Source organism: Polypterus senegalus, chromosome 6, assembly GCF_016835505.1.
Source record: "Polypterus senegalus isolate Bchr_013 chromosome 6, ASM1683550v1, whole genome shotgun sequence".
NCBI classification, from domain to species: domain Eukaryota; kingdom Metazoa; phylum Chordata; class Cladistia; order Polypteriformes; family Polypteridae; genus Polypterus; species Polypterus senegalus.
This window is the reverse complement of record NC_053159.1, coordinates 71,738,009-71,810,097: the sequence shown is the minus strand read 5'-3', so window position 1 is coordinate 71,810,097 and position 72,089 is coordinate 71,738,009. Positions and strand designations below refer to the sequence as shown.

The 72,089-nt window shown below is 39.2% G+C and overlaps 5 protein-coding genes across 5 annotated transcripts; all 5 read left to right on the top strand.

Annotated features, from left to right (window-relative positions):
- Positions 1–2,226: 2,226 nt before the first annotated feature.
- Positions 2,227–4,060, top strand: LOC120530555 (gamma-crystallin M2-like). The gene is made up of 3 exons (XM_039754984.1): positions 2,227–2,235; positions 2,317–2,559; positions 3,788–4,060. Exons 1-3 carry the CDS (start codon positions 2,227–2,229, stop codon positions 4,058–4,060), a joined length of 525 nt encoding a protein of 174 aa, XP_039610918.1.
- An 8,586-nt stretch (positions 4,061–12,646) lies between these two features.
- On the top strand, positions 12,647–14,940 carry LOC120530554 (gamma-crystallin M2-like). Its single transcript, XM_039754983.1, has 3 exons — positions 12,647–12,655; positions 12,738–12,980; positions 14,668–14,940. Exons 1-3 carry the CDS (start codon positions 12,647–12,649, stop codon positions 14,938–14,940), a joined length of 525 nt encoding a protein of 174 aa, XP_039610917.1.
- Positions 14,941–28,913: 13,973 nt separating this feature from the next.
- Positions 28,914–34,088, top strand: LOC120530553 (gamma-crystallin M2-like). The gene is made up of 3 exons (XM_039754981.1): positions 28,914–28,922; positions 29,005–29,247; positions 33,816–34,088. Exons 1-3 carry the CDS (start codon positions 28,914–28,916, stop codon positions 34,086–34,088), a joined length of 525 nt encoding a protein of 174 aa, XP_039610915.1.
- Positions 34,089–43,432: 9,344 nt separating this feature from the next.
- Positions 43,433–47,636, top strand: LOC120530552 (gamma-crystallin M2-like). The gene is made up of 3 exons (XM_039754980.1): positions 43,433–43,444; positions 45,419–45,661; positions 47,364–47,636. Exons 1-3 carry the CDS (start codon positions 43,433–43,435, stop codon positions 47,634–47,636), a joined length of 528 nt encoding a protein of 175 aa, XP_039610914.1.
- Positions 47,637–60,706: 13,070 nt separating this feature from the next.
- On the top strand, positions 60,707–62,634 carry LOC120530551 (gamma-crystallin M2-like). Its single transcript, XM_039754979.1, has 3 exons — positions 60,707–60,715; positions 60,793–61,035; positions 62,362–62,634. Exons 1-3 carry the CDS (start codon positions 60,707–60,709, stop codon positions 62,632–62,634), a joined length of 525 nt encoding a protein of 174 aa, XP_039610913.1.
- Positions 62,635–72,089: the final 9,455 nt, after the last annotated feature.

Here is a 72,089-nt window from a genome sequence, read left to right as displayed (position 1 = left end):
CCTTTGATACTGATTTTGTTCCTTCTATATCTATGTTTCAGCACAACTAATTTATCATCGAACAGTTTGCATTTGGATTCTATAGCAGTTGCTTTTTTGTAACATTGGATGAAAATTGTTCAACGTCTTGCTTAATCTCTTCTAGGTGATCACCCAGTACTTTTATTTTATTGTCAATTTTGTTAAAAATTTCCTGGATTTTTTCATCAATTCTTGCTAGATCTTTTTAGGCATACATTACATTTATTGCTTAAACGTACCTCCAGAGCTTTCATATCCTAAAGCAACTTGTCTATTCTGCTGTCCATTCTAATGTCAGTTCTTTCTATTCTCTTGTGTATACCTTCTTTTACATCTTTATTTTTTCACCGAGTGCGGTAATCAATGTCTTTAGCATGGATAGCTCATTTCCATTTTCTCTGTGGTTTGAAAGTGGAGTTACATATCTTCTGGGAGTTGATTCTGTTGACTCACGTGGGGTGTTGGTCGTAGTTAAAGAAGCCAAACTCTGTTCCAATATCCCACCTGAGACTGATGAATTCTCATTGCTCACCTCATTAGCAGTTTTACTTCTACATTGTTGTCTGAAGCTGATACCACAGCCTGAAGTCCTAGCAGATCCATCACTTTGCCTGACTCTTACAACTAATTTTACGGCAGGCTATAACGTGAACTTGAGAATGACTTAGACTTTAATATAACTTTAGGTACCTCTTCCATCTCATTTTGACCCTTTGGTCTCCCGCTTATGGTCTTGATATACTTGTAATTAAATCATTTCCGGTTGACTAAATACAGGATATCTTGGACAGATATAAAAAAAATAAATAACACCGCAGCCAGAAGTGCACCATCCTAGATGTCTATCTCTACAAATGGATAAAACCAACTCCTTTTTTGTCAATGTTGAGCACAAGATTATGAATATTGCACAAGTTACCAATTTATTCCACCTCTCTTCTATAAACTGACTCATCCTCACTGCTGATGAGGCCTACAACTGTGATATAAAATGTAAACTTTATAATATAATTGTTGTTGAAACAAGCAGAACAGTCACGTGTAAGTAAACAGCAAATGGCTCAGAATGCAGCCTTAAGGCAATCCTGTGCTCATCATGATGGATTCAGTTGTATTGCTACTAACTCTCATTGTCTGCTGTCTCTGCACCAGGAAATCTAATATTCAGTTGCAGGTGCCATTGTCCACATGCAACAAGCTCAACTTCTGTATAAAATGCTGAGCAAAAATCAAGCAGCAGAATCTTTGCATAAATGTTCTTGTTTTCTAAATGTCTCAAAATGAGGCAGACCATAGTGGATATAGCATCCTCTGTAGAGTGGTTACCTCTAAATGTGAACTGTAAGGGACCCAGGTTGATAGGGTGGCTTGTCTTGATATGCTGCATAACAAGCCACTCAAAGCATTTCACCACTATTGGCGTGAGGGCTATGCTGGTAAGGAAGCGGCGTTGTATGCGTTTTTAATGTTTGTGTACTCAAAACCCAGTGTGTTATTTCCCCTTGTTTCATATTGTACGTGCTGATAGAACTGAGGCAAAACAGATTTTAGACTTGTATATGACAATGCAATCAAAGCTTCTGCTTTTGAGACAAACTCATCAAGACAGATCCCTACATTTTTTATAATGTATGGAATGAAATGATGTGCCCATTTACAAAAGTAAACCATGAAAGGGACCACCTGAACAGCCTACTGAACCGGCACTATAGGATATATTTGGGGAATTTAGTCATGAAAATGTCATCTGTATATATTATTCTTAAAAAGACTATGTAGAGCATTGACATGTTTAAGAAAATACCATGACAAACCTCTGAAACTGTATATTTTGAGAAAAAACTTTTTTTAAACAAATAGTGCCTGTTAGCCACTCTTAATTCTGTAAAATAATGATAAAGAGAAAGAACATTTGTTTATTTAACACACTACAGTCTAAGATGAATGTTACTTACTTTAATGTGTTGCCTCAGCTGTGTAAATTTTAAAACAGTATACATGACAATTAAACTGACGATTCAATGAATAATGGCTGTCCTTATGATGACTTTACAAATGGAGGTACCTGCTAAGTAGATTCTGAAGCAGCACATAGCTGATTCATCAGGTCTACACATTAGAATAACAAAGCACTTTTGTAACTTGGTAGGGTATAAAAACCTCAGCATCTCTCAAACCTTCAGAGGCCATCACTGAAACCACAAAATGGGCAAGGTTGGAAATTTATTGAGTTTTGCATTACTTGAAGTATTACCAATTAAAATTTGCTTTTGCTAATTTTTTCCTTGATTACAGATAATTTTCTACGAGGACAGGAATTTCCAGGGTCGCTACTATGAATGTAGCAGCGACCGCGCTGACCTGCAATCCTACTTTAGTCGTTGCAACTCCATCCGGGTGGAGAGCGGCTGCTGGATGGTCTATGAGAGCCCCAACTACATGGGCTACCAGTACTTCCTGAGAAGGGGCGAGTATCCTGACTACCACACCTGGATGGGCTACAGTAATGGCATCAGGTCTTGTCGCATGATCCCTCATGTAAGTTTTAAAAAGAAACCAAAAAAAAATTTAGAAATTTAAGTCTGAAACATGAGTATGTGTCTACAGCATTGATTTATTATAGGTGACCTAAAATTGAGTAGAGGAAGGCAAGTTATGGCAAACTTTGTATATGAAAGATGAAGTTATATTGTTGGAGGAAGGATATCTTGGCTGTTTTATAAATCTTTCATATTTTATTATCACATTACAATACCTGTAGATATAAAATCGAATATTGTTTATTTTAATACTTGTAATATCTCAAAGCAGCATAGAGTGTAAATGTTATAAAGATGTTCATCTATACAGTTAGAGAACTGGCAGCTGAAGTGATTTACTTACACATCCACATGAAACAACTTAGCTCCCTGTGTAAATTTGGAAGTATGGTAGGAAAGTTCATTTTTTGTTGAGAAATCACAAATATAGCACACTGTACACCTTTTTGAAATTTCAAATCCCCTGCTAGATAGCTTTGGTGAATTTTCAGCTTGTCTATCTGTATACAGAGAAACACTCTGTGCGACTTTAATTAGAGCTCCGTTTAATGTTTCAAATACTGTATACCTTGAGAGAGCTTACTTGCATGTTTTGTACATTTTCTTTTTTTTACTTATCCAACAGCTGCTCTTGAGCACAAGAGCAGAGCCAAAATTCCCCCTGGAGACGAATAAAGTATCTATCTATCTATCTATTATATTTTTTTTCACTAACACTTTAATTTATCAGTGTCTGTTTAGCTAATGGGCGTCACGGTGGTGCAGTGGGTAGCTTCCAGTAAGGAGACCCTGGTTCGCTTCCCATGTCCTCCCTGCGTGGAGTTTGCATGTTTTCTCCATGTCTACATGGGTTTCCTGCGGGTACTTCGGTTTCCTCCCACAGTCCAAAGACATACAGGTTAGGTGCATTGGCAATTCTAAATTGTCCCTAGTGTGTGCTTGGTGTGTGGGTGTGTGTGTGTGCATTTTCCCAGCATAACATTCTGACTCTTAAGAGTGGTCAGTTTGACGAGTGATGCCTAGAGGAAGTAATGGAAACAGCCAACTGTGTGGGAAGGGATTGGGTGCTTTTTATCACACCGATCCAAACGGACGATAAAAAATATGAGGTTTTATTTCAACTCATCTTAGACAGGTAGCACTGATAGTGACTCTATAAACCTGTAACACATTTGACCTTTGACAACAATCATTCTACGCTTTACATATCGATTTTTTTCTTTCAGTATAGAGGATCATACCGCATGAGAATTTATGAACGAGAAAACTTTGCTGGTCAGATGATGGAGTGCATGGATGACTGTGAGTCTGTTCAGGATCGCTTCCACTACGCAGATATTTACTCCTGCCATGTGGATGGGTACTGGATCATGTATGAGCAGCCCCACTACAGAGGACAGCAGTACTTCTTGAGGCCTGGCGAGTACAGGAGATACACTGACTGGGGAAGCATCAACCCTAGGATTGGCTCCTTCAAACGTTTAATGGATTTCTGCTGAAACTGTAATGTCCAATACTGGCATTGCTTGAAATAAATACCTTATTTGTCATTCTGTGCTGTGTGCTTTCAATACTCCCATATTCTGTAGCATATGATTGGTCGTACACTATGGAGGGGTCATCATTAACATATTTAAAATTGACATGATTATGAACAATAATTTGATTATCAACGTAATTGAGATAAACAGTTTCCGATCGTAACAAAATGACATTGTCTCGCCAACTATAATAGCGAAGATAATGTAAATAGTAAGGAGAAAAATTTTAACTCTAAAGTAAGAGCTGCTGTTGACATAGTTGCACCTGAAAAGACAGTTAAAAAATCTTCTAGCATAGTTATTCCATGGAAGACCCAAAGAGTGCCTGATTTAAAAAGAACATTTCATGGAGCTGAGTGTAAATGGAGAAAAACTAAACTAACTATCCATTATGAGATATTGAAGGTTAAAATAACAGAATACAATAACACAGTCCATCTTGAGAGGTGCTGCTATTTCTCCTAGATTATAAATAACAATGCTAGTAATCCCAGAGTCTTATTTTCTACAATTGATCGTCTGTTAAACCCAGGTAACACAAAGGAATGCCCCCAAAATACTTCCAGTGAAACCTGTGAGAACATTGCTGTATTTTTTAATAAAAAAATTAATGATATTAGAATTAACATAGTACATCTCACAACACTGTGGAACCTCCTAAGCCCCAGTACTCTGTTATAAACAAATTAAATTCTCTCACTAGGATGGATTTACCCGATTTACATAGAATAATCTCTCAAATGAAGCCCTCCACCTGCGTCCTTGACCCAATACTAACAAGGTTTTTCAAGGAAGTATCAGGCATGCTAATTGATAATATTCTTGACATAGTAAATTTGTCATTAAATACGGGGGTCTTCCCAGACTGTCTTAAGACTGCTGTAGTTAAACCCCTACTCAAGAAAAATAATCTTGACCCTCTGCTTTTGAAAATTTTAGACCCATCTCTAACCTGCCCTTCTTAAGTAAAATTCTAGAGAAGGCAGTCATTATGCAGTTAAATGACCACCTCAATAAACATGCTATTCTTGATAAATTTCAGTCAGGTTTTAGAACAAATCACAACACAGAAACTGCACTTGTTTAAGTAGTAAATGACTTGCGGGTAAATGCAGACAGAGGCCATTTATCTGTTCTCATCCTCCTCGATCTGAGTGCCGCATTTGACACCATTGATCACAATATTCTTAGAAATCGCCTTAGTCAATGGGTGGGCCTCTCTGGCAGTGTCTTAAATTGGTTTGAATCCTACCTGGCAGGGAGAAAATTCTTTGTTAGTTGTGGTAATCACATCTCAAAGACACATGATATTCTATATGGTGTTCCACAAGGCTCTATCCTGGGTCCGCTGCTCTTCTCAATCTATATGCTTCCGTTAGGTCAGATTATTACAACGTGAGCTACCACAGCTATGCTGATGACACACAGCTGTACTTATCAATAGCACCTGATGACACCGATTCTCTCGATTCACTAACACAATGTCTTACTGGTATTTCTGAATGGATGAATAGTAATTTTCTCAAGCTAAATAAAGAGAAAACTGAAATTTTAGTGATTGGCAATAATGGATTCAATGAGGTTATCAGAAATAAACTTGATGCATATATATATGAAAAGTTAAGGCGGAAGTAAAAAACTTAGGGGTAACTGTTGACTGTAACCTCAATTTTAAATCGCATATTTATCAGACCACTAGGACAGCACTTTTTCACTTAAGAAACATAGCAAAAGTTAGACCTCTTATATCATTGAAAGATGCTGAGAAATTAATTCACGCTTTTGTTTTCAATCGCCTAGATTACTGTAACGCACTCCTCTCAGGACTACCCAAAAAAGACATCAATCACTTGCAACGAGTGCAGCTGCTAGAATCCTAACTGGGAAAAGAAAATCCGAACATATTTCTCCAGTTTTGATGTCACTACACTTGTTACCTGTATCTTTCAGAATTGACTGTTATTTTCTGCTTATGGTTTATAAAGCCTTAAATAATCTCGCTCCATCTTACAGTATATATCGGAATTTCTGACACCCTATATTCCAAATCGTAACCTTAGATCCTCAATTGAGTGTCTTCTTACAATTCCAAAAGTTAAACTTAAAAGAAGTGGTGAGGCGGCCTTCTGCTGTTATGCACCTAAAATCTGGAATAGCCTGCCAATAGGAATTCGCCAGGCTGATACAGTAGAGCACTTTAAAACACTGCTGAAAACACATTACTTTAATATGGCCTTCTCATAACTTCACTTTATCTTAATCCTGCTACTCTGTATGTTCAATTCATAATAATAACTATTCATGGTGGCTCTAAAATACGTACTGACCCCTACTCTCTCTTCTGTTTCTTTTTCCGGTTTCTTTGTGGTGGTGGCCTGCGCCACCACCACTTACTCAAAGCATCGTGATGCTCCAACACTGATGGACAAAAAGCCGGAAGTCTACGTGACCATCATCATCAAGTCCTTCCGTGAGAACCCTAAATCCAAAGAGGACTGTTTCATTTATGTTAGGTAGAATGCCCAGAGGGGACTGGACGGTCTCATGGTCTGGAATCCCTGCAGATTTTATTTTTTTCTCCAGCCGTCTGGAGTTTTTTTTTGTTTTTTCTGCCCACCCTGGCCATCGGACCTTACTTTTATTCTATGTTAATTAATGTTGACTTATTTTATTTTCTTACTGTCTTTTATTTTTGTATTCTTCATTATGTAAAGCACTTTGAGCTACATTTTTTTGTATGAAAATGTGCTATATAAATAAATGTTGTTGTTGTTGTTGTTGTCTCATTTGTCTTTTATTGCAGCAGTATCAAATAATTATTTTGACAGACCAGCTTTATTTAGCATTCTTTATGTGCAGTAACTGTTTTCCTTATGAAAAATAAGGAAGTCTGTATGATGTCTAAGTACAAATTTTTGAATTTACACATTTTATCACCTGAACCTAGAAATCTATCATTCAGAAATTCCATTAAAAAGTCAGTTTACATTGTTTATGGAAAGTATACAATTAACGATGGATGGCATAACCGCTTCTACCATGCCCTATCAGAGAAATAAGAGACAAGACAGTTTCAGGTCCCAAAATTCCACCATTTTCTTCCTTATTGCATTCCACAGCACAGGCAATTGATTAAAGACTGAGACTGCTTTGTACACGTTTGGTGAGCCCTTGTCTATATACTATTTGTCTACTTCCAAGTTAGGTGAATTTGGATTTGGGAGCGGTTTCTTTTCATTCTGGACCAAGAAGAACTTCTGGAATGTCAGAAGTATAGTACTGAAGCCTTTTAAAATCATAATGGGTGACACCTTGGAAGTTGAACTCTTGTGGTTCTCTAAGCTAGTGTAATGTCATAGGTGTGCTGCCATCAAGTGTGTTGGGATAACATGCTACCCTGGCAGGCAGCCCTGTTCTGGTCAACATGCCAGACCATCTGCAAATTCCTTCCCAAACTTTTATTTACAAATATAAAACTAAAAGCTAACATAAATCACATGGTTTACAAAAGCATAACACCATTTTAATGCCATATTTATGAACCATTAAACATTTCCACTGAATGTGAAATAATAAATCACACTTTAATGTGGCTGGAGAGTGCATCATTCTGGGTAGTTAAAATAAAAATACACCCTGGTGACTACACAATTAACCAGGACACATCATCAAACTGCTCTGACAGCACAATTAAAATAAAGATTTTAAAGGTGCTGTAAATGTAATTATGATCAAGCTCAGTACCATCAGGTGTTAAAATACATCCTGAATAGTAAGACAAATTTAACTCTGCCCTGATAAGGATTCCAGGAAGACACTTAGGCAAGAAGTCCTTCAGATTAGTCTTGAATGACTGTATAATGGAAGGACAAAGGGAATGCAATTAAAGATTATACATTTCCCACCTTTATAACATCTGGCAGCACTGAAGCCCCTGCAGGATTGTCTGGTTCTGTTGATAAAACTGGGCCAGTTATCTGGCAGCAGCACCGGGTCTTCAGAGGGAGCTCTGAGCAGATGACCCTAGGGGTTTAGAAGCAGGGTTGTCTTAATGCATGGGCACGCTGGGCAGTTGCCCGAGGGCCCCATGCTAATCTATGTATGTTGTGACTTGTTGAGTGGTTGTGTAGGTAGGAGCCCCAGTGCACTGCTTTACCTTGGGGCCTATAATGCTTTTAAGATGCCCCTGTTTACAAAGAGTATGTTTGGATATGGAAATGCTTCAGAGGAATCCTAAAGGATAGAGGATTTGCACTTTGCACCTTGCTCCTTTTAGTAATAGGGCGTTTAAATTAATATTAATTAAATAACAATTTGCCCTGTCAATGCTACTGCTGCTTCTCCTGCCTCCTGTCTGGCTGTACTTAGTAAATGGGTTGCAATACAATACAGCTGACAAATACACAAATTTATACTAATATAATAAATATTGGTCCTACGTAGATGAAAAAACAGTAAATATTCCTCTAAACAGAAAAAAATGTTTCAAACTTGCTTCACTGTCTCTTATTGTCAACCAATGTTATTGTGAATCAAAATTCGAATTTCAGATAGATAGATAGATAGATAGATAGATAGATAGATAGATAGATAGATAGATAGATAGATAGATAGATAGATAGATAGATAGATAGATATAACTTTATTTGACCCCAGGGAAACTGGACTTTTTCCAGAAGCTGTTTAAATAAATATATATGTGTTGGCTGGGATTGGCTCTTGCAAACCCCCATGATCCTGTAGTTAGGATATAGCAGGTTGGATAATGTACTGGATGAATGGATAGATAGATAAGTAAGTAGTAAAAAACAAAATTATACAGACATATTGCTATTGGTATAAAGGAGTAGTGTTTCTTGACACACTTCTGTTGAATAATTCTTTGGCTGAAATTCCTCAGTAACAAACTTCTCCACCTGACTGCTATACTCTGTCTCACCCCCTTTATCAATACACCTCATAAGTGCAGAATCATTGGAGAATTTCTGAAAGTGACATGACCTGCTGTTATATTTATAGTCTGAGGTGTACAGAGTGAAGAGAAAAGTAGACAGGACTGTTTCTACTGGTGCATTCAGTGTTGCTCATATCCATATCAGAAACACAGTCCTCGAGTCTCACAAACTTCAGGCTGCCTGACCAATAGTCCATTATCCAGAAAACCATAGGCTCATCCATCTGCATATCCCCTTGTTTACCCCTTAAGAAGGATGGCTGGCTGACACTAAAGGCACTGGAGAAATCTAAAAACATAATCTTCACAGTGCTGCCAGCTTTGTCCAGACGAGAAATAAGCCTTGTGGAACAGATGAATAATTGCATCATCCACTCCAATCTTTGTCTGATAGGCAGACTGCAGTGGACCCAGATGGTCTACCACAAGAGAATTCATATTCCAGGACCAGTCTCTCAAAGGTCTTCAGGATGTGAGATTAAGTGCCACTGTTCTGTAGTCATTAGGTGAAGAGGCATCTCCTTCTTTGGAATAGGAACAATGCAGAATGTTTTCCACAGCAGTGGCACTTTCTGAAGCCTTAGGGACAAACTGAACGGGTGACAGAGGACATCACAAAGTTGGTCATCACAGGCTTTAAGAACTCAAGGACTGATTCCATCCAATCCCGCTGCTTTTCCTGTGTGTAGCGTCCTCAGGTGTCTCCTTACTTGGTCTTCAGCTATGGAAGGTCCACACCAATGTTCAGTGGTGGACTTGTCACTAGGCATTCCAGTTGACATGGTAGGAGTTGTTGATGTACGTAGGGATAGTGTAGGGATACTGGTCATTGGAAGAGGGTGGCAATGAGAGGGAAAATCTATAAAAAAAAAATAAAAACAAATGTTGAGTTAAAATTTCTGTGGAGCATTCCCAAAAAACAAACAACGGCTGAACTAGTCCATGCTCTGTATGTCAGCAGAGCCATCTTAAATCTCTAAGCTAAAAATGAATCCCCAAGCCATAATTCAAAATATAATCAGCTAAGAGTTTGTAATACAAACAAAGAGCAAGAATACTGTGACAGAGAATAATATCTAGCATATAGTTTAATGATATTTTTCCATTATTAATATCTAACGATACAAATGTTTAAACAGGCAGGGACAGTAATGTTTAACAATATTTAATTTTAAAGGGCAGTAAGATGTATATCCATTTGTTGCTCTGGCATATTTATGACCCTACTAGATCAAATAAGAACTTTTGTTGAGTGTTCAGACCATCTGTAATAAGAGTTATAGATATTATTTTAGTTTGCATGAGCATACAAGCTCTTCATTATAAGAAGAAAGCCTAAACTGGAAGGCTGATTTGAAAAGGAAATTTATGACTAAATTATTTGCATATCGTTTCTTTCTTGTTTGTCAGAAACTATGTTTGTGCATCCTTGAAGAGGAAGAAAACGGGACTTGGTGGACTAGACCATGCCAGAGCTGAGTCATTGGGAACTTCAGTCTCACACAGGTTCAAAAGGTGTATCAAGAACCCACAGAATTCCTTTAAATTAATGCTGACACAGAGGCCTACTCTTCTCTGTCTCTTTCTCTCTCTTTTTCATTGCCATTTTCCATCAATGGAGGAGACCAAGCCAGCACTAATCACCATTCAAAGGCCATGCAGGAATAAAGATCAAGCTGGAGTAGAACATAAAACAAAGAGGCACATGGCAGCAAAAATGTACTTACATCGTAATGGTATATTAGCATATTTATATCTATAGCATTTAGATATGTTTGTAAGTTTTTCTTCTGCCTATTCTGGTACCACATCTGGTTGCCAGTGGTTATGTAAATGTAAAAAGAGGGATAAGTGTTGAACTACAGTAGCAATCAACCCTGACTGTGTGGTAAGACTATGATCTACATAATAAAGAGTATAAAATGGAACAGAAGGTTAATGATACCTTACATCAGAATATAATGGTAAAACAACCTCAACATTACATAGCTAAACAGTAAATTCTCAACATTTTAATTGTTAAATCATTTGCGAAATGTTTCTGTCTAGCCTTCACCTATAAATTGGTTTGTCATGAGTTCCTAATCTGTCATAGGTCCAAGTGGGTCACTAAGCCTGCGTCTCTTGCAAAAGTTATGACAAAGCAGTTGTGTCAAAGGCGTTCATTACCCAAGGAACAAAACATAAACAAATGAACAGCCATCCACCCATCCATTATCCAACCTGCTATATCCTAACCACAGAGTCACGGGGGCCTGCTGGAGCCAATCCCAGCCAACACAGGGCGCAAGGCCGGAAACAAACCCCAGGCAGGACGTCAGCCCACCGCAGAACAAATGAACAATGACAATTAAATTTGTAATGTGAATAATGCAAGAGTAATGTTGACTATGACTGGCAATGGTAATCTGGAAGTGCAATCTTTTTGAATTTCCTAATGCTGCAAATTGAAATTTGTGAGTTGTTTTGTCTTGTTGAGTCCTGTGGTGACCCTATTTTGCCCTTTATATTCTTTATTGTGTAGACTTTAATAAAATGCCTAAAATCTCATACACTTAGCATTCTGTGATTTAGTATTTCAGCATTTTCTCCTCACTTCCCTTTTACATCTGCAACCTCAGATAATTAGACAAAGTAAAGGAACCGGCAGGAGTTAAGTTACATATTTATGTATTATTGATAAAAATGCCCAAAAATATTAAGGAAGCAGTCTACAATGTGAATGTTGGCAAACCATACCCTTATAGCCTGAGTAGCAGTGCATCTTGTGTCCATAGGCAGCTCATCTTTTACCACACTGCTTATGAACTGAGTATTGAAACAGGCCACATGCTTGTCTCAATATGGCTGCTAAGACAGAGTTATCTTCATCATGGTCTTCTCTTCATGGCCAGATGTTGAGAGAGACAGAGGTAAAGGCAAGGTGATCAACTTTATGCCATTCTCATCACAAATCACAAGTCAATTGGGTGTCATGGTCCAGAATGGTTTCCAATTCAAAACCATCAAATCATAAACAGGGAAACTTCAGATCAATAGAATTTGTTTGATTGGGAATCTGGCTCTAGGAATAGGCCACTTCATAAGTAATTCCTGAAAATGCTTAGTAGACTATTGTTATATTTTTAAAGAAAGTCAAGTTAAAGACAGTAATAGAATGAGAAAAATCTTTAAGAGCATGTTTTGCTAGAAAAAGTATTCTTTTTCTAAAAGTACAGTGCCTTTTAGCCAGTCCTAAACTTTTAACAGAATGGCAAAGAAGAATTGCGGTGTTTATTCAATAAACTGTAGGTTAGGATGAATTGCACTTACTTTTAAATGTTTCAGTAATGGAAAAAATACTGTAAAATAGAAAAGTACTATATATAATAGCTTAGTTATACATGACAATTGAAATCAGGATACAATGAATGCTAACACTTTTCACAATGATTTTTCAAATGGAGGCATGTTCTAGGTACATTTGAAAGCAGAACATAGCTGATTCATCAGCTCCATACATTAGACAAACAAAACACTTTTGTACAGCATTAGAGTATAAAAACCTCAGCGTCTCATAGACTTTCAAAGACAGTCACTGAAACTACAAAATGGGCAAGGTAGGACAGTTTTTACAGTTCTGTATTACTTGAATTACCAAAAGTGAAACTTTGCTTTTACTGTTTTGTTCTTTTCTTACAGATCATCTTCTATGAAGACAGGAATTTCCAGGGTCGCTACTATGAATGTAGCAGCGACTGCACTGACCTGCACTCCTACTTCAGCCGTTGTAACTCGATCCGAGTGGAAAGCGGCTGCTGGATGGTCTATGAGCGCCCCAACTACATGGGCTACCAGTACTTCCTGAGAAGGGGCGAGTATCCTGACTACCAGCGCTGGATGGGCTACAGTGACAGCATCAGGTCATGTCGTATGATCCCACAAGTAAGCTTAAAACATATTTTAAATGGCTATACAAGCCTTAATTAATCTTATTGGCATTCAGCATGTATATGTGCATAGGTCAGGTTCAGGTCAGGTTGGGGAGCATGCACTGGTACAGTGCTTTGCCGCACCCACCACATGACAAAATAGCTCGGGATCCTGGTTAGCTACATCCCAAACAGATACACAGTCCTGTTTCACACCCTGGAAATGACCATCTATCTGGCACAGCCAGGTGTTACATGGGTGTCCCCTTAGCCTGGTTTGGCCGCTTGGGTCCTCAACAATGAGAATCCTGCAAACTGGATCACACTCGAGGAATCATGCCACATGGCCTTAATACTATAACTGACACTCCGTCAAAGTTCAGGTAATGTGCCTCACTTTGTACTTCATGTGCAACCGCTCATTTGACACATACTCAGACTAGCGGTACCCAAGGATTCTCTGAAGAGACACAGTACCAAAAGAGTCCAGTCTTCATCTCAGGTCACTGGTAGCGTCCATGTCTCGCAACCATATAACAAAACAGGAAGCACCAGGACTCTAAAGACTTGGACCTTAGTCTTTTTGCACAGGTATTGGGAGCGCCACACACTCCTTTCTAGCGACCTCATGACCCTCTGTTGCTCTCCCAATCCATCTACTGACTTCATAGGAAGAGTCACCACAGACATGAATGTCACTGTTGAGGTAAGTAAACTTGTTGATGAATTTGGCATTCCTTCAGCAGACTGACACACTGCTGATGGCTGTGCCCAAGAGGTCATTAAAGGCCTGGATTTTGGTTGTGCATAAATGTTATATAATTACACCAAAATGTAAAAATACAGCAAATGAAGGATAGTTATGGAAACCAGTGTAGGGCTGGTAAATTTGGCTAAAATGATTAGTGTTTCTATTTTATTTATTATGTTGCAATTAACAAAGATCAAATATTTTAAGAGTGCCAATGGTGCATATTTGCACTGAAGAACTTTTTTGGTTTTTCATCAGTGTGTATCTTCTTTGGGAACTGGCTGACAGGTCAGGAATATCTCAGGCAAACTTCACCCCATCATGCCTGCTGTGCGAGAAGCCATTAACATGTTTTTGCCAGCAGTGTCTGGTTCTTATAATGTAACCCGAGCATTAAACTGCATTCATATTGCAATAAGGGCACCTAGCAAGAACAAACCTGCTTTTTAAATGTATACAGTTATATTATATTATATTAATGCCATCTGTGATGCCATTAAATGATAACCATCATATCTCAGTGGCCTAGGTCAGCTCGTTTATTTATTCTGAGGTAAAGTAGTTTTGCCAGTTGTGATGGTGCTATATATGGTGGCAGGCTAACTGGCAGACCTCTCTGTACTTCATATGGTCAGCATTATTCATTGTAACAGAAATCATGTCATTACATGTGCCAGATGATAGTGGCTACTGACTCAGACGCTGGCGCATTATGCCTTTCCCTGACCCACAGAGCATAGAGAAGAGGTGCCATAATGCAGCATATGCTCTTGTATCAACCAATTACATATTTGTTTTTATCTTGACCTCACCTCTCCTGCTGATGATGGTAGCACAATGCTAGGAGAACATCATCTAAACAGAGAATTTATCAACATATTACAGCCCATAACAAAAGCAATATTACATGAGTGTTTACACAATTTTGCATTTTTACTTCTTTCAACAGTACAGAGGATCATACAGAATGAAGATTTATGAACGAGAAAACTTTGGTGGTCATATGATGGAGTTCATGGATGACTGTGAGTCTGTTCAGGACCGCTTCAGATATCCAGATATTCACTCCTGCCACGTGGACGGCTACTGGATCATGTATGAGCAGCCCCACTACAGAGGACGCCAGTACTTCCTGAGGCCTGGCGAGTACAGGAGATACAGTGATTGGGGAAGCATGAACCCCAGGATTGGTTCCTTCAGACGTATCATGGATTACTGTTAAACATGTAATGTCTGATCCTGCTATGCGTGAAATAAAGGTTCTTCAAAATCTTATTAGATTTTCTATGCTGTGTGATATCAATATTTTGGAGAACATGAGTGATGTCATCTTATGGTGACATTGGATATATACTTGGCAAGTGTTTAATGCCTTGACCTAGAAATCAAAAATTCTTTAAAAAAATGTCAAATTATATTAAGCTATATTTTGCCAGGCAAGTCTTTTATATTATTTATGAAGAGCACTCAATAAGCTTTTCTTATAAATATCAATATAGATACAAAGCCAGAAGGCAATTTTAAAGTTAAAGAATATAATTTAATCAAGTCAATGCCATCATGTATTTAGCTGATTCTGGAGTAACAAATTACACTTTCACATAACTGATGTAACTGTGCATCTTTCTGGGTAACTAACGTAAAAATGTGCCTGTATGGCACCATATACAACCTTGACAAAATATGATTATAAGAAAGATATTATAGGTGTCATGTTTTGAAATTAATTGCTATACTATTAAACCATATTTAGTTTGCAAATTTAGGCGGGACGGGTAAGAGCTTCTTTTGCAACTCATTGTCACAGGCCACCTGTTGATACAGATGCCCATCTAGCAATTGGGAACTGACTGGAGCCAAGGTTAATAAAGGCAGAGCAAAAAAAACAGAGAGATGGAAGATGCAAAAAAGAAAACAGTTCAATGGATAACAGCACCGTTCTGGATGGTGCAATTATCCAGAAGAAAAATAAGTGAAAATCCCAATGCAGAAACAAAAAAATCAAAGCTAAACTAAAAAAATAAATAAGGAACATTCCTGGGAAAATACAGCAGCCCCAAACACTAAAAAGTTATATGGCTCTGTAACAGTCGCTAAAATAAAACAAAGACTCCACTGACACTAAAAAATATGGAATCTTCCAGGCTTTTAGGAGCCTTTACCACTCATATTATGCAGCCAACTACTGTGACACCCAGCATCTCTATAGTCACTGGCATGTGCACAGCTACTCCATCTACTATGCAACCCAGTCTCTGTATATCCACTAACATGCTCATGGTTAAACACCAGCAGTATCCCCCAGGTTCTCTTGCAACTACTTCTCCACCATTACCTCTACCTCCACCTCTACTTATCAAAACAAAGACTAAAAACAATCTCTTACTATGACCCTTCCAAAGCCCCATCAATTCTACTATTGGCCTACCATCTTTTAAGGTCACAAGCAAGCACTTATAATTGACTAAACCCCAAAATCCCTACCATATCCATGGGATTCTGACAGAAAAGAAACTCGCAGCAGAAAGAGACAATACATGGAAATATATCAACTAAAAACAATAATCTAAACTAATCTCATAAAAATAAAGCCAAACATCCAAACAATGAAAAGAAAGCCACAATACAATTACCTGACAATTAAGGTGTTTGTTGGCTTGTGCTGCATTTTAAAATACTGCCGGATACGTTCGACAACGCATTTGATCCACCGCTGCTGAAGAAAAACCAAAAATGGACTCTCTGCAGCTATAGTGTCATGGGTAAGCTTATGTTCTACACTTAATCACACCATATAATTACAACTCCACATGCTAGTGCTCCAGACACTCCGTGTTTTCCTTTTTTTTTCTCTCTGCCAGGCCCCTCACGTCATTACATAGGTGAGGCCCGTATCATCACACACAGCTTCCTGTCTGGTAGTCTTAAATCTTAAGAAAATCTTTTCCTAACCAAAATCCAAAGGACTAATTAAAATGAGTATTTTTTAATTTTGTATCTAAACATGTCAGCCAGTGAATTCCCATAAGTACTTTGCTTTTACAGAAAAAATCAAATTTCTAGCAGAGCAATAAAAACAAAAAATAAATAAAATAAAAAAATTTGGATGTGAGTGTCAGTAGGCTTTATGCCCTAGGAATGAAGTTACCTGAACTATTCAGTAAATATTTACTGTTCTTATTTTGCTATTTCTGATCATAGAATAGGTCATTACAATAGCAAGAATTCATAATTAATTGCAGAAATATGGTATTTGAGGGTTTCTCTAGAGTGCCTCTTTCTCTAGCACAATTTGGCTTGTAGCGGTCTGGTGCCACTCAGATTCATACCGTTAAAGGGACTGTGATTTATTTTTATTTTTTTGGTGGGGATTCCAGTAACGCACCCAGCCTTGGCCCGACCTGTACTCACTACAGAGACACGAAATCCAAAAAATCAAATAAATGAATGAATAATATATTAAATGGCAAGTAATATATAAACAACAAATAATCAGATAACACTTCCCTTCCCCTATGGCAAAAACAAATACAACAAACAAAAATAATCACCTAACGACAAAGACCCACAATAATATCCATGAATCAGTCCCACTGCAGCCTTAAGAGAAGAAGTGGTATGGAGGAAAAGATGACGATCCCGGGAGCATCTTTCCATAGGTAATGTGCTTCCAGTGAAACCTGTGAGGCTGTCGCTGTATTCTTCAATCAAAAAATTAATGATATTAGAAATAACATAGTATATCTCCCCAACACTAAGGATCCCCCTAAACCCCAACATCCTGTTATAAACAAATTAAACTCTTTCACTAGGATAGATTTACCTGATTTACAAAAAATAATATCTCAATTAAAACCTCCACCTCGCCCTTGACCCTATACCAACAAGGTTTTTCAAAGAAGTATCAGGCGTGCTAATTGATAATGTTCTTGACATAGTAAATTCGTCACTAGATACTGGGGTCTTCCCAGACTGTCTTAAGACTGCTGTAGTTAAACCCCTACTTAAGAAACATAATCTTGACCCCTCGGCTCTTGAAAATTTTAGACCCATCTCTAACTTGCCCTTCTTAAGTAAAGTTCTAGAGAAGGCAGTCATTATGCAGTTAAATGACCACCTAAATAAACATGCTATTCTTGATAAATTTCAGTCAGGTTTTAGAACAAATCACAGCACAGAAACTGCACTTGTTAAAGTAGTAAATGACTTGCGGGTAAATGCAGACAGAGGCCATTTATCTGTTCTCATCCTCTTAGATCTGAGTGCTGCATTTGACACCATTGATCACAACATTCTTAGAAATCGCCTTAGTCAATGGGTGGGCCTCTCTGGCAGTGTCTTAAATTGGTTTGAATCCTACCTGACAGGGAGAAAATATTTTGTTAGTTGTGGGAATTACAACTCAAGACACATGATATCCAATATGGTGTTCCACAAGGCTCTATCCTGGGTCCGCTGTTATTCTCAATCTACATGCTTCCGTTAGGTCAGATTATCTCAGGGCACAACGTGAGCTACCACAGCTATGCTGATGACACACAGCTGTACTTATCAATAGCACCTGATGACCCGATTCTATTGATTCACTAACACAATGTCTGACTAGTATCTCAGAATGGATGAATAGTAATTTTCTCAAGTTAAATAAAGAGAAAACTGAAATTTTAGTGATCAGCAATAATGGATACAATGAGGCTATTAGAAATAAACTGGATACATTAGGATTAAAAGTCAAGACGGAGGTAAAAAGCTTAGGGGTGATTGTTGACTGTAATCTGAATTTTAAATCACATATTAATCAGATCATTAGGACAGCATTTTTCACTTAAGAAACATAAGTAAAGTTAGACCTCTTTATCACTGAAAGATGCTGAGAAATTAGTTCACGCGTTTGTTTTCAGTCGACTAGATTACTGTAACGCACTCCTCTCAGGACTACCCAAAAAAGATATAAATCGTTTGCAACTAGTGCAGAATGCAGCTGCTAGAATCCTAACTAGGAAAAGAAAATCAGAACACATTCTCCAGTTTTGATGTCACTACACTGGTTACCTGTGTCATTCAGAATTGACTTTAAAATTCTGCTTATGGTTTATAAAGCCTTAAATAATCTCCCCATCTTATATATCGGAATGTCTGACACCTTATATTCCAAATCGTAACCTCAGATCCTCAAATGAGTGTCTCCTTAGAATTCCAAGAACAAAACTTAAAAGAAGTGGTGAGGCGGCCTTCTGCTGTTATGCACCTAAAATCTGGAATAGCCTGCCAATAGGAATTCGCCAGGCTGATACAGTAGAGCACTTTAAAACACTGCTGAAAACACATTACTTTAACATGGCCTTTTTATAACTTCATTTTAATCGTAATTTAACTTAATCCTGATACTCTGTATGTTCAATTCATCATAACAACTATTCATGGTGGCTCTAAAATCGGTACTGACCCCTACTCTCTTTCTGTTTCTTTTTCCGGTTTCTTTGTGGTGGTGGCCTGCGCCACCTCCACCTACTCAAAGCTTCATGATGCTCCAACAATGATGGACGGATTAAAAGGAAGAAGTCTACGTGACCATCATCATCATCATCAAGCCCTTCCGTGAGAACCCTAAATCCAAAGAGGACTGTTTCATTTATGTTAGGTAGAATGCCCAGAGGGGACTGGGCGGTATCATGGTCTGGAATCCCTACAGATTTTATTTTTCTCCAGCCGTCTGGAGTTTTTTGTTTTTCTGTCCCCTGGCCATTGAACCTTACTCTTATTCGATGTTAATGTTGATTTATTTTTTTATAATTATGTCTTTCATTTTTCTATTATTTAATATGTAAAGCACTTTGAGCTACTGTTTGTATGAAAATGTGCTATATAAATAAATGTTGTTGTTGTTGTTTGTTGTAATAAACAGCTCTCCTGGAAGTCCTGATGTGGCGAGGGGTGAGATTTGGGGAGCACTCCCTCCGATGAAGCACAATGACCAATCCAACACTACTCACCCGACAGTCCGGCACGAGACAGTCCATACATCCTTACAGGATCACGATCCAGGGTATAAACGATATTCCACAACGTTATGGCAGACGAGACAAACGGGTGAACAGAAACACAGACAATGACCTCCTTTTCAGCTTAGCTGGCTACTTTACAAGATTCCAGCCGGCCCCTCTTGTCCCCAGCAGCATCTGCGTTCTCAAACATCCAATCAAGGCAATACACTCGGGGCAGCTGGAAAGTAGAGTCTTTTAAGTTGCAGCACTGCTACAGGTTCAAAAACTAATCAGCACATCTTCATCTTATAACAGGCTTAAGTTTCAAGGTTGTTATTTTTCCGTCCAGCCGTCTTAGCTCTAGACCGTCCTCAAGAAACTGTGACACAAAGATACACACCCATCATTGAGATATCAATGTTTTTTGTATAAGGGGACTCTAAAACATTGAGATCTGTTGAAAACTGGAGATTGCAATTTTTGATAAATCTAAAGCCTTCACACCTCCCCCATAGATGATAGGTTATGGTGGGGGTGGGGGGGCACACACAAAAAAAAAAAAAATGGTTTAGACCAAGAAGCCTGGTAGGTCTCGTCCGCTGCGAGACATGAACGTCTGAAGCGGAGCTCTGTTAGCAGCGGTGTTATTTTTTATATTATTTCTTTATTATCCTGAGATATCCTGTATTTATCCAACCTGAGGGTTCCACTACAGTATTTGCAAGCATATATAAACATGGTCAGCAAGAAAGGGGCTCAGAAAGTAATGAAAAAGAAAACTAAAGCTACTAAAGCTAAAGCTCAGACCAACAAGTCCAAGTTCAAGCTCAAGGTATGGCCTTTCAAAGACTGACCTGGATCAAACGGCCGAAAGTCCAAACTCCTCTGGACCAGGGACCACTGCGTCGTCTCCAGTTGAGAGTGAAATGGGGAGCAAATGTGCAAGTGACGCAGGTCACGATAGCTCACCGATTGGAGAAGATCATCTGAAACTGGAAAATGCCTTGCAGTCCGCGCTTTCACCTATTCCACACGAGCCAGGTACATCGGCTGTAATAGAGCGAGCCACTTTGCCTACGGTGAACGAAAGCAGAAATGATCTGTCCGAACTTAAGGTGATGATCGCTGAGCTCAAGCAAGAGATAAAGAAAAGCGAGAAGATAAGTGAGAAGGCAAGTGAGAAGTGAGAAGCGGCAGGATAATAAAGACTTGGAGAAACGCATATACTGTATATTCGGTTTGAGGTGGCCTTTAAATGTATGCTGGAAAAAATTGAGGAGCACATTCAGGAAAACGCATCTAAACTGAGCACACTTGCCAATCAGCTGGAGGATGTTAAGCAGTCATTCACGGCTCGCATTGAAATAGCCGAAAATGTAGCATTCACTGCTGATGGAAAAGCAACAGCTGCCAATTCCAAATGCAAAAAACTCGGAGACAGACTTGCTGCTCTGGAAGATGGAAGCAGAAGGAATAATATTAGAATTGAAGGTCTACCTGAGAATTGTGAATATCCAAACCCAGCGAAATTCACAGTTGAACTATTCTCTAAAATAATTGGAGAGGACTTTAAATCAGATACCAAGATAGCAGCAGCTTATCGCATACGTGGATCAAATACCTTTAGACCTAGGTCTTTATTGTCCGCTTTGAGAGATTAATATGTAAGCTAGATGTGATGGCACTCCTCAGACACAAGCAAGAGATAATATTTGAAAATAACCACATTGGTATTTTCCCTGATTTCTCTCCCGCGACAGCTGCTAAATGTGAGGTGGTGAGAGGAAAATGGGGGATATGGGGGGTGTTGTGGTGGGGGAGAAAAAGAGATCAGGCTATATCTAATCTATCCTTTTAATTCTTATAGTTATAACTACCAACGTAACAATAGGCTGCAAGGCAATGACCCATGGGGAAATAGAAAATTAAGGTTAAAGCTGTCTCACTTTCAGTTAAGACTATAAAATCACATCAAAAACTCAGAATCAATGTCTCCATGATGGGACATTTAACCTTGTGAGCTGGAATGTTAAAGGCCTGAGTCATGAATTAAAGAGAAAGAAAGTATTCTCTCACCTAACAGGTTTAAACACTAAAATAGTATTTTTACTGGAGACCCACTTACTAAGCAAGGATCAGTTCCAGCTGTGAAAGGACTGGACTGGCCAAATGTTCCATTCTAGCTTTACAAAGAAAATTAGAGGTATAGAACAGTCTCATTTGTAGAATCAGATATAGTATCTGATCCTGAAGGGAGATATGTGATGGTCATGGGCAACTTATTTGACTGTAAAATGATTTTGATAAATACCTATGCACCTAATGTCGATGATAAGGAATTTATGCAAAATGTATCTGCATCCATTCCCAATGTGAACACTCATAAAATTATAATGGCTGGGGACTTTAATTGTGTTTTAAATCCACTCTATATGCAGATGATATGGCACTGTATATATCAGACACACAAAATTCTGTGCCTGCAGTCTTAAGAGCACTTAAAGAATTTCAAAAGATCTCTGGTCTCAGAATTTGAATAAAAGTGTGCTCTTTCCAATGAATTCTCAAGCACACAATATTAGATTGGACACCTTCCCTTTTATCATCGTAGATCAGTTTAAATACCTAGGGGTAAACATCACAAGTAAACATAAAGCTCTTTATCAACAAAATTTCGCCGTCTGTATGGAAAATATTAAGCAAGACTTGCATAGATGGTCAACCCTTCATCTCACTCTAGCTAGAAGAATTAACGTTTTTAAGATGAATATTCTTCCTAAGTTTCTTCTTTTATTTCAAAGCATTCCATTATACATAAATAAATATTTTTTAAGCAATTAGATTCAACAATAACCTCATTTATTTGGAACTCAAAACATCCACGTATCCAAAAAAAGACCCTACAAAGACCTAAGGCAGAAGGTGGCATGGCACTACCCAACTTTCAGTTTTGTTACTGGTCAGCAAACATACAAGCTATAAAAACATGGACACAAATAGATGAAGATACACAGGCTTGGTCCACAATAGAAGTAAAATACTGCAGTACTTCTTTATATTCCCTGCTTTGTGCCCCAATAAATGCAAGTTATTGGCAATATAATAATAACACAATTGTGCTTCACTCACTCAGAACATGGAACCAATGTTGAAAGCATTTTAAGATGGAGAATCTTAATTCTGTGGCACCTCTGCAAGAGAACCACCTCTTTCAAACCTCGCAAACATATGCAGTTTTTAATGTCTGGAAAAGATTTGGGATTAAATTGCTTAGAGATCTTTATATAGACAACATCTTGGCATGCTATGAACAATTACATTCCAAATTCAACTTTCCAGCCACACATTTCTTTCACTATCTTCAAATTAGTAACTTTGTTAAACAGAACCTGCCTGATTTTCCTCATCTTGCACCCTCCTCCATGCCGGAAAAAATATTGCTCAATTTCAAGGACTTAGACACCATCTCTGCAATATATAAAATTATTTTGCAGTCCCTCCCTTTTAAAGATCCAAGAAGACAATGGGAAAAAAATGTCTTAATCAATATCGGAAAAGGAGTGGAAAATAGCAATGCAGAGACTTCTCTCGAGCTCCATATGCGCAAAGCATGCAATTATTCAACTCAAAATTATATATTGATGACATCTGTCTTGACTAAAACTGTCAAAAATGTTTCCAGGGCAAGATCCAACCTGCGAACGCTGCAATCAAGTCCCAGCTTCACTGGGTCAAATGTTTTGGGCCTGCATCAAATTAACATCATTTTGGACCAAAATCTTTAAGTGCCTTTCAGACAGCCTTGGACTCACAATCCCTCCTAACCCATTAACAGCTGTTTTTGGTGTTCTTCCAGATGGGTTTAAAGTGGAGAAGGACAAACAAACTGTGATTGCATTCACTACACTTTTGGCACGAGACTTATTTTGCTAAACTGGAAGAATCCTAACTCTCCCCTTTTAAGTCAGTGGGAAACCAATGTTTTATACTATTTGAAATTGGAAAAAATCAAATATTCTGTTAGAGGAACTGTACAGAATTTTTTCCAAACCTGGCCGGATCTAATCAATAATATTTTAGAATAGGTTCTTAATGCACCGAGGAAGCAATTATCTCCACATTTCTTTTTTTTCTCCATTCATCTCTGTTGCCCTATTAAACTCATCAATTTAGATATGTTTACAAGCCTTACGTTTTACTCTGTTGGCCATGCTCTCTCTCTCTCAGGGGTGGGGGGCAACTTGTTTTCAATCCTATTTTTTGTAAAAATTTATCTATTTGTATGGAATGATTACAATAAAATTAATAAAATTAAAAAAAAAATCTAAAGCTTTCACTCCTCCCCCATAGATGATAGGTTATGGTGGGGGAGGGCACAAAGCAAAAAAAAAAAAAACATTTCTATGGTTTAGACCAAGAAAGCTGCATGATTTTAAGTTTTGTCTTTTTCTTTTTAAGTTTTTATGTCACGATTAAAGACATCATTTGCTTTTGATCCTGTTAGTGTAATGATTATAATCTCATATAATATTATTTCCACTCAAAATAAATAGTGGTTGAATCTAAAAAGTGGTCAGGACACGTCTAAACTCATTTATCCTTTACACTGAAGATGGTTGCAACACAAATTACATTAATAAATTGTGAAGGTGGTAATTCCAGAAAAACAATAATTCATAGAATGAAAGTAGAAAATTAGGAGAATATTAAATTAAGTAAAAGACATCAAACAAAACATAAATATATTCAAAAGAAAGAAGCATTCAAATAAACAGGCCATATGAGACAATAAAAATGCAGAAAACAAATTGGATTCCCCATGTCATGTGTGTGCGCTTGGAATGCACCTTAACCCTTCAGAGTGTTTTGGGGCACTTTGAGACCAACCCTGTATAATTATAACTTTGAAATGAAAAAAAAGAAACAAGCAAAATGAGTCTTCTTAGACCAGAGTCCTATTCCAGCTGTTGAAGATGGCGGTTTTTCCTGATTTTATGGCTGCCAGGCAGGAAGAGGCGGGTCCTTTTGGGCGGACACCGGGCGTGGCATCATTGGGGGAGAGCTGTCAGTCTTCTGGTCTGTACAGACAGGAAAAAAGGGAGCATTATTACACAGCACCACTCACTGGATTGGTGGAAAATTACCTTCAAATGAGCACTTAAACTGTATCCCAGGCACACATGTGTGACAGCATTTTCTGGTACTTTGACCCAACTGGTGTCACACATGTTCGATTAGGAGGGAGCTGAGTGGTCCAAGTAGAGGTGATTACCCACCAGGCCAGGGGGTGGCAGGGTGCACTAAACCTACCTCTGTTATCTCTGCAGGCCAAACACGGGAAATCCTGCCTAATTCAATGTCACTTCTAGTTCCGGTGCCCAGACTGACACCACTACTGGTTTCGGTTAGATGACATCACTTCTACTTTTGGTTTAAAAATCCACCATCTTTTCCTAACGAGATCAGTTCAGTTTTAGAACTCAAATGGAGCATATCATTGTTATTCACTTTACCTTTTTGCAGCCAGGGGCAATATATGGGTGGCTGCCCCAAACCTTTTTTTGTGTTTTGAGACTACTTCTTATACACTGACTATAACTTCATTCTTTACTCAATATTCATGTTCTACCACACAAAATAAAGGTCAGACATTTCTCTTTCATAATGTTTACATCAGAAGCATTAGTTATTATGTTGTACGCAGAATAAATTGTAAACTTCAGTAACATTTTAACCAAAAATTTCACTTTGAATGTTATTCTTATTTCCACAGGTATTAGGAATAACAGGAATAAACTTCCAAACACTATAAAAGTGTTAGTGAACACCCAGGAAAGCATTGTTATGAAATATCTATAAGTAAAATGTCTAGATTGTCTGTTAAGTAGCAGTACAAAAAACAGAATTCTTTTTCTCCACTTTTACTGTTTTCAAATAAGTGTGTATAACGTACATATCCATTATTGAAGGCCCATGTATCATTTTGTCACAGTACATATATGGTTGGTAAAGAGGCTATACTATTTATCGAAATTACAACACTAATAGTTGCAACATTCAAAAAGATCTTTACAAAAGGAAAAAAAATCTAAAATATATATTTAACCAGGGTAGATTTTGCAGAATGTATTTTGTTAATAAAATTAATGTCATAATTGAAATAAGTGTGGTTCCCAATTGTAACCCAAAACAGAGCAGGGGCATAAAGCCTAGCTTAAAACCTGTTAGTGCTCCCTCATTGGTCCATCCACAGGCTGTGTCAGTTAGATACAGGGACGGGATTGAAGAAAAAAAAAGGGAGGGCTGGAGGAACACAGAAGTAAAAGAGGGGAGAGAGAACACACGTGGAGTTGAACGCCGTTAAGAGAGAAAGAATAACTTTAGTGGAACGCTGAAGTGAGATACAGCTATAAGTAGACAGGTTTTTAGTTATCTGTTTGATTTATGTGACTTGAGGTAAAGCTCAAGTGAAGGGGCCAGTACTGTTTTGTTTGTTGGCCACTACACACCCGAGCTAGGTTTGGGGCCCCCAACAAAGAGACTAATTGCTCTTAAAGGGTATAGGTACTAACGGTGAGCTCCCCAGTAGTGTTGAAAGGACAGTGTATAGTTTTGTAAATAGGTTATCATTGTTGTGTTTTTTTATTGTGTTGTACATAATTATAATATGCAATGTCTGGATGACTGTTTCTTGGTTTCATGTAAAGAGAAAATTTTCTATTCTTTGAACTGAGTGAAAGGTGTGATTTGTTACGAGCCAGATGAGCTAAATGGTTGAAGGTAAATTTAACTATTGGGTGGCGACACCAAACTAAAGACCTCAGGGCCTCGCACACTGCTTGCGAAGGAAAGGCTGTGCAAGGGGGTTACATATAGAAAGCAGAAAACATATAGGATGGAAAATGGCCTCATTTGATAGTTGCAACACCTGCCTCAGTTAATAGATAATAGTCTGTCCATCAAATGGTATGCAATTGAATGAGGATATACAAGAAAGGCATGGGGTGCGATTGGGGGCCTGTGCTGCCATAATGCAACAATTAGGCCATCTTTGAAAGAAGAAAGAAAAATATTGCAACGTGGTATTGGGATATACAATACAGCATTTTAATGGAAAAACACTGTAGTTTAATTATAAAAATTTGTGTTTTTTAAACATTTTGTATTATTGCTCAATTCCAGCGGTGGGTCCAAAATAATTGGGCTGAATTTAAAGGGTAAGGGCTCTGGTGATGGTAATTACCTGGGTTGGCACTGTGTTCTAATGCCTTCTTTCTTCCTCCATCTGCAGAATGGAAAAATTGGTGGCTGTTCCACCTCAGACGTCACTTCTATTGTCCGCCCTCCTGGATCCTCCCCTTCCTGCCTGGAAGCCATATAACTGGAAGTTCGGCCATTTCAAATGAGTTCTGTATTTGAGTCCCATCTGAAAAACATCACTTTCCCTTTTGTAAAAAGGACCATTAAAGCTTTTATTTATTTCCATTATACGAATGTGCCCCAAACCTTTTCCGGTATTTTCTTTTTTTTTTGCACCCACCAAATGCCACAACCCACACCAATATAAAACAAACAAATCACAAAGACAAAGAAAAAGAAGGTGCAAGAAAAAGAAAGACAGTCCAGTTCTTAAACAATGGAAGAAGCGCAGTTGAAAATGTTAAAAAGCTGGCATGTGCCTGTCCTTAACTAAAGCAGTGGTAACTGTTTGAAAATTAAAGGTGGATGGCACAATCCCCTGGAAAATAAACCAAAATCATCTCTCCGTGTGTGTTGTGAAGCTGTACCATTCAATATGATATTTCAGGTGGCCACCTTACTGCCTGTGACTCCAAGACTGTAACTGTGTCTGACTTTGACTTTTATGTTAAAGCTGACCACAGACCCCACCAGAGATTCATTTTCTCCAGGGATACTACTGTCTGGAATAATCATAATGGATATAAAAAGGTAGGCAAAGTAGGTTTATAGTTGTTTGTACAGAAAATGACATGGAGGTTATGATTAATACAATAGCTTTAATAACTGCTGCCTCGCAGTTAGGAGACCCAGGTTCGCTTCCCGAGTCCTCCCCGCGTGGAGTTTGCATGTTCTCTGCGTGGGTTTCCTCCGGGTGCTCCGGTTTCCTCCCACAGTCCAAAGACATGCAGGTTAGGTGGATTGGCGACTCTAAATTGGCCCTAGTGTGTGCTTGGTGTGTGGGTGTGTTTGTGTGTGTCCTGCGGTGGGTTGGTTCCTGCCTTGTGCCCTGTGTTGGCTGGGATTGGCTCCAGCAGACCCCCGTGACCCTGTGTTCGGATTCAGCGGGTTGGATAATGGATGGATGGATAGTTTGTAATTGGTTTGTTTTATTGTGTGTTTAAACAAGTCTAGATCTTTATGTGTGTGCATTATGTAATTAATAGCTTGTAGTGTTTCTAATGTAATATACTTTGTCACAGCACTCTGAGCCTACACCCAGCGAAGAGCCAAAAATAAAGTCAATTGAGTCAGTTATAATGATACTGCTGAGTTGGGCTACGGGTCCTTCCAAGATGTTTTGACATGTGCTTTTTGTTAAAATAGTACAAACAAAGATCTTTTTTTTAAGGTAAAATTGTGAAGACTGGCTCACGCACATCTTTTACCATTAGCGGAGTAAAGCACCCATTATCTGTGTCAGTTTATGAAAGATAATTATCAAATGGAACACTCAGAAGCACACTCAACAATCATCTACTCAAGCCATATTAGTTTAATAGGGAGTTTGGCTCTGATTGAATTATTATGTATGTTATACATCAAAACATTGTGGAGATTGTCATATTTAAAAAAAAGTCAGAAAAAACATTGGGATAAATTGAAAGAAAATCTCTAAAGAATACTTTGATAAAAAAAAATCATTCTTTGAGAAAAATGTAGAGCCTGTTAAACACACACACTCTACAGACAGAATGGCAAAGAAAACAATAGACTATAGGTTAAAAATCTGGCAATGGAAAGGATGTAGTCTGTTAACCATACATGACAAGTGAAATTAGGATACAATGAACACTGACCCTCTTTACAATGGCCATACAAATGAAAGTAGATTCTAGGAACATTGTAAAGCAGCACATAGCTGATTCATCAGGTCCATACATTAGAATAACAAAACTCTTTTGTACAGTGTTAAAGTATAAAAACCTTACTGTGTACTAGACTCTCAGTTGTAAGTTTGTGAAACTCAGAAATGGGCAAGGTAGGACATTTTTTACAGTTTTGTAGTTCTTGAATTATCAAAAGTGAAATTTTGCTTTTACTATTTTGTTCTTATCTTACAGATCATTTTCTATGAAGACAGGAATTTCCAGGGTCGCTACTATGAATGTAGCAGTGACTGCACTGACCTGCACTCCTACTTCAGTCGTTGCAACTCCATCCGGGTGGAGAGCGGCTGCTGGATGGTCTATGAGCGCCCCAACTACATGGGCTACCAGTACTTCCTAAGAAGGGGCGAGTATCCTGACTACCAGCGCTGGATGGGTAACAATGACTATATCAGGTCCTGCCGTATGGTTTCTCAAGTAAGTTTTATATTTTAAAAAGTATTAAAAGTAGTGGACTAATTTATGGTGGTATCTGGTTTTATACTAGTTGGCAACATGGTGCTAGGATTTTGTGTTGCTTTTATTTGTCGTGTATTTCAAGTGCATTTCCCATGAGTGTCACTGATTTTTACATTTTTGAATGTCTCACAGCTGAGTGTTTTTTACTTCCAATGCCACTCGTGTGTGGGTCAAAATGTCAATAGAAGGAAGTAGATTATTTGGTGTATATTGTAATGTAATACTTTGCATAAAACTACACCTTTTCTGTCACAAATAAAGGATTTCAACCTACATTGAAGCTTCAATGTGCATACTCGTATGGTACTTCAAGATTTTTATTTTTAGATTGTACTTGCATGTTTGCTAAAGAGCTCATATGTATGGATTAGTGTTATGAAATAACACAACACAACATTACTTAAAAGAGCATAAAGTTTTCAAAGCCACTTATCCATCTGAGGACTAGGACAGTTTGGAGGCTCTTTTGGGTATATAAGAGGAAAAAAATCTCATGCAGGCACAGGAAGGCAATGCTGACTCCACTCAGACAGTGACTGAACCTAGAATTCAATACCAGGGCACAAGATCCATTAGGCATCTGTGCTACAGTGCTGACCATATGTTTTCACACCTAGTTCATTTGAGAAGGTTTTTCAAACTCTGGTGTGATTTCCCTGAAATCCTGGTTTGGTTAGGTAGATGTGAACACCCCAGTTGCACTCTAGTGTAAATTGAAACAACAGTACCGAGACCCATTGGAAAAGGTGGTTTAGGTGCAGTGCCAATTGAACCCTGGAATGGTTTGTATGGGGTCTGAATGTGATCCTGCATGGGACTGATTTAACTATGTGAAATACTGTGCATTATTTATAACATTTTGTGTGCTGTGGCAGTCGCTCTGAGTGTCTTCTGTCGGTAATTGTGGAATCTCATTCACAGCATAATGAGTTGATGATTCACAGGGTGCATTCTTCTTCTTCTTCTTTTGGCTGTTTCCATTAGAGGTCGCCACAGCGGATCATCTTTTTCCATATCTTTCTGTCTTCTGCATCTTGTTCTGTTACACCCATCACCTGCATGTCCTCTCTCACCACATCCATAAACCTTTGCTTAGGCCTTCCTCTTTTCCTCTTCCCTGGCAGCTCTATCCTTAGCATCCTTCTCCCAAAATACCCAGCATCATGGGAAAGGCGCTATATAAATAAAATGTATTATTATTATTATTATCTCTCCTCTGCACATGTCCAAACCAACACACTCTTGCCTGTCTGACTTTGTCTTCCAACTGTCCAACTTGAGTTGACCCTCAAATCTACTCATTTCTAATCCTATCCATCCTCGTCACACCCAGTGCAAATCTTAGCATCTTTAACTCTGCTACGTCCAGCTCCGTCTCCTGCTTTCTGGTCAGTGCGACTGTCTCCAACCCATATAACATAGCTGGTCTCACTACCATCCTGTAGACCTTCCCTTTCACTCTTGCTGATATCCGTGTGTCACAAATCACTCCTGACACTCTTCTCCACCCATTCCACCCTGCCGGCACTCTCTTTTTCACCTCTCTTCCACAATCCCCATTACTCTGTACTGTTGATCCCAAGTATTTAAACTCATCCACCTTTGCCATCTCTACTTCTTGCATCCTCACCATTCCACTGACCTCCCTCTCATTTACACACATGTATTCTGTCATGTTCCTACTGACTTTCATTCCTCTCCTCTCTAGAGCATATCTCCACCTCTCCAGGGTCTCCTCAACCTGCTCCCTACTATCGCTACAAACAACAATGTCATCAGCAAACATCATAGTCCACAGGGACTCCTGTCTAATTTTGTCTGTCAACCTGTCCATCACCATTGCAAATAAGAAAGGGTTCAGAGCTGAGCCCTGATGTAATCCCACTTCCACCTTGAATGCATCCGTCACTCCTGCCGCAGACCTCACAACGGTCACACTTCCCTCGTACATATCCTGTACAACTCTTACATACTTCTCTGCCACTCCCGACTTCCTCATACAATACCACAACTCCTCTCGAGGCACCTTGTCATACAGTATGCTTTCTCCAGGTCCACAAAGACACAATGCAACTCCTTCTGGCCTTCTCTATACTTCTCCATCAACGTCCTCAGAGCAAACATCGCATCTGTGGTGCTCTTTCTTGGCATGAAACCATTTTGCTGCTCACTAATCATCACCTCGCTTCTTAACCTAGCTTGCACTACTCTTTTCCATAACTTCATGCTGTGGCTCATCAATTTTATTCCCCTGTAGTTACTGCAGTCCTGCACATCCCCCTTATTCTTAAATATCGGTACCAGTACACTGCTTCTCCACTCCTCAGGCATCCTCTCACTTTCCAAGATTCCATTAAACATTCTGGTTAAAAACTCCACTGCCATCTCTCATAAACACCTCCATGCTTCCACAGGTATGTCATCTGGACCAACAGCCTTTCCATTTTTCATCCTCCTTATAGTTGTCCTTACTTCCTCCTTGCTAATCTGTTGCACTTCCTGATTCACTATCTCCACATCATCCAACTTCTTCTCTCCCTCGTTCTCTTCATTCATCAGCCTCTCAAAGTACTCTTTCCAACTGCTCAACACACTCCTCACTTGTGAGTATGTTTCCATCTTTATCCTTTATCACCCTAACCTGCTACACATCTTTACAAACTTGGTACCTCTGTCTAGCCGATCGGTACAGGTCCTTTTCTCCCTATTTTGTGTCCAACCTCTCATACAGCTCATCATACTCCTTTTCTTTAGCCTTCACCACCTCTCTCTTCACCTTGTGCCTTATCTCCTTGTACTCTTGTCTACTTTCTATATCTCTCTGACTAACCCACTTCTTCTTTGCCATTCTTTTTCCTCTGTATACGCTCCTGTATTTCCTCCTTCCACCACCAGGTTTCCTTTTCCTCCTTCCTCTCTCCAGATGTCATGTCAAGCACCCTTCTTGCTGTCACCCTTACTACATCTGCTGTAGTTTCCCAAGTGTCTGGTAACTCTTCAATGCCTGTCTCACCTCCTCCCTAAACTCAACTTTGCAGTCTTTCTTTTTCAACTTCCACCATTTGATCCTTGGCTCTGCCCTCACTCTCTTCCTCTTCTCGATCTCCAACATCATCATACAGACCACCATCCTATGCTGCTTAACTACACTTTCCCCTGCTACCACTTTGCAGTCTTCAATCTCCTTCAGATCAACTCTTCTGCATAGGATTTAATCTACCTGTGTGTATCTTCCTCCACTCTTCTATGTAACCCTATGTTCCTCCCTATTCTTAAAATACGTATTCACCACAGCCATGTCAATCCTTTTGTCAAAATCTACTATTCTCTAACCTTCTTCATTCCTCTCCTTGATACCATACCCTGTTGGCTAACAGTATTGGTGGCAGTCATTGTTAACCCGAGGCTCGACCGATCCAGTATGGAAATTTGTATTGTTGCTCGCATATTGATTTGGCAAGATTTTACACCAGACGCACTTCCTGATGCAACCCTCCCCATTTATCCGGGCTTGGGACCGGCACAAAGAAACACACTGGTTTGTGCATCCCCTGTGGCTGGGTTATTAACAGGGAGCATTAAAAACAACAAAAAGGTAAAATAAATAAATATTTACACAGGTACAAATACAACACAATATGTATAAAATGACTCGCTCAGTTAGAGTAGAACCTGATTCAGTCTCAGAGCAATTCAAGTGTGCGATCAGACAGAAGTAATTTTAAAAAAATTTTACTTGTGAGTGGGTCAATTAGAACACACAGAGAAATGGCAAGAAGTGAACAGTATTACCCTGCGAAACTACCAATCGGATGTCTTAATCTTACACCATGAATACGCCATGCGTATCTTCTCAATGCGCACATAATCAAGCATTCCAAAATAAACATTATTAACAAATATGTACAAGAGTTAAGACAGTAGACACTGAAATAGACTAAACTGAAATTACATTCATATTGTGGCCCCTAGAGAGTAAATATGAAACATTATTCAGTTAAATGAAAATTAAGTGACAAGTCTACTGTCACAAAACTGAAATATTGACCATAAACAGTCATCTGCTTCTGTTATTCTTAGTATACTTGGCTATTTAAAATGTGTCTTTCAGCACATAAAGTTAGTAATGCATCATTTTCAAGTTATTTTCCAGTTAATAACTAAGGAAAATGCAGCGATGCGCAAATCCCACCATGATAGTTTTTCTAAAGGAAAAACGTTTCTGCCCAATAAAGAAGTCCATGACACACTTACGAGATGCTTATTGGTATGTTTAGTTTGCTTGAAAGTTTACAGTGTGACATGCAATCTAACTAACTGGAAATTGAAACAAAGTAATGAATTGTCCCCTGATTCAGAACAAACCAAACGGACAATGAGTTTGAAATCGGCCCTAGTGATAGGAATCTGTGTAAAACATAAGATCAATAGATATGCAGTATCATTAGACATCAATAGACATCAATAATACTACTTTTTTTCTACCAATGATTATTCATTAAATCCTTTTTTTTCCAATCAATCAGCACAGAGGATCATACCGCATGAGGATTTATGAGCGGGAGAACTTTGGTGGTCAGATGATGGAGTTCATGGATGACTGTGAGTCTGTCCAGGACCGCTTCAGATATCCAGATATTCACTCCTGCCACGTGGATGGCTACTGGATCATGTATGAGCAGCCCCACTACAGAGGACGCCAGTACTTCCTGAGGCCTGGAGAGTACAGGAGATACAGTGACTGGGGAGGCATGAACCCCAGGATTGGCTCCTTCAGACGCATCATGGATATCTGCTGAATCTTTCATTATAATATCTAGCATTTGTTGTTTTAAAAATAAAATTATTCAAGTAATTTGCAAGTTCAGTGTTTTTAATGATGTTCCCATGAGACAACAATAACAACATTCAAGTGTCAGTTAGTTTTTGTATAGCGCCCTTCACTGAGTGCTGCTATAAGATCTCGTGTGGGATAAGCAGAGGAGATGCCCAACCAACAGGAACATTCAATTTTCAATATCCTAGCTCAGGTCCCCATTGCCAGGCCTTTGGCATCCATGGGGCAACACACCAAGTGGCACACCCATTTCCCACTTCGACGGCAAAGGCTTTGAAACGTTTGCCGTGTGAGAGCAGTTAAATAGACTGCATGGCTAAGGCAGCGAGTGCTTGATGCTGTATACCAATAATTCTCTTTCTCAGATTCTGTAGATCTTTGATTTCCCACTCAGATACAGTGATATTAATACTCTGAGTGGTGCAGTGAGAGTAATACAGAAAAAGATGATCCGCTGTGGCAACCCCTAATGGGAGCAGCTGAAAGAGGAAGAAGAGGAAGGTGCAATGAGAGTAACAACGCTAAAGCAATTATTGCATTTAGAATAGTTTGACTATTCCGTGGACCATTATATTGTACCAACAGTATATTGTTACTGGTTAATTACAATCAGATGCATTAAACTAATAAACAATATGTGGTTAATTTCAGTGTATTTATAAAGCCACACCAGGGATGTGGATCTGAAAAAGAAAGGATAACCACACAGGAACAGTAGCACTGCTTTGATGCTAGGTGCCGCCAGTCTGCAAAACCGAGCAAAGAACTTGTTTACACTAGGGTATGAGGTACAGTGGAAATGTACGTGGCTTTACGCCAAGTTTAGGTACTATACATCGTGATTTGAACGTGGAAATGGTCTTACACAACATTTTTGTGCATATGCACTGTTTATACATGAGGCCCCAGGACTCTAAAGACTTGGACCTTCATCCTTTGCACAGATATTGGGAGTGCCACACACCCATTTCCTGTCATCTTAAGACCCCCCCATGCTCACCTAATTCATCAACTGACTTCATAGGAAGAGTCACCAGAGACACGAATGTCACTGCCGGGGTAAGTAAACCTCTCGACAACGCCAACACTCTCTCCGCACACAGACACACTGCCAATGGCTATACCCAAGAGGTCATTAAAGGCCTGGATCTTTATCTAGGACACTTGGAAGCCCAGATACTCAAAGTCCTCGCTCTGTCTCTCAAGAGCCAGAATCAGAGCCTTCATTGACTCTGCAAAGTTCTCAGCATTGGTAGCAAAGTTTTTAGCACTCAACAGAGTAGGAGCAAGGTTATGCAAAAGAGATATCCAGCAACCTTGGTATGATCCTGCGATATCTCAGTATTTCTCACAGAGCAGACGGTCAACTGAGTCGAAAACTTTATGAAAACTGTCAAACACTGCAAAGAAACTATGCTGATATTCGCTTTTACACTCCTTGAGAACCCTCAGTGCCAGGATGTGGTCGATGGTAGACTTCTTAGGCGTGAAAAGAGACTGCTTCATTCGCTGGTAAGTGAGAAAGTGATCATGGATCCTGTTGAGGATGACCCTATTAAGGACCTTACCCAACACCGAGAGCAGTGTTATCCCTCTGCACTTGCCACAATCCAGGCGATCACTCTTCCGCTTCTAGATAGGGATGACAAGTCCCGTTTTCCATTCAGTTGGGATGATGCCCTACTCCCAAAAGGAAGCAAGATTGCTTGCAATGCAAACAGAGCAGACCAAAGTTGCCATCAAGCCTTACCCTACAAGATGAAGCACCTCCTTCTGGGCACCAAGGTTATTATAATTTTTCCTTTTTATATCAGTTTTTATTTCTATATTTTTTCTGTCCTTACTTGGAAATTCTGTTTGGTTTTTGTTTTCCTTCATAGTGTATTTGTAGTTTTAATTTAGTTTTTATTTTACAAAGACATTTCTATTTTATTTATATATATATTAGTTTCAGTTTTAGTTTTAGCAATTATAGTATGGTTAAAGAGCTACTATGGAGTATTTAGTTTTTGTGTCACAATGAGACAGAACTGTACACTTAACGGGTCTGGATATAATATGAGTTTAATGTTAATGGAAGCTTACTACACTAAATGACACACTTTACTATTTGGATTTGTTTTTGTCTGATAAAAACAGGCATAATCAAAACCAGATACTGAATATGAACAATTTTGCACAATTTTATAATTTTTAAAATATCTTCTGTGTTATTTGTGCTGAAGAAATTTGCACTGCATGTTGGAGGTTTTTTTTTCTTTTCCTTTTATTGCCCTGAATGGGCCAATTTGTAATGAAATTTAGGTGAATTTTAAGGTTTGAGGGTTTTTTTACTCTAAATGTCTACAGCGCACAACATATCCTGTTCCAACAACAATGTGCTTATAATGAATGCCTTCAATATTGCATTCAAAAATCTCAAATACTTGGCTTTTTTATTTCTTACTAGCCATATTGATCTCTGATTCCATCTCAGGCGCAAGCAATTTATAGACAGAATTTTGCCATCTGCAGGCCTGAAAAGATATAAAAAATTAGAAAACAGAATCTACTGTGTTCTGACAGGTGTGACCATGAAAATCATGGGGGCTCTTAGAACAAAGCTCTTTGTCTTGAATCTGTGTGTGGACACCACCTAGCTGTATCGAGGGAAACAAAGAAAAACAAGCATGCAGTGTCAAGGTTAGGGGCAGTGAGACTTGAATAGCCCACCATAAGAACAGTAAACCCATAATGAGCAGAGGAAGAGTAGGTAATAGGAGTATGGAGGATCACAAAATGACAGAGACAGCATCTGAGATTAGGAACAATGTATACATTATCTAAACCTGTTTATCCAGAGCAAGATCACAGGAAACCTGGAGCCTGCCCAAGCAGGTTTGGATGCAAGACAGGAAAAATCCCTGGTATGCAATATGTGTGATATGTCTGATGTTACGAACGAAAATAATATGATATTTCAACTATCTCTTATGATATGGCTGATGTTACGAACAAAAATAATATGATATTTCAACTATCTATTTAGAGAGAGAAAAACTTTGAAAAAATTGGGACAGATATTTTAAAACATACTTCTGCTACTGGATTATTTTCACAATATCAGTTAATTTGAACTGTTGAATTTATATATCTAAAATTCTTTTCGCGTTTGAAGAGGAAATTATGTATGACCACGTGAAACGGAAATTACGTATGACCACAGAACATATTGTAATACAGGAACTAATCATTTTGTTTGTGGACGCCATTTTTATATCGTCTTTACAAATTGTTATTATTTGTGTGAGAGTTATTTTACTAATACTGAAAAGAAGTAAACACAAACACGCCGATCTATCCCATAGAAATGTGCCCTGTGTCGCTGGACTCTGGGAGGCGCAGAATGTCGGGCTGCTCTGTAGGGTCAAGAGATTTGCAGTTCCGGGCGCCGTCCTCTCTTCTCGCACTGTTTGTGACACTTCGAGTCCCCCTCGGCTCCTGGGAGACTGTAAATCTTTGCGAATGAGTGTGATTGGTGCAATCGAAGCAAAACTCTCTTTGTAAATTGCGCTGCACGACTACCTACTGTCCTTTAAGTTGAGTTCAGGTCACTAAAACCCAGCAACATTCAAGGTTGCTTTTGTAATTAATTCTTTTAAGACGATGGAATGTTTACATCTAAGAAGATGTACTGAACTCTTCATGTTAAGTTTTGGACTTGGGAATTGTTTGGTCCTTCTGCCTGTTAAGCAGCGTCCACATTTCTCAGAATAATTTTTCTCTTAAATCACAGGCATGTAGTGCAAGGTTGTCAGGCAGAAATTTGCAAGATCGAATAGAAAATGTAATTTCTATACCACAACGATCGTGTAGCGCCTTTCACAAGGGATCTGCTACCGAGAGATGATCCAAATACATTTAAGCTGCTGTTAGTGCTACTTACCTGTTGTGTTATAGCGCCTTTAAAATGTACTTTATCCGAAAGCACTCCAGTACTGCTCAATGTATTTTTACTTCTTACATGTTAATGTTTTACTGTTTAATAATTTATGTACTACATTTTATTTTTTTCCCTTGCACTCAGTGAGCAAAGCCACTGGGTAATCAGCTAGTAAAAGATAAACTAATAAATGTAGCATAAATACTAAAACACATTAGTATGTTTAGTTTTTCATCACTTGGCAGACTCTCTTTACCTTCCTACCTGTAGTTCAGTGGAGACATTGCCAACTCGGGAATTTTACAAGGTTTGTATCGTAGCAACAATATGTTGATCTTATATGATGACCTTGTCAGTCTCAAAAAATCAGTTTCAAAACTCGGTGGTGGTCTCCCCTACACTTCCTCATGTACTCGGATATGGGGATGGATATTTGAGGATTAAACCACAAGATAATGATTATATTATGTACATTAAAGATTATTAATATATTGAGCAATTATTATAAAAGTAAAGTTGAATAAATCGGACTCTACAGCTGCATGAATATATAAAAAAAAATGAATATGTGTAGGTAAAGTACCACTTCCAGTTGATGGATTTGGCACAAAAGTTAATGCAGATATACAATTTTGGCGTAACAATCACATGCCAAATTTCATCATCTATCTAGTTGCATTTTTGAGTTATTGTGTTTACACACACACACATTATTCCAAAAAATGGTATTTTCAGACTCGGGGAGGTCTAAAATGTCAAGATTTATCAAAATCTGGATGTTGAATTTTTTTTCATGACTGTCCACACGGTAAAGTTTTTGTTGACCAACACATTCTGATTTCAGGCGTTTGAATTACATTTTGATATACAGAAAGTGCAAAGAAAGGCGGCACATGAATCGCTTTCTATTGCACACACTTTATGCGTGTATTCAGCTTGCTCTGTCACCGCAAATGCTGTGTGAACACCCACCCGCCATTACCAGCCGCTGTTCACTGAATGAATATATCAGGGCGACTCGTGGTGGGTGACTTTCAGTTTTAGAGTTAAAAGTTATAAGGGTTAAAACTTAACAGCCGGCCCGTGGAGACTTTTTTATCTACGGAAAAAAGTTACAGAAATTTACGTGTATCCTGCCAAGGTCAGCCGCCGCTTATGTGGACGTTACGTTTTTACCAAATTAAAATAGAGGCGCGCAGTAGTGTGTTATGTTTTTCAGCCGGTCACTACATTGCAAAACCTTACTTTTTCTACTTCTGTTCACAGTCAATGAGATGATATAACGCCATCTAGTGGCAGAGTTTTTAAATAGTTTGCTGCTTTTTCAAGACTTGATTATTTTGATCACAGTTTGCCAGTTGCGGTTGACTGCTGCGATGAGGAGGTGTTGGTGTCAGTTAGCGTCTAATTGCGAAACATTTTGCACTCTGTTTTATTTAGTGATAATTTTCTTCGTGTAATTACTTACCAGTGTGTATAAAGTATTGGGAATGTCGTTAGTTTAACAAGAATTTTCCGAATATTCTGAAGAGGAAACATTAAAAGCAACAATCTCTCTACCATAAGTAGATATAGCCTATTTGCAGACTATATTCAGGTAAGTTTAACTTAAGAAATCATAAGAATTTTTAAAAATTGTTTCGGGTCATTTGCAGCTACAATTACAATGAAATTAGTTTGCATAATCAGGTTTTTTTTAGCGATATTGTGTGCAAGATACTTTCAGTTTCACTATTTATTCATGTTGAAGTCACTTTATTTTAGTGCCCAACGATGGCCGAGAAGAGGAAAAGAAAAGTAGACGATGAGTGTGTCGGCAACTTCAAGAAGAATGGAGTTTGAAATACTTCTTCATCAAATCCGGCGAGAAAGCATTGTGTGTGATTTGCAACGAAACCGTGGCTGTGATGAAAGAATACAACCTGCGCCGTCATCATCGAAGCCAACATCAGGAGAAATATGCACAGTTGGAGGGTAAAGTTCGGGCCGAAAACTTTTCTAAATTACAAAATCAACTCACATCTCAGAGGGCATTGTTCAGTAAATCCTCAAATGAAAATGAATCCTTAACTAAGGCCAGTTATAAAGTTGCCTACGTCCTGGCTAAAAGTGGCAAACCGTTTACAGATGGTGAAGTAGTGAAGGAATGTTTGTTGGAGGTGGCTGAGGAAGAAAAGTCGAAACACTTTAAAAATGTAGCTTTAAGTGCAAATACCATTGCCCGCCGTGTTGCAGACATGGGTGAAAACATTGTGACTCAAATAGTGAAAAATGCAAGCAAGTTTCACCATTTTTCAATTGCAATGGATGAATCGCTGGACAGCTGTTCCACCTCTCAACTGCTTGTGTTTCCCTACATAGCATGTATGGCACTGTTACAGGAGAGGATATATTCAATGAATTGAAAAAACATTTGTTGATTATAACTTGGACTGGACTAACCTCAGTTGCCTGACTGTTGATGAAGGAAAGAACATGAGTGGCATAAAGAAAGGCTTGGTTGGACAAGTGAAGCAGATGTGTAATGAGAAAAACATTCCACAACCAATGTTCCTGCACTGTATTATTCACCAGCAAGCTTTGTGTGCTAAATATGTGGACATTAGCAGTGTACTGAATCCTGTGGTGAAGATGGTGAATTTAATAAGGTCACATGGGCTCAACCATAGACAGTTCAGAGACATGTTGAAAGATACTGACACAGAATCGCAAGATTTACCATATTACACAGCAGTAAGATGGCTAAGTTGTGAGAAAGTTATGAGCAGAGTATTTAAATTAAGAAAGGAAATAGGTGACTTCCTGGAAGGTAAAGACAAGCCACAGCCATTACTATCTGATGAAGAGTGAGTATGGAAATTGGCCTTTGCTGCAGACATAAATTTTCTGAATCTAGTTTCTGATCTATACACCCACCTAAAGGCCTTCAGATCTAAACTTGTCTTGTTTTTGGAACAAGTACAGGCCAACAACTTGACACACTTTCAGCAGTGCAAGGTCTTCATGGCTGAAGCAACAGCTGAGTTCCCCACGTCATTTGCATGCAAGATCATCAAAGACCTCCAGCTGCAGTTTCAGGAGCGGTTTTCTGACTTGGATTCAAAGGCAGAAGAAGTGAGACTGTTTTAAAACCCATTTAAAGCAGATGTGGCCAGTTGCCCAGATGAACTGCAGCTGGAGGTCATTGAGTTGCAAGCAAATGACTTCCTTAGGGACAAATTCAAAGAAGGACTGGTAGGTTTTTACCAGTTTTTGCCCAAGGAAGACTTTCCTAATGTCAAAACTTTTGCATCAAGGTACCTTTCAATCTTTGGAACAACATACTTGTGTGAACAAACATTTTCAAGAATAAAATACGTGAAGAACAATTTGAGAACAAACTTGTCTGATGATAATCTCAGGTCACTGTTGATGTTAGGGACATAAAATCTAAAGCCAGAAATGTCTGCTATTTTGGCATCCAGGAAACAATTTCACCATTCCCACTATTACAGGTGTTCATGTGTAGTATATCAATGTGTTATTAAATAATAACTTAATAAAATAATATTAAATAAATAATTAAAAACAACATCTATGTTTAGATTCTTTTTTATTTGGACCTCGAGTGTGTAGTCGGCCTCCAAACTGCTGTTTGATAGTTAATGCGGCCCTCGGGCTGAAAAGTTTGGAGACCCCTGATCTATATCATAATATGCTTATTGAAAAAAGTGACATCAAACACCATTGGAAGGAGTCGATCCGCAACAGCTACACCCTGAGTATAACAGCCATTAGAGCGACCAGATCACTAAAAGGTGTACCCATGTACAGAGATCTGGCCAATTCCAGGTCTGCACACCTCAGAGAGTACTGCCACTGAAATGTGGAGTTTATGAAGCTCCTCCGACAGCAGAGGAAGTTGATCATCATGCCAGAGAGACAAAATGTTCTACGTGCCTACCAGGAAAACTCGCCTCAAACTGGGACCCGAGTGCTGCCATGCAGTATTGGAATTCATATTTAGTAATCTGAATTTAGTGTCATATCCTTTAAAAATCAGTTCTCAAATTCCCAGCGTCTTTGCTTCTGTGTTAAGCCAGGGCATGTTGTTGTTGTATATTAAGGTGGATTATTGTGGGATGTATACATTCTCATAAAAAAGAATCCAAGAAGTCACACAGGAGTCACTGGGCATATTGAGGTCACAATAGCCATTTATTTATGATGTTAAAATTTCCTGCTCTTAGCTTAGATGTGGTCTGTCATATGTAGTGATAACATATGGTTGGTATGCCCTGAAAATTGTGTAATAACAATGATGTGGTACTATGTTGTCTTTAGATTTGTAGGTAAATAATCACTAAACAAATGCCAAAATTAAATATAAATTTGAACATGGCAACTCTTCCATTTTAGACAATCAACAAGAAACCACGAAGGCCACAAAATGGTGCCTGTAATATGAATAACACTCATGAAAGGAATACATCAATGAGAGAGTAAAAATTATGAATAAACATGAAGCAAAACACCAAACCTGAAGCATCTCTGGACTTGAGTATACAAGTTATGTGCCTTGTCTAGCAGACACCAGGGCGTTACAATCAGTATTTGTTAATTTTCCTCTTATATATAAACATAATGCTATTTCTAGAGTTTGATGCAGAAGGAATTCAAGTCCTATGAAGGTGCGAGCTGGCTCCATGCTCCCACTTCTATTTGGGACCCTTGTGAACCTGCTATAGTCAATAATGTAACTGAGGATGAGCTGGGCAAATGAGGACACTCACATAGCAAGGGGTAGGTGTAACAGTGCGCAGTGCTTTTATTTAAAAAGAGCAAAATCAAAGAAACAGTGTTCAAATAGTACATTAAAATAGTGACGGTGTGTGAGTTTAAAATTGTGAGTCAAAATGAGAATAAAACCAACACAGTCATTGGATCCCTAATGTTTCGTCAGACAGGCACAACACAACTCCATGTTCGTATCCCCGGCTCACCTATTGCTCATGCAGCCAGTGGAGACACCTGCAGCTGTGGTTCTCATCACCCGACCCCCGTCTTAGCTGCCTCAAGTAGCATCAGCCAAACTGTACTGGGTCAGTTGTGCTCCCGTTATCTTTCTCACTCTGCTGGCGGGCCTTGGATTCCTGGCAAGGACTGAGCCACAATTGAACCCACTCCTCTACAAATATTCAGTTAGGATGATCTTCCCCTAGAATGCAGATCCGTCGCTGAGCTAACAACTGCGCTGCCTCTCACACACTGGTTGGCTCGCTCGTCCTGACTCTCCACTCGATGCTATCTTATGGCTTTCTGTTTCTGCTCTCTCTGTCCTTTTTCTGTCTCCCTTTCTGTCCCTTGCAGGCTCCTTATATGCTGGCTGTCCTAAGAGAGCGCAAATGTTAGGTCAGGTTTATACTTCACGCAGCACGACGCATGTTCCAGCTGACGCTCATGCTACGCAAGTGTTTTACTGTTTATACTTACGTGCGTACTTTACATAAATATGGAAGAATCCACCAGGTGGCAGTGTGAGATATTATCACGGTGAGAACGGGTTTGGTTGTGTGAATTGCCTGGAACATCCATTAAATTCCAATGACTCCTTACCACAATATCTCTGAAAAGGATGTTTAATGATTAAATCTATCAATCCAGGGATGTGCCCATTCCGGCTAGCATTGTGCACGAGACCGAAACAATCCCTAGACAGGACATCAGTTCATCGCAAAGTGAATACAAGCACACACATACACTGGAGTCATTTTAGTGTCACCAAATCTGCATATCTTTGGATGGAAAACGGAGCACACTCTGGAAACCCAGCAGGAAAACATGGCAACTCCAGGCAGGAAATACCAATGATGTGACTCCCTGCGAGACAGCAGCGCTACTGCTCTGCCACCATTTCACCCCCCATATCTGTAATCATTAATAGTATTCATTATTTAAATGAAATTAACGATTTATCTATAAAATGTAACATACATACTTTAATGCATTTCATCATGAAAGTGATATCAAGTATAAATCTAAGGATTCTAAATGTGCAGAGAGTTGGAATATCATACATTTAATGTGTTCTATGTAGTGATCTACTGCTGCTTGCCGCTGCTGTCAGGTCAGGAGGAAGCCCCAGAAAAAAGACGGCACAAAAGATGGTATGTGAGACGTGTCATTACGGTAGGGAATATGCGATGCTTGAATATAAAAGCACCACGAATGCATCAGTATATCTGCATTTTGCTTCACCACATTGAACCATTCATCAAACATCAAAGTGTGCACATCGATCCCGTAGGATCCTCAAAGCCACTTCTGTCACTTGTAGATAGTAACTATAGACTCTGACATCACATTCCAACTATTATCATGACGTGGCCCAAAACTTTTTGCTCTTACTGCAACTCGCGCACGTTAATTTCTAAGGACCTGCTCAGAGGATGTGTCAAATGAAAGCTGGGAATGCCTCGCAGCCATGATGCGTGTACATATGCGTTCTGAGCTTGAAGTATAAACGAGCCCTTAGACAGCGTTCCTTCTGCAGCAATAATGAGGCATCTGACCGGTATTCGCACTTGCCTGTGCATACTCAATCAGACAGCGTGATCACACACACCCACCCACCGATTGGATCCTGCATGTCATGGGCCACGATTATTTATTTGAAATCCACCCAAAGCCGCGAACCATCTATCACAATTCAAAATTTTGTTTTTTTTCCATTTGAGTCATTTTTAATGTCAGCAATTTATTTATGCAAGTTTTCCAACACTGTTTATTTTTCTAATGGGCATCAAGATTTTTGATTTAGCCATGAAGTTATTTTGAATCCCAAGAACAGATCTAAATTTGCCCCAGGGACACCAGGCTAGAAATCTCTTTCTGGTGACCCTCAGTGTTCTTACACTCCTGAGCTTTTAGTTACAATTTAAGGTTCATGTCCCCCAGGAAGACAGAAACATGTTAGTGACAACATAGTCCTTTAATCTATCTAGGAGCATTTACCCTCAAGCGGGCAAGAGAGTTCTGATCTTTTTCAGTTCTGGTCACACTTTCTTTTTTTCTAATAAACTAAAGGACACAAAATGGTATTTTAAACTGTAATGAGTCTCATTACAATAACTTTACAAATGGAGGTAACTTCTAGGTACCACTTAAACTGGAACACAGCTGATTCATCAGGTCTGTACATTAGAATAACAAAACACTTTTGTACTGCTTTAGAATATAAAAGCCTGTGAACACTGTGGAGTTTCAGAGTCTGTCTCATCACTGAATCTCCAACATGAGCAAAGTGAGATGGTCTTTAAAATTCTCTTTCACCACAAATATGAAAAGGAAAACTTTGCTTAAATAAATAATTGCTATTTGCCTTTTTTCAGATAATTTTCTATGAAGAAAGAAATTTTCAGGGCCGCTACTATGAATGTAGCAGCGACTGTGCTGACCTTCAAAACTACTTCAGTCGCTGTAACTCCATCCGGGTGGAGAGCGGCTGCTGGATGGTCTATGAGCGCCCCAACTACATGGGCTACCAGTACTTCCTGAGAAGAGGCGAGTATCCTGACTACCAGCGCTGGATGGGCTACAGTGACGGCATCAGGTCCTGCCGCATGATCCCTCAGGTAAGTTTTACAAAAGATAAAAAAAAAATGCAATTAAATGATTAGTGCTGGAAAAGATGATAAATGACAGAAAATGTAGACAGATTTCTACATACCAATAAAATAATGTAGAAAATATTGGAATATATTATATTCCAAAATTCTGCACCTTTCCTTGTATTTTTGTCCTCTTGCATTTCCATTAGCAGTGCTAACAGTCTGTATTCCATGTTTCCTTTATTAAAAAAGATTGGGAATTTAAAAAAAAATATATGACCCTTTCAAAAATACATACACAGTGCAGGATAGATTACACAGAAAAAGACCCTATAAACTCCATAGTAATATTACTGACTTCAACAGCTTAGTCCCACAGCATGTCTGTCATATTTGCTACATAAACAAATTCAGAACAATTTTGGTTCAGGAAAAAATTAAAATAAAAACTTGAATATTCAGAATATAATTGCCATAATATATTTTACATTTTCACCCTTAAGCACCTTATATTTGCTCAAACAATGTTGTAATATTTTAATCCTTTACAATAAAAGTAATTCATTTGGCTCTAAATCCACTCTTTTTACAGTAGTCATCACTGGGAAATGTGACTCTGCACAAATGAGGGAAAAGATAATAGGATGACTTTGGAGGGAGGTCTTACTAAATGTTGCTTGTTGGTTGGAATTTGAACACAAAGGACACTAGTGTGGCTGTTGTTTTATGATTCCGCTACTGTTGTAAATACCTTGAAACAACCCTGTTGACCATGCCTGGAAGAGTAAATGCAAAAGTGTGAGGAGGGGCAGATCTCTTTTACAATTGACTGACCTTTTTGTAGTCTTTGCTGTCTTGCAAATATGTCATGAATTTTGTTCATAAGATCTACTATGGCAATTATTGTCATCCTGCCACTATGGGGGCATTCATCCATGACTTTCTCCCCATCTTCAATTCATACACCCTGTTCTTGACTACAGCATAAAATGGAGCAGATTCCCATAATCCCATTTCCTACATTCTTATGAATTTCTGCAGAAGCTCATTGTTGTCTGTGTGATCAATATTCAGGGACGTCACCCCTTGGTGTCCTTAGCGGATAGTTGGCATCATTAGACTGTGAATATTATATTATAGTGAGTATTAGACTATTACTAGATGACCTGTGGGTGTTCCTCTTGGTGTCTGGAATGTGTGCCTCACAGTTAGGAGACCTGGTTTCGCTTCCCGAGTCATCCTTGCCTGGAGTTTGCATGTTCTCCCCGTGTCTGCGTGGATTTCCTCCTTGTGCTCCGGTTTCCTCCCACAGTCCAAAGACATGAAGGTTAGGTGCATTGGTGATCCTAAATTGTCCCTAGTGTGTACTTGGTGTGTGTGTTCCCTGCAGTGGGCTGGTGCCCTGCCCGGGGTTTGTTTCCTGCCTTGCACCCTGTGTTGGCTGGGATTGGCTCCAGCAGACCCCCATGACCCTGTAGTTAGGAAACAGTGGGTTGGATAATGGATGGATGGAATGGTGCCCAATTGTGCATATACGACGGGCTTTAAGGGGGACGCTCCCCTGAGTGTACAGAGCATGCACACTTTTACTTTCAGATGACAGCTCCCTAGGCAGTTTTCTACTGCATTAACCAACTCCGCATGTACCTCTAATTTTTTAATTACTCACAATAATTAAATATAATTCTTCCCTCTTTTTAAAATTATTAACAATTTCTTTCAACAGTACAGAGGATCATACCGCATGAGAATTTACGAGCGAGAAAACTTTGGAGGTCATATGATGGAGTTCATGGATGACTCTGAGTCTGTTCAGGACCGCTTCAACTATCCAGAAATTCACTCCTGCCACGTGGACGGCTACTGGATCATGTATGAGCAGCCCCACTTCCGAGGACGGCAGTACTTCCTGAGACCCGGAGAGTACAGGAGATATAGTGACTGGGGAGGCATGAACCCTAGGATCGGCTCCTTCAGGCGTATCATGGATTTCTTTTAAATCTGTAAACTCTAATATTGCTAAATAAAAGACATCAATGATTACAGTTTAGTGTGTTTTATAATATTTCAATAATATTTTGAGACAGAGAGAATTCAAAGCCCAAGGATCAATGTTTTGGGATTCTTGGAATTGTGAGTTCTTCCACAAGCTCAAAACTAATACTAACTAATATTGCACTGTTTAACTCGAGATCTCTTAATGGCAAAGCATTGGTGCTGTCAGAACTCATCACTGACACCAAACTGGATATACTGTGTTTAATGGAGACTTGGCAAAAAGCAAACGAATTGACGTCTCTCACGGAGGTGACTCCACCTGGTTTCATTTTCCATACAGAACCTCGCAGCTCTAGACAAGGAGGTGGGCTAGCGGTAATTATCAGAACAGACTTAAATATCAAACGAATCCCAATTGACTGTCCACTGTCTTTTGAGTGTCTGGCTCTTAAACTAATAATGGAATCAGGTCCTGTCTCACTCATTGTTCTTTATCATCCCCCAAAATACAATGCATCCTTCTTATCTGATCTGATTGAACTTTTAACCCACCTAAGCTCTTACTCTCAGAGAATTATCCTTCTTGGTGATTTCAACATCCATATTGACATTACTACATCTAAACTGAGAAATGAATTCCTATCCTTACTGGACTGTTTTGACTTGACACAACATGTTGATTTTCCCACCCACTCTGTTGGTCATATATTGGATCTGATCTGCACTTCTGGACTATCTGTTGCCAACATTTACAGCACTGATTTGGGACTCTCTGACCATAAAGCAGTATTTTTCACTGTCTCACTGCCTTTCCCTCCTCTTACCTGTAAACAACAAATTTCTTACAGAAACCTTAAAAATATCTGTCCCTCTATCCTTTCTGGATCCATTTCTGATCTTTTACTGTCTGCACCTATTCCATCAACACTAGATAGTCTTGTTGACCACTATAACTCAGCCCTTCATTCAGCATTAGATAAAACAGCTCCTTTAAAACATAAGGAGGTTTCCTTTAAACGTTCAGCTCCTTGGTATAACTCAGAATTGCGATCTATGAAAGCAGCTGGCCGACACCTTGAGAGAATGTCACGTAAGACTGGCCTCACGTGCACATCCAGGCTTTCTCTGACCACCAAAGAGCTTACAGAGAAGCACTAACTGCTGCTAAGAACACCCACTATGGCAGAATAATAGAAAGTGGCCATGATAACCCAAGGGTTTTGTTTTCTGTAGTTAATAAACTACTCGAACCTGCATCTGGCCCAACTACCTCTTCTACTGAAGTCTGTGAGGAATTCCTCCACTTTTTCCGTAACAAAATTAAAGATCTAAATAATTCAACTAACATAAATACATCATCTGTTTATATCTCTCCCTGTTTTCCCACTCCATCCAGCTCCTTCTCTAAGTTCTCACCAGTCACATCTGCTTTGTTAATAACCTGCTTTGTAAGATGAGACCGACTACTTGTGTACTGGACCCCATCCCCAGCACACTACTTAAATCCTGCCTTCATGCCATAATCCCGACTGTTACAACAATAATAAACTCATCCCTTGACACTGGCTCTGTGCGCTCACTTTTAAAATCGCTTCTGTAACCCCAATGTTAAAAAGTCTGGTCTTGATGCTGACAATCTTAACAATTTCGCCTATTTCCCACTTATCTTTCCTGTTAAAAGCTCTTGAGCATGTTTTAGCCTCCCAGCTCACCAATTACTTAACCTCTAATAACTTGATGGAACCCTTTCAGTCTGGTTTCAGGGTGCAGCACAGCTGTGAACCTGCTCTGCTATGGGTAACCAATGATTTGCTTATGGCAGCAGACTCTGGACAAACCAGCATATTAATTATATTAGACCTCAGTGCAGCATTTGACATTGTCAGACATGACATTCTACTGTCCAGAATGGAGAACATGCTGGGTATCTCTGGCACTGCCCTCCAGTGGTTCAAGTCCTATCTGACTGATAGGCAAGAGTTTGTTAGTCTTGGCAACAGCAGATCCAGCTCGCGCCAGTCACACAAGGAGTTCCTCAGGGCTCTGTCCTCGGCCCTCTTCTCTTCTGTATTTATATGCTTCCCCTTGGCCATATTATTCATAGCTATGGACTGGGTTATCATTTTTATACAGATGATACTCAACTCTACTTCAATGTTAAAAGTGGAACTTCATCAGAGCTTTCTCAGCTCACAACCTGCCTTAGTGAAATTAAAACCTGGATGGAGCAGAACTCTTTAAAATTAAATTGCAACAAAACTGAACTCCTGCAAATTGGGACTAAAATGCAACTTAATAAAATGAGCTCCTTCCCAGTCCATCTTGGTGGTGATCTCATCAGACCTGCCTCTACTGCAAAGAATCTTGGTGTCATTTTTGATTCCTCCCTTTCTTACTCCACCCACATAAATCACATTAAGAAACTTTCTTACTTTCACCTCCGTAACATATCCCGTGTTCGCTACTTCCTCTCCTTTTCTAATGTTGAGAAACTTGTCCATGCTTTTATCACATCCCGCATAGATTATTGTAATTCGCTGCTGGCAGGTGCCCCTTCTAATCTTATATCACAGCTCCAGCTTATTTAAAACTCGGCTGCAAGAATCCTTACTCGAACCAACAGCAGCAAGCACATCACACCCATCCTGCTCCATCTTCACTGGCTTCCTGTGTCTTACAGAATCGAATATAAAATCCTACTAATAACCTACAAAGCCTTAAATAACCTCAAAACTACATCAGTGACCTTCTCCATCACTATGTGCCTGCCCGCTCACTAAGGTCCTTAAGATTCTGGAAATCTTGTTGTGCCCCACACTAATCTACACTCCATGGGTGACAGGGCCTTCAGCTGTATAGCGCCCAGACACTGGAATGACCTACCAAAATGAATCAGGTCAGCTGACTCCATGAATTATTTTAAAAAACAACTTAAAACTCATCTGTTCAGGAAGGCTTTTAGCTCTACTTGACTTCATTCTCCTTCTGTCAGTTTACCTCTCTGTCGAATTGCTCATGTAACCTGTGTGTGTGTGTGTGCAGGACCATCAATTATGTTGTCTGTTAGGCTTTCTCTGAATTTACTGTCTTAATCTTCTTTATTTATTTATTTGTTTTGTACTATGCTATATACTGCATACCCTGCCGTTCTTTCTTATATTCTGTAAGTGCCTTGAGCATGGGAAAGGCGTTATATAAATAAAATGTATTATTATTATTTTATTTTTGATCTTCCAGAATCAATTTTGCTTTGTTTTCCTGATTGTGGTTATCTCCTAGACCGTACATAAAAAAAATATTCTGACTAGCTGCTAGTCAGTACAGGAATAAAGCAGTTATATTAGAAATTGTGAAAACACGGAGAAAGTTACTTCTGGTCATCATATCAAATTTTCTGAGGAATACATTTGATTGAGGTGTGTTGAGTTCAAGGGAAATGGCTGAATCCCCACTTCACAAACTCTTTTGGTTATAGATCCATCATGTATAAGATAGAAAATAACAGCCTAGTAGACTTAACTTCCCTATGAGCGTTTTTTTTTTTTTTGTTCTTAATTTTGCCTTATACAATTTCTTGTATTAGGAATTTGTTAGTTTTCGCATACCCCTTGGGGTCAGAGCACAAGGTCAGCCATTGTACAGCGCCCCTGGCTCAAGGGCCCAGCAGAGCAAGAACTCTTTTTGGCAATGTCAGGGATTCGTTACCTTCTGGATACCAGCACAGATCCTTAGCCTCAGAGATACCACTCCGCCCCATATAAATGGTCACAGCTTCACAGCAAGAACCTTGAGAGTCAACTCCTGCTGAAGCTTCTGAGAGATTAAGGTGTTGAAATTTTGAACTGAAGTCTATGAACAGCATTCTAACATAAGTGCCTCTTTTGTCCAGATGGGACGGGGTCAGTGAAACAGTCCAGTCAATAGACAAATTGAAGAGGGTCAACATTTGCAGACATTTCTCCAATTTGCCAAACAGCAGCCATCACTTTTTTCATAAATCTCACATACCTTGTAAGTAAGAAAGCTCTAAGACACTCAATATTTACAGCAGGAGGCATGTGAAATGTCTGTGCTTAGCTCATTTAGCAGGAGTGTGCTGTAGTTGAGGGAGGGCAGCCTGATCAGTGCCTCACACACAAAGTAGAGGTATATTTGTAGCACTGCTGTGGTGTTTGCAGACTCCAATTGCTTAAGTGGGCCAGAATCAGCAGCACTCAAAGCTTCAAGGGGACCACCCATCCCTTCAATATCACATACTAATATACACATAATATACACACCTTATAAAAGTAGTAACGAATTGGGAGGAGGAACAAGATGCTGACTAAACAAAGTAATCCTGATAATCTGATTTCACTTCAACCACTGCTTGTGGCCAGAATAGAGTAGTGCCTTAGCTGTGAAGTGGCACATCTATAAACTTAAGTGGCTGATTCAGCATTTGTTTTTGGCTCCGGCCAGTACAAAGTTCTGGACTTCAACCAAAGCAAATTAAAACCACTGAAAGAAACTGAGGGCTGCGCTCCATGCAATCTATGATATTCACAGGATTTGTCCTGGTTTGGCTCTCAACACAAAGAGATGAAAGTATTAAAAACAGGAGCCGGAGCAAACTGTGGGAGTCAACAAGAAACAACCGGGACTGAAAGGAGCAAAAGTGTACAAGTCACAATAGAGAGACAGTACGCTTTGGAGCTGAGTGAGAATTCCCCATGAGGGCATTCTCCAAGGCCATAACAATGGAGAAGTAGCAGTCAGGGTTGTAAATAGCTGCAGCTTATTTCTTTTCTTACTGTAACATTGCTTAAAGACACTATTTCATTTATTTAAATCTAACTTTAAAGACTTTCTGTTTTTTATTATTTTAACAATCCACATGGTCCTCCTTTCTCCTGTATCCACACGGTGGGTCCCTACCAGAGGTGGGTAGAGTAGCCAAAAATTGTACTCAAGTGAGAGTAGCGTTACTTCAAAATAATATTACTCAAGTAGAAGTAAAAAGTAGTCACCCAAAAAGTTACTTAAAGAGTAAAAAAGTATTTGGTGAAAAGACTACTCAAGTACTGAGTAACTGTATGAACATAATAAATTATTTATTTTTATAAATGCTGTAATAAGACAGACAAAAATATAAAATTATGTGCAAATTCTGCTATTTCCAAATAATAAAATAAAAAATGAGTAAAAATAAATAACATCTTTACAAAATAAAGATGCACAAATAACACAAAGTTCCAAATCTCAGTTTTTCACAACAAAGCTTTTGAAGCCAGTATCAACAGTAGGTAACATGTATGTTTGAAAAGTGCAAATTACTTACAGTGACAACATATACTGTACAGTGACAGTGTAATACTGTATATTCACTTTGTGGTGTAGCGGGTCCACGGCTTCAAAAAAAAAAAAAGTCAAGTTTCAAATCCATAAAGCCGTGTCACTCTCCTTGGGTGCAATTGCACAACCGCCGGGAGTCAATGAGGTAGTTGGAGCGAGTCACATCTGCACGTGTGGGTGCGATCGTTCTCAAGTGCTTCATTGGCCTCCTGCGTTGTGTGATTAAGACCCACGGAGACAGGAGTGTATATATACGGGTCAGCACAAAAAAAAAGAAGGGGGGATCAAAGAAAAGGAGAAAAGAAAAGAGGTTAAAAGACATGAAAAGCAGGCTTGGGAATAACGATCTGGCCGCCTGGAGGGAGGATGCAGTGTGAGCTAGGGACCCATGAAAGAGCATTAGCTGTGGCGCTCTAGCAGCTAGTTCGACCCCACTTAACATTCGGGTGGAGTGTGGTGCCCTCCCTAGGCTTCCTAGGTGCGACAACATGAGCGCGAAGGAAGAAGGAAGGAGAGCCGACCTCGGATGGTCTTGCCGTGATGCCTGGAGGCAGCCAAGATGGATGGTGGCTGAAAGGAGCTCATGGCTGCTGAGTCTCTGCCGGCTACGTGAGCAATGGGTGAACCAGGGGAGAATGAGAAAAAGGTGGGCTGAGATCAGGAGGAGTTAGTCTGCATTTTAATCTTGGATTTTTAACGGATTTATTTATTGATTTTTTTATCCTTATTTTTCACAATGGTTTTTATGGATTTATATATGTACTGTTTTTTAGAACACTGCACCATTGACACTTTTGTTGATTTTACTTTTGTTTTGACTGTTTCTTAATAAAAGTACTTGAGCACTTTTTCCACCATCCTCTGGCCTCATCAGTGAATTATCCTCATATGTCAGCTCATCTCTGTCATAACTATCGATGGTGTGGGTTCAGCAGACTCCCATGTGGGAAAAGGGAGTCTGTAGGAGACCGGCATCATCACACACTTGCTCTCCAAATAGCACTGCTGATAGAAAATAACATTAGAACAAGGCAGCTTGTGCACGTACAAGAAGTCTCACTTTACCATGACTGTCTGTTCATGTCTGGTTAAAACGTGCTTGTTTTTCACTCAGTGAAGTGATGGTTAACCTTCAGCATGAGTTGGCTTTCAAGGTTCTTGCAGTGAAGCTGTGATCGTTTAGCAGTGAACAGGAGCCCTGCATGACTAAAAAGTCTCTCACAGGCTGCAGACACAGGACGGTTGTGTATGGTCATGTGACTCATGGCTACGTCTGATTGATGAAATGGAGTCATGTGATTATTGTTGCTAAGTCTGATTGGTGAAACGTAGTCATGTGATTATTGTTGCTACGTCTGATTGGTGAAACAGTCATGCAGTAGATCCACTGGCGACTTCTCCCTGACAAAAACATAGTGTAATGTGTAAATGGAAAAAAGTAACGAGTCGAGTGTTGCCCAATGTAGTGGAGTAAGAGTAGCGTTTCTTCTTCACAAATGTACTCAAGTAAAAGTAAAAAAGTATGTTGCAGTAAAACTACTCTTAGAATACAATTTTTTTAAAAAGTTACTCAAGCAAATGTAACGGAGTAAATGTAACTCGTTACTGCCCACCTATTGTCCCTACAATAGGAATGTAATTGTACTGTGTACGCAAGATAAAAAATCTGAAATAAACAGATTAGATAGATAGATAAATAGATAGATAGATAGATAGATAGATAGATAGATAGATAGATAGATAGATAGATAGATAGATACTGTATTAATCCCAAGGGGAAATTCACATACTCCAGCAGCAGCATTCTGATAAAGAACAATATTAAATTAAAGAGTGATAACGATGAAGGTATAACAGACAGACAATAATTTTGTATAATATTAACATTTACCCCCTCGAGTGGAATTGAAGAGTCGCATAGTGTGATGGAGGAACGATCTCCTCAGTCTGTCAGTGGAGCAGGACAGTGACAGCAGTCTTTCACTAAAGCTGCTCCTCTGTCTGGAGATGATCCTGTTCAGTGGATGCAGTGGATTTTCCATTATTGACAGGAGCCTGCTCAGTCTGATGTCAAACTGTCCAGCTCCATGTCTACAATAGATCCTGCCTTCCTCACCAGTTTGTCCAGGCATGAGGCATCCCTTTTCTTTTTGCTGCCTCCCCAGCACACCACCACATAGAAAAGGGCGCTCGCCACAACTGTCTGATAGAACATCTGCAGCATCTTATTGCAGATGTTGAAAGACGCCAGCCTTCTAAGGAAGTATAGTTGGCTCTGTCCTCTCTTACACAGAGCATCAGATTACACTATAGATCCAAGCAGTGTCTTGCAGTAAATGCAGTTTTTATTTTATTATGCAGTATATATGTATTTTGTTTACTTTTTCATGTTCTAATTTATTATTTTGGAGCATTTAATTGTTTTACTTTTACCTTAAATTATGTGTATTTGCTGTTTAAGAGCAGATTAATTCACTTTCCATTATTTCTATTTTCAGATACCTGTCGATTTGATTTTCTCAGGTGGCGCTACCACAGGTGGTACAGAAAGCAAGTAAACTTAAGTTACTTGCAAGAGTTTCTTTTTCTGCGAATACAGATGAAGCGAGGCAGCCATTGAGATGGTTGAGAAGCCGGAATCCAGTATTTTGTGCTTAGGTTTTAGTACGGTTGCTCCTTCAGTCCTGGTGTCCCTTGAAGGATAGATTAAGGATAATGTTTAAGGTCTCCTGGAGAACTTCCTGACAGTCTTCATTATTGGAAAAATCTCATTATTAGATTTCTCGAATGAAAAGAATTTTTGTTAAGTGTGCATATTCTGTGACATCTGAGGAGAAATCACAAAAACTGAGAAATACAGCAGGACCCAGTATCTTCAAAAATTGCATTCAATTTACCATTTTCTATGTTTTCTTTGATTACTGTAGTGAAAACATTTAATCCATTTCTGTCCTGTAAATCCATAAAGCTTTACATAGTTTTACCATTTGGCTTCCTTTTTCAGGCAGTTGTTATGAACCAGGAGTTCCAAGGTATACAAGCCACAGAAAGCATTTCCAATAATACTGACTTAAGGGGGGATATATTGTCAAATTCCAGTTAGATAAATGGGTAAACACAAAGTCTTTATAAAATAACATTTATTTTGAGTAAAAATGCTCTTTAGCTCAAGAAGCCCTCTGGATCACAAAAAGGTACTGCCTAAGAAGGCAAGGCAATCCAAGGCAAGTGCATTCCAAATATAGAATCCAAAATGGAGTCAAAAACAGAGCACACGTTCAAAAGGTACCAAGTACAGCCAAACACAAGTAAACACTCCACTCCCTAGTGCAGGCTGAAGCAGAAGCCTTGATAAATTTTATGAAAAATCTGGATGAGCAATTTGGACAGTTTAGCTATTAGCTAAAGAAACGAGCTTGATGGACAGAATGGTCTCCTCTCATTCTTATGTTCTTATTCAGAATGAACCACCAGGAACTATGGGGGTACCTCCATATTTATAGGGTGGAGGGCAGTTCCTGGCAGGGATTGACAGGTGGTCCCATCTCTTTTGAAACCACCCACAAAACACAAGTAACATAATACAGACATTTGCAACAAAATGGATAATAAACAAAAGTATCATTAGCATAGATAAATGGCACAGAAATGAACAAAAAAGACATGAAACATGACTGAAACTCTGGCTGAAACATGTCACTTTTGAAGATAACTGCTAGGGCTTTTCGAAAAACGATTTTCTTGTCATCGCTGTTAATTTATTTTGGCCTTCTGTTCATATCCATCCCCGCTGGTTGAGAGATTTGTATTTTGTACCCTTGCTTTGCATAGACCACTTACTTGGCTACAGTCCTTGTGCCTGACTTCTGCACTGCTGGCTACTAATCGACGAATACCAGTCTGCCTGCTTGTTCTCGAAGTCTCAGCTGATTGGGACATCTTTACTGCCCTCCTGCTGCACCTTGACAGCGACAGTTATGGTCCATACAGCAGGAAGTTTCATCTGGGAGGTGGTCCATAAAAGCTATCTGAATTCTGTCCCTGCTGTGATTCAGATTCTGTTGCCTTCTGTCCTTTAAAATGATTCCCTTTTACAATCTATTCTGGTTGTTTCTCTTTATTTATCACTTTTAATGTGAGTGATTTAATCACCACCACTCTGTTCCTGACTTTGATGTAACTTTAGATGTAACTTTGCCACACTATAAATAACATTACTAATTACTATTATTGTCTGTCTGTTAACATTACTAACATATTTTCTGTAACATATATATATATATATATATATATATATATTGCTTCCTTTTATTTGCCTGATTGAACCATGACAATAACAGAAAGATTTCAAGAGCAAAATAAAAATACAGGTTGGTAAATAGAGCTAAATAATCTGACATTGATATACACTGTGATGGATGGCTGGGGATCGTGCCCTACAGGGAGGCCTGGAGAAGCAGGGGACTGGAAGAGGGGCAATTCATATCCCAGGACATGATATGGCAGTCCCCCTGGGTTGCACTGGGGCCAAGGGCTTGGGGCTTAAAAGATCAACCCTGTTGGGGTCCGTGGCCACTGCCAGGGGGCGCTTGGACAGCTTTGGAGCCAAGGGCTGCAGCACTTCCGCAACACCCGGAAGTTCTACCAGAAGAGAAGCTGGATTTGCATGCAGCACTTCTGCCACACAACTTCCAGGTAGAGTATAAAAAAGACCACCTCACTCCATTCAAAGAGCCAGAGTCAGGAGGAGGAAGACTAAGCTTGTGAGGAAAGGAGTAGAGGCGGTTGGTGAGACAGTGTGTGCGTGGGAAAAAGAACGGTTTAATAAATGTTGTGTGCTTTTGGACTTGGGTGTCCTGTGTCTGTCTGTGATTCGGGCTGAATCTTTCACAACACTAATATAGATTACTAAAGGATTTTAAAAAATAAGCATCAGCTAAAGCAAATGTTCTCCATTAAAGGATATGTTTGGTCATTTTTAAGGCAATGTCATTTCTTTACAATCATTATATATATATTAATTTGCCAAATAAAATTATGTTCTGAAGTCAGCCATTCTTTATACTCTTTAAAAATACCTTGACTATACATGCAGCTTACAATAGGACTAATGGGTACACGGGTCCATAGGTGAGGGAAAAACCTGTACTTAATCCAAAAACGTTGCATACATTTTGCAAAGCAGAATATCATTGTTGTTTTGAAAAGGTAAAAAATCAAAAAGCATGCCATTGTTATGAGATTCTGCTATTTTAAAAAGAGACCATGCACTTTGCTCCGCTGCTCCTCTTCTTCCATGGCATCTTTCAAAGCCAGGGGCATGCACTCATCTCGTAAAGTCAACCACTGATATTGTTACTGAATGTTGATGCCCTGATGTTACTTGCTGTCCATCTTCTGTAGACAACTAGGTAATAATAACTGAAAAAGCCACACTTATGTATTTTCTTTTATTATACTGAAGCTTAATTAATTAATTCCACAATGAGGCGACAAGTACTCCCATCTCACTCTAATCGCTCAGGTTTAGAGCCAACCTATATGGCACTCATTCCTCAGGCTCTACTTGAGAATCAGGAGCACAACTTCAGTTTTCCTGCCAAATATACAAAGTGTACTACTAATCTGTCATGCAAGTTACGGCTAACAGAGCCTCCAAACAGGAGGATTACAGGCTTAGCTAGTGTCGTGTTTGTGGTATGCACCTTTGCCCCCAAGCCCTCGGTGTTGCTTATTCTTCCACTGCTGCTGCTCATGGAGCTCCATTTATGCCAGCTTCTAAAGGTAGCACAGAGATGTCATTCCTGCCTCACAGGGTCTGCTCGAGCTTTGTATGTTCTCCTCGTGTATTTCCGGAGTCCAGTGTTAATCTGACTCTTTAAACTGTGTAAAACAACAACACAGAATGTAATGCGTGAAAAGTAAGTGCTGTTTTGCAAAAAATAATCATATGATGTGAGCACGCATCTATATGTTATTACAAGCCAGGGTAGGACATAACTTTTGAAAAAACAGAACTGCAGAGGAACAAGTAGGATAATAAGCAGAATATGGCTTTGCGCTGAGGGCTTTTCGGATTGTCATAATTCCACCCATGATGGAGGCTATGAAGCGTAAAATGAAGCGTATTCTTACCTCAAGAGAAAATAGATCAACAAATCTGTAATAAAATAATTATTTCTAATTTCCTTTCTTTATCACAAGGATGCCTCGTAAACGTGAAGGCAAATTCTCTTAAATCAAAACATTTGCTACTTCAAATTGGACATACTTGCCGAGTTTTAAGATTTTTGTTTTCAAATGTATACCCCTTTAATATGACGACCATTTTAAAGCACAAGAACAGGCTGCTTATTTATTAGAACTCATACAAAATTCTTCACTTTAACACAAAATTTTATGTGGCAAATTGATATATACCATGACTTTGAAGAAATATCTTTGACATGAAAAATGCCAAACTTATCCTTTAACTCTACTGAGTATTGAACCCAAAAGTCTTACTGGTCAGTCATGGCTGTGATCTGGAATGAAAGCAAGACTTTTACTTTATTTTAGCCATATTCTCAATCACATAAGTCAACAAAATGGCGAAAGTTTTCATTTTTTCCTGAAATCAAATGTGTCACCTGGTTTATTTTATCCATAACCATATATTTTATGTTACATGCTTGTTTCTATGGCAACATTTTGCATAACTGCTAGAACAGCTATAGACGAGCTATCATCCGAGTTATGTGACTCCACCCAGATTCAAAAGGGGGTGCTGTCACCAATCATGTCACCTCCTGTTCCTTCCACAGCACTGAGAAGACAGCCAGTGAGGGCACCTGACTCAGCTCCTTGCAATCTCCCGCCTATAAGTTACGGGGTTGATGGAAGGAGGCATCTTTTTGTGAACAGAGCACAACACAGGACGGAGATCTGGCAAAAGGAGAACAAGAGAGATCCAAAGCCTAATTATGGCAACCATTTATTTTTGTTTATTTCACTGCCTCCGCACGAATGGGTGCTTGTATTTGCATTATTTTTTGTTGATAAGTAAATGGGGACGACTGGCACCCCAACATTTATTGTATGGGACTTGAGATTCCTCACTTGATCAGAACGGTTTACAAGTGACTATTAGCAGACTGCCTAATCTTTGAACTGTAAAACTAACCAAAGGTCACATAATAAATAGTAAGTTAACTTCTAGCTGGAATTTAAAGAAATTGTAATTGTTAAGGTGATTTTTTTAACTTTTTAATTCCACTATTGTAATTTTAATCATCACTCTCCAACCAAAAAGACTTAGAAATAGAGATAACTCTCTTTGACCTCAGTGGTTAGCAGTGCTGCCTAATGTGTCCAGGGTTCAATTCCCTGTCTGTGTACGAATTTTGGTCTGGGTACTCTGCTTTTCCTACATTAATGAAACAGACATGCGTGTTAGATTCCCTGGACCTCCTGGCAGGCCTCATGGGAGTGTGGGTATATGCATGATTGGGCCCTGTGTACTGTATTGTTAACAGCATTCCAGGTACATTACAAATGAAATAGAGCATAAGCAGGTTAAGTGACCCATCACAAAGACTTTTTAAATGGAGTACTCACTAGATACATTTTAAAGCAGCACACAGCTGATTCATCAGGTCTATACATTAGAATAACAAAACACTTTTGTTCAGCTTTAAAGTATAAAAGCCTCAGCAGCCCATACATTTTCAAAGTCAGTCTCATTAGCAAAACTCCAACATGGGGAAGGTGAGATTTTTTTTTTAATTTCATTAATACCTAGGTGTTGTAAATGAGATTGCTTAAAGTGATTTCTTTTCTTATAGATCATTTTCTACGAAGACAGGAATTTTCAGGGTCGCTACTACGAATGTAGCAGCGACTGCACTGACCTGCACTCCTACTTCAGCCGCTGTAACTCCATCCGGGTGGAGAGCGGCTGCTGGATGGTCTATGAGCGCTCCAACTACATGGGCTACCAGTACTTCCTGAGAAGGGGCGAGTATCCTGACTACCAGCGCTGGATGGGCTACAATGATTCCATCAGGTCTTGTCGCATGATCCCAAATGTAAGTTTCTCAAATATTAAAATTAATCATTTTTTGAGTATTTGAATTTCCAACATGGCATGTAATGGAATAGGTTTTGTGACTCAGTATCAAATAGATTTACATTGCTAATTGTAGAATTTCTTTAGTATTACACAGTATACTCACAGCTCATAACTTTACTTCAACTACAGTGAAGATGAAATATCAGTTTTATTAGGATGAGTTATTTAGCTGAGAAGGTGAAGTGGCTTGCTCAGGGTCACATACTGACTCAGCTAGCACTGCTGTCTAAATCCTCAACTGTGCGATTTCCAATACAATGCCTCAGCCCATATTGACAGGTGTAGATATACACGCTAAATTTTCCCTTAAAATGTATACTCAACAGGAAGGCAAATATTGGTAAAGAAAAATAACTTTTCAATAAAAGTATTTGCTCGTTAATAACATTAAGTTTATCTGTTATAATTATATAGACTGGACCACTATGGGGTGTTGTGCCACCCCAAACCCTGAGGCATAAACAGCACAGACACAGTTCTGGGTCGACAAATACAAATACCTTATACAGGTTTCTTTTTTCATTCCACCAACAACTCAGGCAATACAATTCTTCTCTTCTTCACACCTCCCAGTTGAACATTGTTCAACTACACTCCTGACTCTGACACGAGTGAAGCGGAGCAGCTTCCTTTATACCGGACCCAGTAGCACTTCTGTTTGCTAAAACACTGCATCCTTGAAATCACTTTCCGGTCAGACAGAACCTCCAAATTACAGAAGAGCCTACCTCCAGCAGCTCCTACTATCCTAATATCCCAACAGAGCTGCCTGATAAAATTACATCTGTGGGTCTCCACACATGCCAGAGAGTTGTTACCACGCAGTGTATTGGGGAAACACATAGCCCTGTGAAGCTGTCTCCCCCGTTCATCCATTATAACAGCCTCTCTACCAGTAAAGGTTCCACTAACCAATCTGGTTGGCATGCCTGTCCACCCACATCCTTTCATTAAAAAGGCATCCCGGTCATCCATCCTTGCTGGATTGCCAGGTAACTCACATTGTCTATTACATAGTTACAGAAGAGCTTTTATTATTAAAAAATTCAAAAATAAGAAAGTTCTGTTAAAATACCTCTGATATAAAAATAAAAGAAAAAAAATTCAAGAATCACAGTAATCATGCTGTCAAGTTCAGATAGAAATATGAATGCTTATAGTGTGTCACTTTTGATGGTTAAGATAAAACACTTAAAATATTCCAATGATGCACCCAAAAGAAAGCTGTGGTTAAATAATATCCTTGACATTTTCTAAAATACTGCTATCTCTTTTACAACAGCACAGAGGATCATACCGCATGAGGATTTATGAGCGGGAGAACTTTGGTGGTCAGATGATGGAGTTCATGGATGACTGTGAGTCTGTCCAGGACCGCTTTAGATATCCAGATATTCACTCCTGCCATGTGGACGGCTACTGGATCATGTATGAGCAGCCCCACTACAGAGGACGCCAGTACTTCTTGAGGCCTGGAGAGTACAGGAGATACAGTGACTGGGGAGGCATGAACCCTAGGATTGGCTCCTTCAGGCGCATCACAGATTTCTGTTAAATCTGCTATTCAGAATTTTGAAATAAAGTAATTGCACTACCTTATATTACAGGATTTGTATTTCTTTTTATAAGAATATCATAAGGCTGAGTCACATAGGTGATGACAGTTTTTTGAGTTTTTTTGCTGATTCATTTATGCTTTGCCCATTCATGGTTGGCTCCCGCCTGAAGTTCTTATGATAGGCTTTGATCTCTCATAATCCCAAATTGAATTAAGTTGGTTTTTCAGATGGTTGGATGGCTAAACAATTCTCACCAGCTTTCTACATAAAAATGACAAAAAATAACATCCTTAAACATTCCTTAAAAGCTCTCGTGAAAAAATGACATGAGCTGATTTTTTTATTAACTTGGTACAGATTTGTACAATATCTACAATATTGGCATTTTATTAACACTATCAATTCCTTAAATAAAGCTATAAGTAATTCCTAATTAATGTAAATAATAGTATAATTACATTTATGTGATTAACAGATGCTTTTACCCAGAAGCGACATACAAAAGTGGTCAACATAATCGATTAGCCATCAGTCTGAGGACTCTTTGAGAACAAGTGCTATAGAGCAAATCGTGCTGGTCAAAGACCATTAAAAGCCCTATGTGGGGCCCCTCTGTGTTTTGAGGCTGCACTCCTTCAGATATATATAAATGGTGTCCATCTGTGTACTGTCACAAGAATGGACAGGAGACATAAAAAAGGTTTGGGGCAGCCGTCCGTGTATTATGCCCTGGCTGCAAAAGGGTTAATTTTGTCACGTTGTGTCTGATTCAAAGTCCAAAACAGAACTGAAGACATGATGCAAAGATGGTGGTTTTAAAGGTCTGGCCCGTAAGTGATGTCATTGTGACAGGAAATGACATCCTCATTGGTGCTGGAACCAGAAGTGACATCATCAAGGTGTGGCTGGTGGCCGAGGCCCATGCCCGGCCGGAATACCCCCTCAGCATATGCTCCGAGGGAGCAAGGATGGGAAACCCAGTATCTTCCCCTGGATGCTAGATGGCAGCCTCCCTGGATTGCAGTGGTGCCTTGGACTCCCGCAGGGCTTCATGGGGGTTGGAGTGTTGTGCAGTCCGGTTGGGTTCCGCAGGCACCACCAGGGGGTGCTACAGCAGGAACTGCTGGAGCCTTCTGGGCTCTGGTTTCGCCACACCTGGAAGTGCAGCCAGATGTCAGCAATCAAACACCTGGAGCATGTCCAGGTGCCCAATTATTGGAGCCAGCAACCACCACTCAGAGGCCAGAGTCGGGTGGAAGAGGACAAGGTTGCCTAGAAGGAGTGGTGATGGAAGAAAGAGAGGAGTGTGGTGTTTTGGTATGTTTGTTTTACACTTGGGACTGTGTTGTTCCTGTGGGGATTATGGGGAAGAAGTGCCCTAAAGGTGAAGAAAAATAAGAATTTACTTATTTTATATGTGTCTCCAGTGTGAATCTGTTTCAGGTCAGGTGCCTATATAGCACTTTTTGTTACAACGGGCACTGGAACCTTGTGGGAATGGTCTGCAAAGGATTGAGAGAAAAAGTCAGTGTACCTCGCCACCCCCTGGTCAGGCATGAAATTGTCACTCTTCAGATACTTTGGATGCCTCCAATGTGCACGTGTATCTGAATTTTCTGGTATAGGCTCCCACTGCCACCCCAACAAGATGCCAGCCTGGGTGGCTACCCATGTCATCCATACCTAAATCTGCCACTGAGAAGAAGGTTACAAAATTGATCATCTCAAGTAAAGAAGTCAGAATAAAACACAAATGGCTTATAATTCTTAGATAATAAAAGCCTAACAGCTAATATCAAACAGAAATTCACCAAGAGAGTCTTCTGAATGGAGATTGGCAGCTTGTTCCACCAACTAGGAGCTACACATAAGAACAGTCTGGAGTGAGATTTAATAACACGCAGAGGTGGTATCATCAGATGCCATTTGTCAGCAGATTTGAGAGAGCAACAAAAGAGCATATGACCCCAGAACTGTTTCCATATGTATAGGTGTTGATTCATTGACTACTCTGTAGGCAAGCTCCAAGGGTTACGGATATGATTGACTGAAGCTATAATTATACTATCATATAATCAAATAGTTCAAAATATTGCAGCTAAGATTAGGCAATGATATGTTAGAAACAACATTAAAGCATATGTGAAAGGATTTGACAAAAACAAGAAAATGTTTGGGGGCAGCTGCCCATACACTTGAAATAGGCTGCCAACAATGAAAGTTTGGTTCAAATGAAACAGGTCTCAACAGATTTCAGTCCAACAATAGAACAAACAGACAGGCAAACATGGATGTTTTAAAGTCGTCCAGGGGAAGTGATGTCATTGGAGCACGGAACCGTAAGTGTCATTGTCGGGCCTGGAACCAAAAATGAGATCTTCGGGTCCAGATGAAATTTCTTGTGGAGGGTCTACCAATGAAAAAGTGAAAGGATCCGTGTACTCTGCCGCCCCCTGGTCTATCATGGAATATGCCTTTTTCAGCCGTTCAGTTGCCTCACATGTGCACGTGTGTGACACATACAAAGAAGGTCTCTTCATCCAAGGTACTGTTTGCCACACACATGCACATTCATTACACACAGATAGATGGAAATCTACCACATAATCTCCTTAACAGTCATTTCATTCTGACTGACACACTCTAATTCATTCTCTCTTTATCATAAAAGAACAAAAAAATTAGCAATGCCCTCTTTTATGTGAATCAAACAACCTAAATTTAGATTAAAGTATACCCAAATTAAAAAAATAAACAGAAATAAAATCTCATCTTCTTTTTGACTTGTATCTGTGTAACTTTCAGGATGATCAAACATCTCTTTAACGTACAGTATAAAGAGTGTCAGAGAAGACATAGATTGGCTGTCACCATTGCTTCCATACCTCTTACCCTTTAGCCTAGGAAAGCGAGACTGCTTGTCCCTCCAGGCCCGGGTCTAGACAATGGGCTGAAAACACTGAAGTCTAAACTATCTAATGAGAGTCTTTTCTAGTTCTCTCAGGTAATTGCAGGACGAGTCCACGTAGTCGCTCTACCCCTATAAAACATAACAAAACTGAAAGTAAGAGAACAGGGGAAAATTAAAATAACAAAACAAAATGATTCACTCATTTTGGTATATTCTCATGGGACCCACAATGTTACCACCAGTGTTGTACATACAGTATGTGGTTTAGATATTTTGGTACATTCACAGTTTATTCATGAATTTTATTTAAAGTATATGTTGTAAAAACTGCATGAGCAGAGCTTTTATTTCAGTATTTGTCGTAAAGGTGACTGCATATCTTTGACACAAGCTGTCTAGTAGAATCAAAAAAACAAAATCATTTTTCTATTGGGAAAGCAATTGATGCTGCCTTTAATGAGACATATCCTAGTCTGCTTTTTAAAGATTTGCTTAGAAAACTGAAAAATGCTTACCTGTGCTAATTATCTCATTGTCACAAGTGGGCAAACTAAAAGAGTAACGAATTAGTAGATGCAGTGAATTTGGAAATTATTCATATACAGTAAAGAGTGGCTTCTGTCTAGCCACTCAATGGTAGACGCCTGAGTGCTTCTAAGATGGTTGCCCTTCTTACAGGTTCTCTCATCACAGCAGAGGACTTTTGAAATACTGTTAGAGTGACCACTGGACTCTTGATCACTTTCCTGACTAAGGCCTACTTGCCTGTTTACTCAGTTTGGCTGAGCAGACAAATGTAGGAAGAACTCTTGTTGGTTCCAAACTTCTTTCATTTCACCATTATTAAGGCCACTGTTCTCCTTGGAACAGTCAAAATTCAAGAAACGGTTTTATCACTGTTGTGATGTGATATTTTGCATACAAGTTGATAAATATTTCATATGTCTTTATTTGTAACTTAGGCAAAACTAAGTCAGGAAAGTGAATTTTACGACAGAGTTGGGGGAAGTGCCTGAAACAAGTTTGATAAATGTTACTCTGAAGACTCTCAACCCCCATGGGAAAGCCATGCTTTCTGCCAAGCTTTACCTTAACATATGGTTTTGGGGGATGGTAGGTGTGAAGGTGTTCTATCCCCCCATTGGTCTGAAGTATGTCTGTGTGGAACTGGCTTGTATCAAAAGCCTTTAAGTACCATGATGCCCTAATGGCTGTAGGGGTTGGACGGAATACCTATAAATTCGATTGCTTTACTCAGCTCTCTCTCTCTTTCTCTCTTACCAAACTGATGAATGTCCATCTCACATACCATGAACTGAAAAGGACAACACAATGAAGAGCACAGCTTGGCAGCCATATTGAGACAGGCATGTGGCCTGTTCTGAAGAAAGCTGACCACAAATGATGACTTAACTAGAGACATTTTAAGTAACTAAAAAGTCTTGGTGCTGGCTGAAACTACACATCACCATTTGTCAGGTTTTATGGTTGCCAAAATTCAAATGTACTTTGCATATTGTTATTATTTATGAATATTATCAATAATACATTATTTTATGTGTAACTCAACTTCTGCTTGTCTTTTACTACACCTAATTGCCTGAGGTTATAGATATAGAAGGGAAGGTGGGGAGAAGTTATATACTATAATACCTTATAAACAGTGGTGAGTCTGGGAGATTTGAGGCATTCTGACAAAGGCTACTTAAAAATAATACAAAAGGGGAAAGTAGCATAATATATTATTCTACCAAGACAAAACAATTGGCGTAGCCAGCAGGATATTGGGGAAACCAGGTAACCACCTGTTTGCAAATACTGTTTTGATGTATGTGTGTGTTTATGTATGTGAATTTTAGGGCCCGCAGTGTACAAATGTGGTGGAAGTAAAACATTGCTTGGTTGCTGGATGGAATATAACAAACAAAGTGTAGAGACTTCATGTGTGTCACAAGGACACCTGCATGTTTGTTAGTGCTGGTGGTAGTGAGTCCCTAATTAAAGTGCTAAGGAGTGGTAGGACATGCATGTGTCATTCATATGGCATTTAAGTGGTTAAAGTGCTAGAGAGTGGGGGGACATGCATACGTCATTCATACTGAACTTATTTGTTTAGGATTTTTGTGTATGTTTGCTTACAGGGACAAAAGTAGGCCTCAAATTGTATTATAGTGGCATTGTGGACTCAGAAATGCCTATATTTATATTAAAGTCAGCCATCTTTCAATGGAGTGGCAGAGGTAAGCAGGCTAAAGCTAGGAAATGGAAACCTGTAGTGCAGGTAGAGAAAGCAGAAGCTGAGCTGAGCATGCCACAAAATGTGAGGGAGCTGGAAGGATTAAAATCATCCATCCATCCATTTTCCAACCCATTGAATCCAAACACAGAGTCACAGGGGTCTGCTGGAGCCAATCCCAGCCAATACAGGGCACAAGGCAGGAACCAGTCCTGGGAAGGGCGCCAAAACACCACAGGACACACACACACCAAGCACACACTAGGGACAATTTAGAATCACCCAGTCCACCTAACCTGCAAGTCTTTGGACTGTGGGAGGAAACCCACGCAGACACGGGGAGAACATGCAAACTCCATGCAGGGAGGACCCAGGAAGCGAACCCGGGTCTCCTAACTGCGAGACAGCAGCGCTACCACTGTGCCACCCAGGATTAAAATCAGGAAAACAGAAATCAGGTATAAAGAAGACAGCTGCTATTATAAGAGGTTTACTATCTTGTATTATTGGTAATAAGAAAGATGAGTATGAAAAAGAAAATAGCAAAGTGAATAAGTTGTGTGAATGTCTAAGTTTTGAGAGATATAACAGTTGGTGTGGAGAATGTAGAAGCAGTGAACGAAGGGGAAGAAAGTGTAAACCGCCCAAGGTGAAAGTTAGGGCAGTAGTAACAGGATCTGACTGGAACCCTAAAACATGGGTGGGTGACTTACCTGAGACGGATGAGTGCTCAGATAAAAAATGGGAATGTGAGTGTGAGGAAAAGGAGAAGGATGAAAGGAAGGAAAAACAGCAAGGGTGTTTCCTTCAGTTATTCTCAACTACACCACAATTTCCAGGTAATTCTGATGTCTGTCCAGTATTTAAAGAACATGCTACACCAATAGATATTTCACCACTGTTAGAAAAGGTAACCAGTGCTGAATTGAAATTTGATTTGGGGAAAAGAAATCAGACAGAAGGCAGAGAATCTGGTGAGTTTAAATGGCAATTGTTGACTGAAGGGCATGCAATGGATAATGACATATTGGTACTCAGTGAAGAAAGTGCGGAAATAAAACAAACAACAATTGAAATGAAAGGAATTCAAGTGCTTGTGTGTGAAAGGTGGAAAGATAAGTGCACCAGTTTAAGAGTTGATTTGAATGAAACAGGACAAGCCAAAGAACAAAGGATGGGTTAAGGTGCACAGGAAGGTTTACAAGCTCAGGCAGCAAGTCAGGAATGCACAGGGGTGTGAGGGTCCTAACAGCTCTGCTAGGCCCAGCAGTAATTAAAAAGCATACACACTTAGGTTCAGTAATTCGAAACCTGACGGACCAGTTGTTTAAAAAGACAGCCTATGAATCTCCATGTAATAGAATGGAGAAAAGTGAGATTGTCTTCAGTAATGAACAAAGGTCAGCTTTAGGAGAGATGCTGGATTTAGCACTTGGATTCTGGAGAGGTTTTAGCCCACACTTTAAAGAAGCAGTTATCATAAAATAAAAAAGGACACACAGGCAATGAAAAAAATAGAAGGGTAGTGCAGGAAGACAGGAAAGGGACAATAGGTATTTCTGTTTCAATTTTCTGGCCTTTTGTAATAGTGCTACTTGTATTGTAAGGTTTTACAGACTTTGGGTTTTGTGCAAGTAATAAATAGTGAAGACAATTAGCAGAGTAAAATCCATGCAGGAGATTGGGTTACAACTAGCACAATGGAGTGGAGTGGCATTAGTGGCCAAGCTGTTCCAATGAATGCCCAGAAGCAAAGTTTGAATGTTGGCACCAGGTCGAAAACCATGATCATAAGATGAACAGAATCTGCTGTTGACAACCTAGCAGATGAGATGGACAGAAACTGCTTTGTCACCTTCCAGTTTTGCAGACCTGCCTACATAGCAGAATGAACAAAGAAGCTAGGAAAAGACAACAAGCAAAGACTAAAGACAAAGACATGAAGAAGAACTGAAGACACAGCAAGAAAAAGACACTTACTGGGGTTTAAGTGAGTAACAAATCCACAAGCCATGCAATAATAAGTCTAGTCAGAATAGTTATAGTTTAAAAAAAGGTTTGTTCATTCCTGCAGCAAATTTATATTCTAAGGGGTAGAAACTGAACAAACCAGTTAAGAATGCCAAAATAAGGGGATTAATTTTGAAGTAAAAATTCTGGGTATTAATTAATTAAGTGGGATAATTAATACTGTTATTAAGAAAATGTATACTAAGAAAATTGGTGAACTTTTTAAAAGATCAGGTGAGGCTGGTACATTTGCAAGTCATATGGGCTCCGATGTTTAGGTATAGTTTTATTGGGGAAAATACGGAAGCCCTGTTGAGGTTGTCAGCTGTGGTACAAGCACAGGACCAGTGGGCCAATTCTGAACTGAGGTGTTTAGCACAGTTAGTATGGATATGGTGAGCAAACAATTCTAGGGGGAATGATGAGGGTTGCATAGGTGTGATGTCTCGTGGTGGTGATGTCAGCCTATACTGGTAAAGGCTGATGGCAGTCAAAGGTTACACCATGGGTAGAAAAGCACAAGAGGCAAATAAGTCAACCCCAAATGTGCAAAGAGGGGCCACAAATGTTGGTTTGTGAACAGTTTATGCAGTGGCACATGTGCTCTCACTTTGGCAGAAGTGGTTGTACTGGCACCTGTGGTATATTACCTTTCAAATTTTGATGATAACTGTACAGCTGCATATGCTTAAACAGATAGTTTGGGACAATGGTCTAATTATCAGTTAGACACAAAACCAGCACAGATTAAGAATTCATACAATAGACTTATATTTCAGTGGGCTAGTTTAGTGGAAGGTGTGAACTTGTCTTATTTTGCACCACCAGATCTGATGACAGATGAAGTGAGCCAGAGCAGATACAAGTCATTAGGAGCGCATCCAAGTTCTTCAGATTGTCTTTGAAATAAAGAAGATATGTAATGGACAAATGGTCACACACAACTTTTAAAACTGGGAGAGCAAATACTGCAAATCAAAACACAAGTTATGCAACAGACTCTGCAAACAATTAAGACTGTTTAATTATAATATAAAGACATTGTACAAAAGATTTATCGGGGTGGAGTGTCGTGATGTGATATTTTGCATACAAGTTGATAAATATTTTGTATGTCTTTATGTGTAACTTAAGAAAGCTGACCACAAATGATAACTTAACTAGGGACATTTTAAGTGACTAACAAGTCTGTGTGCCGCCTGAAACTACACATCACCATTTATCAGGTTGTATGGTTGCCAATATTCAAATATACTATAATATTTTTAGTATTTATGAATAGTATCAATAATACATTGTTTTATGTGAAACTTAACTCCTGCTTGTCTTTTACTACACCTAATTGCCTGAAGTTATAGATGTAGAAGGGAAGGTGGGGAGAAGTTATATACTATAATATCTTATAAACAATGGTGAGTCTGGGAGTTTTCAAGCATTCTGACAAAGGCTACCTATTAATAATTCAAATGGGGAAAGTACAGCAATATATTACTCTACCAAGACAAAACAATCACCTTGCCCTGATCTCTACCTCACCACAACTTGATCACAAATGTGTACAGAGATCTCTTTGGACTTCATAGCTGGGTTTTTGTCCTGCCATGCAGTATGCATTGTGGGACCTTATATAGACAGGTGTTTTTCTTTCTAAACTATGCAGAAACAATTTAGTTTGCCACAGGTGGACTTTAGTCAAATTTTAGACACATCTCCAGGATAAATAAAGCAAGCAGGACCACAACTTGGATTGCTACAGCCAAATGTCTAAATATTTACATAAATCAGAGATTTCACTAACTGATTTTTAATAAACTTGCAAATTCTTTTGAAATTGTGTTTTCATTTTCTAGTTTATGGGTCACTGAGTGTAGATTGATGGTCAAAATGGCAAACTTACCCATTTAAAATTAAATATATGACACAATCCACTGTATTGAAATGGCATAGGGTTCCAGGCAAACCAGGGGATAGGCCACCAGGATTGCATGTTCTGCCCATCCATTCTGGGTAACCTTAGTCACACCTCAGACCATACTCACTTCTCAATGAAGCCGGAGCAGGCTTGACATTCAAGGTCCACTCACTTAGGTACTCTATAGCCAGACTTTCATTTGTATCAACATTGATAGGTTCCTGCCATGTATCAAACATTCTTCATTGTGAGATTAAGATGAAGTTTGACCAGAGGAGTGGAGGAGAAAGAAAAGAAAGAGAGAGAAGGAAAAGTATTGTTCTGTGCTTGTGCTGAGACTGTGTTATAATTGTGGGAAACAGGGAAAGCGTTTACAATGAGG

Coding starts and splice junctions, on each gene's coding strand:
- LOC120530555 (XM_039754984.1), top strand. Junction 2,560..3,787: donor CTTGTCGCATGATCCCTCAT/GTAAGTTTTAAA, acceptor TTTTTCTTTCAG/TATAGAGGATCATACCGCAT.
- LOC120530554 (XM_039754983.1), top strand. Junction 12,981..14,667: donor CATGTCGTATGATCCCACAA/GTAAGCTTAAAA, acceptor TTCTTTCAACAG/TACAGAGGATCATACAGAAT.
- LOC120530553 (XM_039754981.1), top strand. Junction 29,248..33,815: donor CCTGCCGTATGGTTTCTCAA/GTAAGTTTTATA, acceptor CCAATCAATCAG/CACAGAGGATCATACCGCAT.
- LOC120530552 (XM_039754980.1), top strand. Junction 45,662..47,363: donor CCTGCCGCATGATCCCTCAG/GTAAGTTTTACA, acceptor TTCTTTCAACAG/TACAGAGGATCATACCGCAT.
- LOC120530551 (XM_039754979.1), top strand. Junction 61,036..62,361: donor CTTGTCGCATGATCCCAAAT/GTAAGTTTCTCA, acceptor CTTTTACAACAG/CACAGAGGATCATACCGCAT.